Below are 72,089 nucleotides of genomic sequence, written 5' to 3' on the forward strand. Positions count from 1 at the left end.
AATTTATAGGATATAGCTTTAAATTTGAGAAACTCATCACACATTAACGTAATCTTGTATGACTTAAAAGACTGCCACTGTCTGATTTTAATGGTGGAATACCTTTGTATACCCACAGAATAGTGCCGTTTTGAGAGTCCTTAGTTTGAGGAACTCTGATTCCTGAAATCATTTTAGATTAATCACTTCCTCTTTCCAGTGTCATCATCTACATAAGGACTAGGACCCTGGTCCCTCAACACTTGGTGTTTTTGTACAGCACCACCATGCCTGAGCTGAGCCGAGGTCTCAGCTGCTCTCCATCACCCTTCCCCATAAGAAGGTTCTTCCCAGGTCTCAATTAACCAAAGTCTAAGCAAACATTTACTTTCTTGTTTCTTGAGTCTTCCATGATGATACTATCCACCAAATAAAACAGAAAACCAACAAAAACCCTCAAACAGACTTTGTTGTGACCTCTTCTCTTTAAAAATGGAGATTCGTGGCATGTGAATACTTGCACCATTTCCCTGCCCCCGTGCTCCTGTTCTCTGTAACCTTCACTGCCCTCTCTCTTTGGGTGGCATATCTTTTGACAAGAGGTGCTTGTAATTTCTTGGGAAAATCCATCATCCCTTTGTGATTTTCTTCCTCTTCAGGTTTCTTTATGATTTCTGCCTCTGTAGGGTGAAGATTTATTTCAGCACCTGTGCTCCGGCCCGCGGAGCAATCAACTGGGGCTCAACCACCTACCTAGAACAAATGAGTTGGGGGAACAAGAGGCGCGAAGAATGGCAGCAAGACAAAAGATTCTGATCAAGCTGCAAACTTTATTTTTCCGCACTGGGTATATATATGGGGGGGGAGGGAGAGATTAGGTTGCTTGCTATTGGCTAGCTTGAGACAAAGAAGGGCCTGCTTATTGATTACTTGGGTGCAACTGGTACTCGTGGACACCTCATGTGCCTGTAGCTGATTGGCTTGTGGAGCGCATGCACACCTCATGTACCTGTAGCTGATTGGCTTGTGGAGCGCACAGGTTCCTGTAATCAATGCAATGTTTTTAGCTAGAAGCCAGGTGTAAGGTTCCCAACACCCCTGAAATTCCTTGGATTTGGTATCATGTCTCTTCAGATGGATAATGAATTTTCAGCTATCATTAAACTATTAGGGTGGCCACTTCATTCCAGCTTTTTCATCTTTATTTTTAACTCTACATTTGGCAATAAATACTGTTGGAAGTTTTAAACCATGGCCACAGATTCTTTGGCACATCTCTTGTTAAGAGGAAGGGTCTGTGTCCATTCTTCTCCCATCTGGGCACGCTCATGCCTGCTTTGACAATGGAGTACATTGGAAGTACGGCTACATAACTTCTGAGACTATGTCATGAAAGTCTTCAGGCTTCTGGGACACTTACTATTAGAGTCTTGGGCTGCCATGGAAAGACCCCAGCCCTGAGAATGTCATGCTAGAGAGGCTATGGGTAGTTTCTTTTAATAAGCAGTCCACCACCCCAAGTTCTAGTGCCATGGATGAAGAAGCACTCTTGAAACTGAGTCCTCCAAACCCAGGTACACAAACCTTTAGCTGCTGAGCTTCCCGCAGTTCTACAAATCATCTCAAAGAACTCAGACCTAGGGGACCAGAGAAGGCCCAGCCCTGCTGTGCCACTTCCCAATTCCTACCCACAGCATCCCTAAGAATAAAAAATTAGTTCTGTTTTATACCACTAAGTCTGAGCTGGTTCGTTGCATAATGGTAGATAATTAGAACACAAGGTGATAGCTAGAAAATAAAACAAAGCAGGAACCTAAAACATGTAGCATTGGCTTTGGCACTAGATGACAGGTAAACACGGAAATATTCTTGAGAAGGCTGTTTGCAGAAGCTTGACCTTGAGAAGGCTGTTGTGAGGACTAGAAGGGAAGTAAGGACAACGTCACTGGATGCAGAAGCAAAGGGGAGCTTGTTTTGTACCGTTGGAAACTTGGTCAGAACCCTGACCTGTGCTAATGTAGAAATCCAGAATGTACTGAATGGACTCAATAATATGACTAAGGAGAATTCCAGGCATAGGGTTAGAAGGGTCACTTGGAATTTTCTTTATACTTCTGAACAAATGTCAGTGGAGAAAGATAAATTGAAGAATGAACTATTCAGTTTTTGAATGGAATTTGGAGCAAACATAAAGGCCCCGATAGACAATCTTTCCAGCCAGGAAAAAAGTTCTCAAACTAACAAAGAGCCCAAGGGGAAAAATCAAATCCAAGGCATTGTCAGGGAAATGTGGTCTCAGGGTGAAGATGAAGCCAAGAGTGTGACTGTAAAACCCTCCCTCTTTGGGTAATACTTCAGAATGGCCGAGATGATGCCTCATTAACACTTTCCAACAGACAAAATTCTTCTAAGAATATTAAGAATGTGTCCCACAGACTCTAAGAATGTTAAGTTTTTGTCCCACAGTGACTTCATAGGAAGCCCAGGAAAGAAAAAGTTTATCTCGAAGAGATGTGTAGAAGTAGTTTCCATCTAACGGAGAAGATTTTACATTGCTCGTAAGAGACTTACAGCATTTTTAAAGAAATTATAGCAGATTGGACTGAAAGGGGAAGAGAAAGTACAAAATGAAAAGAAGCCGTTGGACTCCCCAGGGTTCAATGGGCAGGAGGCAGGAGGCAGGGGAGAAACTACTCAGCTACAGACAAGGGGGACTTTAATGGACAAGGGTGACGCTGAGGGCAGAGCCAAGAGCTCTGGAAGGTCACTCCCAAAGAGCAGAGATGGGTCCTAGGAAAGGAACTGGGAACGTGTGCCCTGTGGACGGCAGAGTTGCTGTGGAACATTGACTGCTATGTGCTTCCAGCTTTCCTCTTCCTTGAACAGGAGTGTCTGTGTTCATTTTCTCATGCCTGTTTCATGGTCATGTATGTGTCTGCTTGTGTTTCGGGGCAGGGATGCCAAAAACTAGTTTATTTGGTTAATGAATTTTCAGATCAAGAGAAACTATAGCTAAGGCCATAACCTTCAAGAGCTTCATTTGCACGTGTCCCTGATTCAAAAGATGATGTTCAGAACGTTGAGCCTGGGCCTGACGCTATATTGGGATGAAGTTCTTAGTGGCCTTGGGAGGGAGCTGAGTATATTTCGCCTAGAGGAAGGATGTAAATGATTTGTGGCTGCAAATTACATATGTTGTGAATTCTTTGTCTTTCTTTTCATCAAGAGGTGATATCTTTGTCCCTTTCTCTAAATGTGGGTGGGCTTGTGACAACTTTATTAGATAGAGTATAGCAGAAGTAATGGCTTCAGTGGCAAGATTATAAGCATCCAAACAATTTCCTCCTTGTACCACTGAGCACATTTGCTCTTGGAGCCCTTGGCTTCCATGTTAAACTGCCAACTACCCTGAGATGTCTGGCCATGCTGGCAGGGCCACCTGTAGGTGATCTGGTCAACAGTCCCAGCTGATCTGGCCCTTCCACTATTCTAACCCAGGCTCCAGACATATGATTCAAAAAGCCATCAGGGAGGAGGACCCTCCCAGTCCAGCTGCTGGTACCCTCGCTCTTGCAGACTCTTCTGGCCACGAGAGTCACTCAAAGTAAAGACCCATCTGCCATGGAGCTGAGAAGAGCTTTACCCTCTGAGTCTTTTTCAGACTCCTGACTCATAGAATCTGTGTGCATCAGGCGATTATTATTGTATACCACTGGATTTGGATGTGGTTTATTATGTAGCAACAGCTAACTGGAGTCAATGTTGTGTTATTTAGTTTTTCATTCCTCATTCCCAAAACATGTCACATGGCCAAGAGCCCGAATGGTTTTACTTAGGGATAAGAAGTCTGGATCAAAGGGATTCTTGGAGGATGTTAGAATATAGCTCTTTGCTTGGCTCGAGGACAGATAAAGAGACTTGGCCATCCATACGGATCTGCCAATTACCAAGAGTGTAGCGTTGTCCTATGGCAAAGACCAGGGAGGCCCACCGCTGCCATCTACTTCAGGTTTAGTGGGATGCTTGGGAGGAAGAGTATGATCTTTGAGTGAATGGTGGTCTTAACAGAATATCCTTTGTTTGGGTGGGAGGGACAGTTTATGGTAGAAAAGCATGACACTAAGATATTGTTAGGGCAGTAAGTGGTTTGGGCAAAAGCTTTGACCTAGAGCACAAAGAAGTTCATGGGGACAATAAGCCGAGACCCTCCTTACTAGAAATCTGGAATCTGTTTGTTTGTATGACACTTCATATTGATACCGTAACATTTTTTAAAACCGTGGCTTCAGTATTTTTCAAAAGTATAATGACTTTAAGTACCGCCATTGAGAGTCCAAGGTTCCCAGGTGTGAAATCGTCCTCTTTTGAATTCCTCGGTACGTGAAACAAGGCCACGTCAGCATATTAGAGTTGATAATAGGCAACCACCTATGCAGGTGATCTGGGTGTGCTAGACTTTTCCCTGTTGCTGAAAGTTCTATACATTCTTTGGAAAAGATGTATTTGTTTCCCAGCTTTCAGAGCAGGCATTGGTCCTTGAATTATTTGAAGAGATAGTTTGTCTTGGAGCAAATGTTTGGTTTGACAGAGGTGCATGAAGTTGGTTCTGTTCAGTGACTGGGCTGAGACCGAGATGATTTTACTCTGTGACGCACTGTGCCAGGAGGCTCTGCCTTAACTGGGAGGGAAGTGATCTGAACCCTAGTTAAACTATTAGTTGCATGCTGAAAAGAGTTTTTAATCCTCTAAGGCTAGTCTACTGTCTTGTTTGTCATAATCTTCCATTTACAGATGTGTTGCAACAGATGTGTTGCAAAGGCCAATTGAAAGCAAAGGACAGAGAAGGGAATAAGCTTTACGAAAACGGTGTCACATTCCATAACTCATCAGGAGAGGATGGTACCTCACTCAGCCATTTGCTAATTCAACACACTTTGTCGGTTGCTTGCCTAGTACTTAGTATACAGCATCTCAACCAACATTTGCTGAATGAATGAATACATTCAAGAGCATTACCTGTCATTCTTTACCCATGGCCTTCAGTCCTAACAGAGAAAGCCGGCTGAAGCAGGGGCCAGTGTGAGATTCCTTTGCCATCGCTGCAGCTCTGAAGTGAGTGGGATGACTGGGGACCACTGCTCTCTCTGGGACAACATGCTCCCCACAGCAAGGATAGGTGAATACAGGTGTGGGATGGAGGGTATCCGTTTGGAAGCTCTGCTTCCTTAAGCCAGTGAGTGGACACAGGCAAGGGGCCCTGGGGGTGATAGGACAGGCTCAGAGAGTCAACACATTTGACAGAGGAGGCAGACACATGTCTTAATAGTGCACACCCCAGCGGTCTTCTCCCAGACGAGAACAAACAAATCTCCAGATTGGGGCAAGGAGGGCCTCCCCCTCATCAAGGCCCCTGAGTTTAAACTCTGACGTCATTGCCACATGTTTCTGCATGTCATCCTTGAGCTAGTTGGTAAGACTGAAAGAAGACACGCATCATATATTAAAATTGTGTCCCTTTATCTGGCAATAATTTTTAAAATGTAAGCATTTAAAATGTGTTATATTTTTGTAGCAGTGGTACAGCATTCCTCATTTTCAAACTGCAAACACAACAAAAAAATCAAATAGACATGGCTGAGTCCTTGCCAGTCTCTGACAGTCCCTGACGGGGGGCAACTTATTCCATTCAGAAACTTGAGAGGAACCTGAGAGGTCCTTGGGACAAGTATTTGATTTAAGTTCTGCTCAGTGGCTGTGTCTATGTCTGAAGCAGCAGCAAAGGAAAGCCTAGGATCCCTGAAATGAGGTTCAAAAGGATCATAGGGTTGTCACAAAAGCTGAAATGGCAGGCAATGGATGTTCCTGCACTGCTTTTGGCTACCACCATGGCAGTTCCGGTAGAGACAGCTGGGGATGCACACTGAGCAGGGGGGAGTGTGGGGAGCAGGGGTCAGCTTGTGCTGCCCGGATCTGGCTCCAGCACTGAGAGACGATTACCCATTAATGGCCATTCCACCCAGGCTGCCGTGTACTTGCTGTCTTGCCCAATGGTCCCCTTGTTGCCATAATTTCTGCTATAAAGGGCTACTCTGCAACCTTGTTTCTTTGTTCCTGCTCCAAGTTTTGCAACATACTTGCCTTGTGTCCACACATAAAAATGCCTGATGGAAGAAGCAGGATAGTAAGTGCTCTGGGTTTGCTCATGGACAAAGTCCCAGCCATAATGACTACTGTTGAGAATAGCCCTGTGCTACCCCATTATTATTTTGTTTTGTTTTGTTTTATTTTATTTTATTTTAATTTTATTTTACTTTTCAATCCTCCCCCAAGGATATATTTATTGATGTTAGAGAGAGAGGTAGGGGGAGGGAGTGAAATATATTTATTGATGTTAGAGAGAGAGAGAGAGAGAGACAGTGAAACATAGAGGCGAGAGAGAAATATCAATTAGCTGCCTCCCATATGTGCTCCCACCCCAGATGGAATTTGCAACCGAGGTATGTGACCTGACCAGGAATGGACCCTGCAACCTTTCAGTGTATGTATGGGATGACACTCCAACCGGCAGAGCCACCTGGCCACGGCTTGTGCTACCCCGTTATTAATGCACACCCCCCAAGGTTAGAAGGGTTTCCTACCAGCAGTGAGTCAGTCAGTCATCCTGCGAGGTAAAGGCAAACAAGCATTGGTGGTTCCTTGGACGTGTACAATCAATGGCTTCATTAGTCATGGGCATTTGAAACTTACTAATAAAACAGTCTCAGGACTTAATTTGTCTCTGTAGACCATTTGAGAGATTACCACGTGTCCAGCAAGCTCTTCTAAGCGTTTTAGTTGCAATTGCTTACTTAATCCTCCTTCTGTTCTTGAGAAGCAGGACTTCATGTTACTCTCAGCTTTACAGATGAGGCTGAGAAACTTGTCCCCAGTGACGGGTTTTGTAAAAGACTTCGTTGAGACTCAAACCAATACATTTACAGCATCTTGGAAGGAGCTATTAACTTGTGGAGACTATTAGGATGTTCCCATATTCCAAGATGGTGAGTGAACGGAAGAGAGAGGGACTTGTCACCCTGTCTGCGGTCCGGGCCTTCTCAGGTTCTGGGTGGGCTTGGTCGAGTCATTGTACCTGGTAAGGACAGTAAAAAGCATGGTGAACCTTCTGGGATTAATCACTTTGCTTACAAAAGAGAAGCATTTTATTGGAGCAGATGAATGGAAGTGAAAGCTTGAGAAGACTCACCACATAAATGATCTGATGACAGAAAGACCATAACATAAAACCAAGTTTGAAAGAAAAAGATCATCCAGGTCAGTGGCACTCAAACATTTTGAATACATAGTCTAGTTCGAAAAATACTCCGGGCTGGTTGAGTTGACAACTTTTAATTTTGTTAGTAAGATTTTTTTTTTTTTTTAACAAAGCAACCAGAAACTGCCACCAGCATTTTTTCAATGAAAGGGCCCTGGCCAGGTCGCTCAGTCGGTTAGAGCATTGTCTGGATATGCCCAGGTTGCAGGTTTGATCCCAGATTGGGGCACATACAAGAAGCAATCAATGGATGCATCAATGGGTAGAACAGCAAATCAATGTTTCTCTCTCTCTCGAATCAATCAAAAATTTTTTTAAGAAAAAGAGTTGGCAACTTTATATTGGCATTTAAAAAGAAATGATGTTCAGTATTCAGTTCTAAGGAGCTATCAATTACAGAGTATACCACTGATTTAAATGCTGTCAAGGATGCATCTTGCTTTCAGAAGTAAAATAAGTTGAATACTTACAAATTTTTGACAATCAAAAAGCATTGACTATTTTTCTCTTTACTATTTTTCTTGTTTCTCTTTAATGGTTTGGGCCCTTATAAATCATAAAAGGTATTAATGAGAATTCTTCCACTGTCTTCAGTATTTTAAAGAAGTTTGTCAGAAACAGTCTGTAAAATCTAAATGTGGATAAATATGCAGACTCAATTGTTTCTTTGCTTTTGGCTGAAATTATACCCACTCACTGTGGTGATAGTTTATCTCATGCTGATTGGTTTGCCTGATTTGTAGTCAGACATGCCTCTGATGTAGAAGATTCCAGGATGTAAATTGTTAATTAATAATTACAACATATTTGAAAGTACAAACTCTCAAAGCCTGGTGTTTGTGGAGGGAAAAAAGGAAGGGGCTTGATCCAGGGAAGACATTGAGCCTGGGGGGTGTTTGCCCTGCCTCTGGTCATTTGTTGGGGGTGGGGGACACCAGGCAATACCCTAGAATGGCTTTTTCCTTCATGCCTCCTACTGAAAATTATATCAATTTTCAGTCTAAATTGATAGAACTTTTTTCAAATGCAGTGGCACTCTTGTGCCTCAATTGAATGGAGCGCCTCATTCTGTGATTTATTATTGTGCTTTCCTCGCCTTTGCTTCATCCTCAGTTTGACAACAAGTGACGGCTCTACAAATACGTTGGGCTGACAGATCCTGTCCATTAACATGCAGGCCCTGGGCCGGAGGGGAGCGTACCACAGCATGGTAGCAGGCCCTCATTTGTCCTCCCAGGCCTGCTCGGGGAACAGCATCGCCCTTCTGTTCGGGGAATTGCTTTTCCTTGTTCCTCACTCTGACATGTAGTCCAACAGGACCTGATATCTTGAGAGATCAGCCTCCCTCTCTGGGCATAGTGATTGGTCTAAAGATTGGCATTTCTCCTGTACCAGTTACACACTGCTGTGTAACAAATCACTCCTCCACTTAGTGATTTGGTACAGCAATGACATCATTTTCATGATTCTGTGGTTGCCTGCATAGTTCTTGCACCGGTCTCAGATGGATTCCCTGATGTTGCTGAAGTCAGTTGATGGCTTGAGTGGGGCTGGAGGGTCCGTGATGTCCTCATGAAATATTTAAGAGCTGGGTGTTGGACATGGCCCGGCCTCTCTGTCCTTGTAGGTCCAGCCTGGATTTCTTCTCTTTGCAGCAGGGGGGAGCTCTCGGAGGGGAAAGAAAAAAAAGCTCTTGATGCCAAAGGTTTGATGTCAAACAATATTCCTTCTACTATATTTTGGTCAAATTAAATCACAGGGCTTGTCCAGATTTCAGACAGAGGGAAATATACCCTACCTCTTAGAAATAGGAACAACAAAATCATATTGCAAAGGGTCTTGTATAGAGTGATGGAAGGAATCGCTGTAGTAATAGTCACAAATGATCTTCCATACTATGGCAGCTGGAAAAATTGGGGTCTGGGATCCATTTGCAGCCACTGCTTCAGGCTTGTGGAAGGCACGTGCATGCAGGAGATGAGAATGGAACTGACTTCCGGAGAGAAGCAGAAGCAAGAGCTGGGGGGCTTTCAAAGGGCCAGCTGTAAAGGCCGCTCTGTGTCTGCCTTTACAGGTTGGATTACCTGAGCAAGTTAATCCTCTTCCCGGCCCTTCTAATCTAGTTCGGGTCGGGTTCATGTGTTCTCCCACAGGCCAACTGAGCGCACACTTGCTACTTTTTCCTTTGTTTGCCCCCCCCCCCCCCCGCCGTAGAATGGACGATAGGATTGGCAGTAGAGATCCGTGAGTTTAAAATGAATTACGTGCATGGGCACAGCACTTCTCTTTCTGTACTCTCCCTCCCACCAAATCAAAACTAGGCTGGCAACATCCTTGCCACCACTATTCACTCATCCTGAGGATAAAAATGACTGTGAGCTCCCAGCAAGCAGCATCTTGCTGAAAGGTCAGGTTTTGAATGATGCCATCAGAAGAACATGAGAACATACACACGCAGATTCCTATATCTCTTCTCAACAATGAAGTCTGGACCTGGAAAAGCTGGGGTAGCATCTGTGTCAACAGTATAACAGAATCTACAGTCTTGTTACCATTTTGGGTTAACTTATGACAGTGAATAAACCAGACTTGACCTCAAAAAGCACTTAACAAATCAATTCCAGCCCCTCCTTCCTCTGGAGTCTTTTTTGGGTGCATGAGATCAAGAGAGGTTGGTGGCCTTTTGAGATAGTAGACTTTGTAACCTTGAAATCCCGTGATCAGAAACAGAAAGGAAACTGCAGTCTTTAATAACCAATAGAGGAGGTGATTATTTTGTGCAGCTAGTCACTCAATCTATCACATATACCTTTTCATCTTCAGATTTCCTCTGTTTTATGTGAAATGTCATTATCCAATTATCTTAGCAAACCTCTCCCCAAGAATTTGACCTTTTCAGTATTCCGTAATTGAATCCTCTAACCACATTACGTTCCCAAAGCATTTATTTGGTCCAACTCGTAAACCATAAATATTTCTAAGCATCAGGTCTAGATTCAACTTGAAAAGTGCCCTGACCCCAGAGCTCCTGTGTGGTGGAGGTGCTATTGGGGTTTTCTTCAAGGCTGGTCTCTGGGAAGCCCTTTTCTCAGTAAGACAGAGGAAATAGTCAAGTGGGACGTTTCCTTTTACCCTTTATGAGCTTTATTCCTTGAATACTTTCCCTAAGCTCTCTCCAACGGGATCAGAAGGGATGAAAGATGATTGGGGAATTAATGTAATGGTTAAGGGTTTAAACTCTGGAATCAGACAGACTTGAGTTTGAGTCCTAACCTTGCCATTTTGCATCTACACAATAGACAAGCTACCTAGCTTCTCTGATGTCCAGTGTCCTCATTTGTAAAATGGAGATAATAGCCTTGGCTGGTGTAGCTCAGTGGATTGAGCGCAGGCCTGTGAACCAAAGGATTGCGGTTTGATTCCCAATCAGGGCACGTGCCTGGGTTGCAGGCCAGTTCCCAGCAAGGGACACAGGAGAGGCAACCATGCATTAATATTTCTCTCCCTTTCTCCTTCCCTTTCCCTCTAAAGATAAATAAATAAAATCTTTAAAATAAATAAAATGGAGATGATAATACCTCCTAGGATTGTCATGAAATTGAATAAGAATATGTAAGTAAAGTATTTGGCACTGTGGCTGGGACATACTAAGTGTTCAATTAATGTTATCCATTATTATTGAAGTATCTAATTTATATAATTTAGTTAGACGCAATTTAATTTGTCTATGGAAGTTTGCATGTTGTCAAGGGGTAGAAGAATCCGCTTGGATTTTTAACGTTAAGTCTTAAGTAAATCTTAAGGTAGTCTCTACTTTTCCAGAGTGAGCTGTGATGTGACTTTCATTAACATTTTTGGTGGCAGGACATTTATACTGAGAAACTGAAGACAATTGTTCCAATGTCGGACTTTACATGTGGAGAAAAGTTTGTTGACATTTTGTCCCTAGGAAATGGTAGTTGAGAAAGGCCCAGTTATTTCCTATTTTAAGTCAAAATACAGAGGGATATTTATAGATGTTTAGATAAATATCAGCCATCTGAATTGGTAATGATGCTGCATAAACATCCATATTCTTAAGTAGACTATTTAAGAACAAATAAAAACTCCTTACCTTCTGAAGTAAGAGCCTATTAGGAACGGAGCAAGTACCCAGTAAGAATTGAGTACAGCATTTGCTTTGAGGGTTCACATTTCATGTCTGAGAATGCCTCTTGAGATAGCGTATTGTGCTGAATCCAATTGCATTAACTCAAAGCCAACGCACTAACAAATCTCCTTGTCTAAAACCCCATGGGTTTGAAAATATTTTCAGTATTTATTGAAAATATTTTAAATATTCATTTTAATGGATTAAATGATCATGACCACATTCACATTCTTAGCTCTTAGAAGTAGGAAAATATTTGTCATCACGAACTGACATGTTTTTATGTCTATTAGACAATGGGAAACATGTAAGCCATTGGGTTCCCCCCTTTGCCTTGGCTGCCAGGAAGCTGGCAGCCGAGTGGGAGTTCATTTGCAGGACCTCCCATGGCCTAGGGTTTTTGAAACAACTATTTCCTTACTTGCCATTGTTACTTAATTCTTGTTTTGATTCTTATTGCACTTGTGATTTTTCCCCCCAAGGCTTCAAATCATTTTTTAAAAAGAAGTAAGTAGAATGTAAAAATGGAAAAGGTCGTGATTTTTTCCCTAGTATTTAAAGTTTCATGCAAATTCATATTAATATACAGGGCTGGACTGACCAGACCACAGGAATTCCATGTGGATATCTAGAGCTCCCTCTTCTGCAGGGTAACACAGGACAATGAATGATGGTTTCTCCTTACGCCGTGGAAGACTGCATTATTTAGTCCTAATGCTTTACCCCTCCTTCAATCCAGGGCTTCCCCGGGTAACTTTGCAGTGCCTGCCCTGGGTGCAGGGAAATTATCTCGGCCCTCATTTCGTTTCGCACTAGTTGCTTCTCTGTGTGGTTATTGACAGAACTGATGGTAAGAGCTGCAACCTTGAGGACCTTTGGCCAGTTCAACAGAGAGAGAGGGAGTTTTTCCTCCCTCAGAGAACCATGGCAGCCTATGTGGGAGTGTCTACCCCAGAGGAATCCTAGTGGCAGTGGGCAAGCCCGGGGCAGCATGGGTCCGGTTTCCAACAGTGACACCTTGTGTCAATAAGAAGCCCTAACAGTGATGTCTCAAACAGACTTGAGCTGTCTCCATGGAGACAGAACATCTTTGACAGGGTAAACCCCAAGGGGGTACATAGTAAGGGAGGAAGATATACACACCCAATTTCCTGCTAATGATACAGGTGAAGACTCAAACTTAATTGCAAAAATGAGAGATGTGTGACCACACCCTCCTGTTCATGGAACAGTTCACCCCAGCTTTATGGTCCCCCTCACTGAGTATGGGGTGGAGCGGTGAGGAAGAAAGTGTGGGTCACAGTGTATGACACAGACTGGAGGTGAGATGAAGTTCATAAGAAAGCGCTCCTGGGAAGACGTGACCCTGAATTCTGACTTCCGTCCTGCTAAGTCCAGAATGAGTGTAGTCAGACCCGGGTGGCATTAACCGTGGGGCCCAGCCCTGCTGTGCCGATCTGTACTCTGACTACCCCCGGGCCGGAGATGCTAGTGTAGCAAAGGGGGGGACAATGACAAGTCCTGCAGAGGACTTTGAAAGGGAAGCTGAAGCCATACAAACCCACGAACCAAATTTCAGGCTACAAGCCTTCTGTTACAGAACAATTCTAATCAGATCCCTTCTGTAGATTAAAAAAAAATGAAACACAGATATCCCCAGAGGGCATTTCAGATTCTTGTTTCACTTGCCAGGAAATAGAAATACAGAGGAACAATGACCTGGGAGGGAAATATAATTTTGGGGGTGGGTGGGTGGGTGATCGTTGTTTATTTGCTTCATTTAAGATTCTTCAGTACCAGGAGCGACACAGCTCTTCCCCCTCCTCCAGAAAATTTGCTTCCCTCTTTGACTGCATCAATTTCCCCTCATTTTCCTTCAGAGCAGGCGGAAGCAGTAGCGTCACTTTGTTTTGCTGTCTTACACTTCGCACTGACATCAATCACTCGCTTGACAGAATGTTAGTTTTACCTCAGTTTTCCTCTGGGTTAAGCATCATTTTTTTTCTCTTTTCCTTTCAATGGAACCTCAAAGCGCATCTGAACTGATCCACTCAGGCATAAAGTGAATGTTGGAAAAGTTGTTTTTTAGTAATCGGTTAAGAAGAGCAGATAGCTGTGCCCAATATCTAGCTTCTTAAAGAAACAGTTCTCCACAGTTTGAACTCGAACACTAGTTTCAGGCCACTTGGAGAGCATTACTAGTCATAATAATCATTAATGGAGAAGAAATATACAATATTGGAGCACCCACAAAACCAAACTTATTTGTAACTTTGCACTTAGATATCAAAACAAGAGTAACAACGATGTAGATTTTGTGCCTTATTCATTTTTGATAACTTGGCAAGAGACTATGTAGTGTGGGTTAATCTGAATCCCCAGTCTGCTGTTTACTAGCTGAGTGACCTTGAGCAAATTTATTAGCCTCTCTGCAGCCTGAAATATAGCACAAAGCCCCTAACCATGGCTGCTATTTATGGGATACTGTGCCAGGCTGTGCTTCAAGCTCTTTATATTTATTGACTTGATAATTCTCCCAACAACCCTTGACACAGGTATTATTCTACCACCCCCACTTTATCAATGGGAAAACCAAGGCGTGACGAAGCTCACTCACTTGCCTAATGTCATAGAGCTCCAAAGTGGTGGGGCTAGGATTTGAACCCAGGAGGTCTGACTCCAGGGGCATGGTAGTGCTTCGATGATAATTGTAACAATAACACTCCTTGTTTGTGGTTATTGGGTTGTTGAGAGGAGTAAAGAGTTGTGTCTTGTACAAGATATGAGCTCAGTAAACATTCACTGGTGATGCTAAGGCTAGACCATTCAAACCCCTTGAGGATCACCAATTGCCTAATTTTGAACTTGAGGTTCAGTTCTAATGGCTCTGGCTACTTCAGTGATTTCTGTCATTTTGAAAGAGGATTCTGGAACAAAACCAGAGTTACCTTTTGTAATCCTCACATCAAGGTGACTGGTATGAACAAGGATAGGATAATTATCAAGGAATTAGCTGGAGAGTGACAGTCAACTTCTGGTCCACTGGTCCACTTTTTGACTTAGAAAAAGTGGACTTGAATGTCCCATCCCTGACCTTTGAACTTCTGCCCAACCCCCTTTGTCCACTTGGTCTTGGTAGCCCTCCCTCCCCAGTTCTTGCAGTTGACTTTCACATAGATGGAGTGCCAGGAACATTTCTCTTTGCTTTGTCCTCTTCTGCTGCTCGGACTGCAGTGAAGCATTGCAGCTGCAGAAGGAAGAGAACTGAATCCAGTTTTATGAACAATGTCAGATCGTATGTAAATGAATTTGCTAAAGAACCATTTAATTAGAAGAGGTCCCCCTGACCCCTATTAGGTGATTCATGGATGGAGCCAGACCTCAGAAAGGGCCACCTGTCAGGCTTAGGAAGGTGTCCATTTGGGGATGATAGTTGTAACCTGGGTCTGACTATTCCCAAAGGTGAGACTTTCTGAAAGAAATACGGCACTAGAGCTGAAGGAAGCTCCAGGCTCAGCCATTCCAACTTCCTCAAGATTGCGGAAGTGGAAACGGAGGTTCAATTTGTGTGACTGTCTCTGAAAGGCAAAATGATTGCGATAGAAGGCAGATCAGTGGTTACCCAGGGCCTGCGCTGGGCAGCGAGAATCGACTGTGAGTACTTATGAAGGAGCATCTTACGGTGATTGATTTGTTCTACTTCTTGATGGTGGTATCGGTTTCACAAATCTGGACACTTGTCAAAACTCATCAACTATCCATTTAAAACGGTGAATTTTATTGTAAGTAAAGTACTCCAGTAACCCCAGTTAAAGAAATGATTGCTAAAACGGCCTGAGCACTACCTGGCCTGGGGTCTCTCTGGGAAGTGTTGCTTCTTGACCCGTTCTCGTCTCGGTTCCTTGGGAAAATACTGTAGTTTTATTCTAACTCTTAGGTTGGAGTCCATGGGGGCCTCCTTGGCTTGTGGAATAGAGTGTTTGGGAGGATAAGATCCTAGAGATGGAGGAGGGGGAGTTGCAAACTGTAAGAACAAAGCCAGGAGTAAATTCGAGAATATTCTCCGACTTTTTTCTACACATTTATTAAAATCCAATAGTAACAACTGTACACCGAAGGACATGTCAAGGATATTTTACCTATCCTGAATGGATAATTAGTTCCCCTTCATTATTACTTGCTTGTTAAGAATGTCTCAAGATCTCTGATCATTTATAGTGGTATTTGGAATGTTATTTTGCTTTGTTGAAGAAAACAATCAAGTAATGTGATTTTTAAAAGTGTAGTTCTCCAAGTGGATGTTCAATCTTTTGGTTTTTATCATTTGGACTCATTAATTCCTATCTTGTAGAAGCTTCCTTCTAGAGTTCAACAAGCTCTCATGATGTCAGAGTGACATGAATTCTAGCCACAAAATCTTCAGTTATTTGGCTGCTTCTTGAAACTCCATGTTGTTTTGCCTTAATCTCCCCATTCGTTTATTCGTCCACGTAGTCCTTCTTCCCACAAGCAGCAAGTGCCCACCATGTGTCAGGCATTGAGCTAGGACTACAACGGTGAGCAACACAAATGAGGACCTTGCCTTCATGGAAGTCACATCTTCTTACAAAGGAAAATAGACCTTAAATGGCTATTTCATACAGCTAATAAAATGTGGCAAGCATGACAAAAAGAAGCATAAGGGGCTTTAGGAGGACATAATAGGGGGTCTGTGTAGGGATGCTTTCAAAGACAAAAGCGGGATATCTGAGCTGAGTTGTAAAGTGGTTGAAAGAGTATTTGGAAGTGTTCCAGGCAGAAGGAACAGCTCCTTTGAAGGCCTGGGGGCTGGTAGGAACTTGGTAAATTCAAAGACTGAAGAAAGGCTAGTGGGTGGGGTACAGAGAGCTGGGGGGAGGGGTGGCAGGGCTGCACCATGAAGTGCCCTGTAGGCCGCGAGACTGCACTTTGCATTCACACCAAAGCAGCAAGAAGCCCTTAAAGGATTTTAATTAGGGTCCGTTATGGGTTCATTTTTTTCATTGTAATTTTCTTTTTTAGTATTATTTTTAATATTTTGTTTTTTAATTACAGTTTTTCACTCAATGTTATTTTGTATTAGTTTTAGGTGGTTAGATAATCACATACTTTACAAAGTTCCCTGATATTTCAAGGACTTCCCTGGCACCACACATGGTTACTGTGATCTTGTTGACTATTTCTTATGCCGCACTTTACATCCCCATTCTACAGCTACCGACATGTGCTTCTTAGTCCCTTCACCTTTTTACCCAGTCCCCTGCCCCGCCCCACCCCCTGGCAATGGTGATTCTGTTTTTTTTGTGTCTGAGTCTGTTTCAATTTTGTTTATTCTTTTATTTTGTTCTTTAGATTCCACATGGTATTTGTCTTTCTCTGACTGACTTATTTCACTTAGCATAATGTTCTCCAGGTCCATCCATGCCATTGCAAATGATAAGACTTCATTCCTTTTTATGGCTGAGTAATATTCCATTATATATATACACTTCATACACACACATATATACATAAATATATTCCATTAATATATGCCACTATATATATTCCATTATGTACTATTACATACTACATATATTACCACAACTTTTTTATTCACTTGTCTATTGATGAGCATGTGGGTTGCTTTCATATCTTGGCTACTGTAAATAATGAAGCATATGTGTATATATATGAAGCATATGTACATACACACACATATATATATATATATATATATATATATATATATGAATGACTTCCTTTTTGCTTTTCAGAAATATCACTTTGTTTATTATGTGGAAAAAAGAGAAGCAAGAATAAAAAGCAGGGAACCAACCTTTAGGCAGTCAACTTTATCAAGCAAACCTCAGTACTTTTTTTTGTTTCCAGAGTGAAAACGCATCCAATCAGTGTGCATCTGCTCAGACTCCCTTGCGGATAAGGACAGCTATGTGACACAGACCTGACCAATGAGATATGCTGCAACCTGCCAAAATTTCTGGTGAAGTTTTTGCTCTGCCGATGTAGATGTCACCTGTTCCTGCTTTCTGCCCCTCTCCTTTCTGCATGATACATGAGCTCAAGGCTTAGAAGGTACCTGGGACACTGGTAACTTTGTAGATGCTGTACCACCCTGCACAGCCTGCCTCTAGACTCTGTTTATTGGGAAATACAGACTCCATTTGGTCAAGCCACTTAGTTGGGCTCCTGTGGCCAGGAACCCCGTATAGGTTTAAGTGAGTCAAATGTAAGAAAAAGTAGTTTAGATGAGAGAAAATGGTAGCTTAGAGTACAGTGGCAGCAGTGGAGATAGGGAGAAGCTAAGAAACTCAAGAGCTTCCGAGGAGACAAAAATCCACCGCTTCATAGGAAGGCTCGTATTGTTCTCCTTCGTTCCCAGGAGCTGCTGGGAGGCTGGTTCAGGGTCTGGCTTTCCTCTTCCCACCCTAGTTCATCCCACCCTGTAGAAACCTCTACAGGTTTCTATCCAAACCTCTATACCTTCTGTGCTTCATTGGCTGTTCCCAGATTCCAAGTCCCTCTTATCCTATATATCTGCACCATGGATAAACATTTGGGAGGTCAGACAGACACTAGTTCGAGTCATGTTATGTTTCTCACAGAGTTGGTGAGCAACTTTGTACAAATCTCTGAACCACTACGATATTAGTTTCCTCTCCTGTAAGATGGAATTTAGGATACTTAACTCGCAGGGTTGTATGAACTGCATGCGAGAGTGACTTTTTTTGATGCCCAGTTTCACCCCAGGTGGCTAAATCATATTCTCTGGAGCTGAGACCCAGGCATCAGTGTTTTTAAAGCTCTCAGGTAATTCCCATGTGCCGCTAAGATCACTGGTTCCTGGAGAGTTTACTTCATGACAGACACCACATCAAGCACTTCATACATATTATTATTACTTATTTTTGATTGTCGATTCATATAGCCTGAAAGAAATGGCACAAAAATATTCATAAGTGAAACTGCATGTGTTCAGTTTCCTGGCCTGAGCTGAAACCTCCAGGGTACTACTTGTCTTTTGGTTTCAATGATCACAGGAACTTTTTGCCTTGATTTCTCCTTTCTTCTTTCTTTCTTTTGCATGGAGATCTGTTCTATTAGGGCAACTTTCATAGAGAAACCATTTTCCTGCCAATCCTTGTGGGTCAGTTGCCAGGGAAACCTCAAGACAAAAGGAAGAGGGGTAGGGGGAGAGAGAGGCCTTTGAGATGCCCTGAGTTGATCAAGACTTAGAAGATGGCTGCCGATGTCCTTGGAAGACATTGCCACATCCCTCTAACCTTCTTTGCCTCTCCCAGAGCCTATGGAGAACTTCCACAGCCGTTCCCACAATTACATGGGCCTCTTGGGGACTTCCCTCACTCAAAGCCAAAACCCAAAGGGTGCTCCACCCAGCAGCAAACCAACAGTGGTATCTGCTAACCATGGCCCTGCCCTTTGGGGCTCCTACTCGGCCTCTGTCTTGGCCATCATGTTCCTAGTGCAAATATTTTCTTAGCTGTAAACTCAGAGACTGACCTTTCCCATATCACAGGACATCTTCATCAAAGAGAGGAGATCAGATGTTTAAAATGTTTGAAACTGGTGGAAATGAGGAAGGAGGGGGTGTTTGTGTGTTTCTTTCTTGCTAGGTCCTCTGTTTTGTTTTACTTGGTTTTAGAAGGGAAACACTTGTAACTTACCCGAATGAAGCCTGGCCTCTTTGCATGAACTTTCCCGACCATTCTTGGCAGTGGTCCTCTTGTTAGCAGAAACCCTGGTTAGTGGAGGGCCACACACTGTGTGGTCTGGGACCGCTAGCATCAGAGTTACTGGCACCGTGGGAGGCTTGTTAAAAATGGAGATTTTTTAGGTCTATTTCAGATTTATAGATACAGAGCTTCAGTGAGTCAGGCTCGAGAGTCCGAAGTTTCCACCAGCACCCTGAGTGATACTGAAGTACAATAAAGCTTGAGAATCGCTGGTCTTAAACTCTATATTCTTACCTTGGTGTGAAATTTTAGCACTTAGGGTTATATTGGCTTTCGTCATTTTCTCTTAGGAGAAAGTGATTCCGTGGACCAGGCAATAAGTCTGTCGCGTTCTCGAGGGCTTGCGTCCCCCACTGCACCAAGCCGTGAAAGACGCGAGGTGCTCACTGTCCTGGGTTGACTACAGCGGCCACTCAGGGAAAGAACACTGTTAGTGCCAGTTTGCATTTCACGGCCTAGTGCTTGGAAAGTGCTGGGTGGGGGCCAGGTGGCGGACTGGCACACTCCAGCGATGCCAAAAACAGAGGTTCTTTTTAAAGGAGATTTTAAAAAACAGATTAAGGACAGCAGGTATTTGGACTTGGGGCTGCAGCCAAGGTCTAGCTAAAATGGTTAAATTGCTTCTTACACCTTCTGATACATTTTGAAAAATGAATTGTAATAAAAGTTTCTTTTTCTTTCTCTGTTTTCTATGGCTGCCTTTGAATTCAAATGACCACAAGTGAAAATTGTTTCAGTCACCCCGAGATGGAAAATGAAATTCATTCGCTCAGCAGACTTTCTTGGTAGTGGTTACTGACTGTGGCATGTTACAGTGTAGAGTCAAGGCAGACTTCTAGCTCTCTGCTTGTCAGCTGGACCAGTGTGGGCTGGGTTGATAGTAGCAGAGAACTTGTGCAGCTGTCGTGAGCTGCTGCCTGAGCTTGTCACCTGATTCAGCTGTGGGATTGCTGGGGCTGGACAGGGCGAATGGCCTTGTTTGACCTGAGTCTTCTGATTTTGCACATTGACTTTTTTTAACAGCTCTAAGTCCTGCAGCTGGTCCTCTTGAAGGTTGAGCCCTGACATCTCCAAAGAGTGTTTAACCTCTCTGAGCCCCTGTTTTTCCAGATGGAGCCCATCTCAGAAGATTTCCATAGAGGTGGGTTGTTTGTTGTTTTTTAATATGGCCTCTTTCACTTGGCATAATGCAACTACAATTCACCTGTGTTGTTTGTATCAGGAGTTCACTCTCTTTCTCTGCTGAGTAGTATTCTACGTGAGAATACAGCATAGTTTGTTGTCAAAGGTATTTGGATTGTCTCCCATTTTTCTTGGTAAGTATCTGTGTATTGACTCTTGCGTGAACTTCATTTTCATTTGAGAGCAGGATTCTTGAGGAGCACCTGTGAAGCTGATTTCTTCAGAGAGTTGTAGGTTGAGCTCTTCTTCCATTACCCAAAGTCAAAAAAGTGGGGCTTCAGCCTGGCCACTCAGAAAGCTTGATGTGCGTCTCTGCAGTTAAAGGAACATAATGGGCTGGGATTTGGCAGGAGTGGGTGGCAAATACACAAGTGAGAAAGGCTATGATAGGGTTCTTTGGTGCTCAGTGTGTTAGAGCAGCACTACCTTCTCTCCATGTTCAAAGTCAGTCCTGGTTCAAATGGGAAGTGTGACCCCTCATGGCTGTCAGTGTCCCCTGCTGACTCTATCTCAGGTGCAATGTGCTTGGCTTATATTCGCTTCGAGTTCTGCTAAACTCTCGAGCATCTTGAGTTCACCGGAATTCTGTGATCATGGGGCATTGAGATGCTATACGCAAGTGGCAAGGAAGGGTAGACTTGCACAGTATGCATATCTTCTCTGCTCATTCACATGCTCCCTGGACCCAATGGATGGAAGAAACTGAGTATTTCCAAGAGACTGTGATGCTGGGATATGACCAAGTGCCGTCTGTGGCCATGGCATCTTTAAAGAAATGAATCAGGCATGGGTCTATGCTCAACCTTTGCTTATAGTCTTTTTTTCTTCCATATTTCTTTCACAATTTTTATAATGGACTTGACTTTTGCCTTGAAGGTATGGAATACAGTGTCCTCTTGATTTCTTGGGACAAAAATGAGGTTTCTAGCTAAGACCTGGTTTGGAAAGCCCAAGGCCTGAGTTCGAATACTGTCACACATTATGCAGTCTTAGGGGAGTCACTTTTCTCCGAATCTTAGTTCCTCCCTTTTGATATGGGAATTAAATTATATTTACCCACTGGATAATTGTATCGCCATATAAGGAAAATGAACCTGGCACAGAGCAAACGTGATGACTGTTCAAACCCCAGGGGAGTCTGCATGGTGCACACCTTCATCTGGGCCTTCTCCTCCCCTGGCTAGGCTTGCTGACCCTCCCCCGCCTGTCTCCCCAGTGGGCTCTGCAGACGTGGTACTCAGTGGTCCCTCGGTGCCCCAGCTTCTGCAGAGAAGAAACTTTGCTGATAGAATCTGTTTGGAAGGGCTGGAGGTGAGTGTGTGGGGGTCTTCATGTAGCAGTGTGCAATGCACTTCCTTCATCTACAGCCAAGAAAAACTTCATGTTGATCAAAGAAATGTTGACGGACATTATTTGGTGAACTGAAGACCTACTCCCCAGACTGCCATCGATGCCACTTCTGCAAAACACTGTGCTTGGGAGTCAGGAGACCTGCTTCTGCTCTATTTCTGCTCATTTCATGTCTTTGAGCAAGTCATATTGCCTCTTTGAACTGCAGTTTTGGTATCTGTAAAATGTGGATAAAGAATGCTTATTCTGCCTACTTCCCAGGGAATTTGGAAGCTATGATATGCTGTGTTGACACAAAACATTGTAACTATTACCTAATAGTTTGCATGCTTTTAGCTCAGGTTTTATATTGATCAGAAATGACAACTCCCTCACCCCATCTTTTGAAATTGGGAGGAAAAAAGAAGTGCAAAGGAATGAATTTCTAATTGTGAAATTTCTAGTGCTTTGGCCCAAGGATGGTCTAGCTATTGGAAAGTAGGGAGAACTTCTTGGAATCCCTAACAGAATTTCATTTGGGCAGTTGAGTATTTTGCTTGCATCTCAGGCTGCCTCTGTTCTGAATCACATTCCTGGAGGCTTACTTCAGACGTGTAGGTGGCTTAGAAATTTGTTTTGGAATCAAGGTTAATGTGTCAATTGCACTTCCCCTGTGGTTCTCTCATTGTCTATTTTTGACAATATTTGCATGAAAGCAGATATTTCATTTCATGAACATCTGTTCTCATGATTCATTTCCCACCTGAATCAATGCTCTTCTGCCTGGCCTGAAAATAGTACTCTGCTCAGCAATATTCAGGGTGTGGGCAGCAGGGAATGGGATAGAGGCACAGAGGGGACTCCTCTGAATACAGACAAGTTTGCTGGGACATCAGGCCTCAGAGGAAGATGGGAGGAGAGTAGAGGCCCTGGGAAATTAGTGTTGTTTGGCTCAGTGTTTCAAATGCGCACCTATTCTTTTAGATATCAGGACTTAAAATATTTTATAGCCTTTTCGGTGAAATTTTTGGCAAGTATTGAACTCCTCTTTACCTCCCAATTAGAGCATGTGAAATTTATTGAGTGCCTGTCGTGTACCAGACTTTATTTTCTGATCCTTTACATGAAAAGCACAGAGGTGGATACCTAAAGGTAAATAACACTGGTACTGGATCATACTGTTTGTGATGCTTTCTGGGCTTATCAAGGACCAGGAGCTTTATTCTTATGCTAAGTAGCCCCAATGCCCAGGGGGAAGAGGTTGTGGACGAGTGCCTGAAAAGAAGTTACTGAGGCTGGGCTGATGAGCCAAAGGATAATTGACGGGCTGGGTCACAGACTGGCAGAAGCCCCTCCTTCCTGGGTCCATGGCCTGGTCTGAATTTCTCACCATGATAGGAAATTACTGGAGGATTTTAAGCGAGGGCATAAGGATGATAAGATTTCTATTTTGAAAGGTCACTCAGACTGCTGGTGAAGAACAGAGCAGAAGGGTGCTTGGTTGTCATCCTGCTCTCTATCTATAAGTCTGTCTCTATTTTGCTTGTTAGTTAAGTTTGTTCATTAGATTCCACATATGAGTGAGATCATATGGTATTTGTCTTTCTCTGACTGGCTTATTTCACTTAGCATAATGTTCTCCAAGCCCATCCATGCTGTTGCAGAGGGCAATATTTTTTTCTTTTATTTTATGGCTGAGTAAAATTCTATTGTGTGAATGTCCCATAGTTGTTTTACCCACTCATCTACTGATGGACACTTACGCTGCTTCCATATCTTGGTGATTGTAAATAATGCTGCAAGGAACATAGGGTGCTTATGTTCTTTCAAATTAGTGTTTTGGGTTCCTTTATTAGAAGTGGCATTGCTGGGTCAAAAGGCAGATTCATTTTTAGTTTTTAAAGGTATCTCCATACTGCTGTCCACAGTGGCTGCACCAATCTACAGTCCCACCACCAGTGCAAAAGGGTTCTCTCTCTCCACATCCTCTCCAGCACTTGTTTGTTGATCTATTGATAATAGCCATTCTGACAGGTGTGAGATAGTATCTCATTGTGCTTTTAATTTGCATTTCTCTGATGATTAGTGAGTGACATTGAGCATCCTATCATATAGCCAGCCATGTGTATGTCCTCTTTGGAGAAATGTCTATTCAGGTCCTTTGCCCATTTTTAAGTGGGTTGTTTGCTTTTCTGGTGTAGAGTTTTGTAAGCACTTTATAAATTTTGAATATTAACCCTTTATCAGATGAATTGGCAAATATGTTCTCCCATTCTTTGGGCTGTCTTTTTATTTTGTTGATGATTTCTTTTTCTATGCAAAAACTTTTTAGTTTGATGTAGTCCCATTTGTTCATTTTTTCTTTTGTTTCCTTTGCCTGGAAAGATACATTTGATAAAAAAAACTTCTATGAGCAGTGTTCGAGATTTTGCTGCCTATATTTGCTTCTAGGATTTTTATGGTTTTAGGCCTAACATTTAAGTCTTTAACCCACTTTGAATTTATTATTGTGTGTGGTTTATGAAGGTGATCTAGTTTCATTTTAGTGCGCAAATCTGTCCAATTTTCCCAACACCATTTATTGAATAAACTGTCTTTAGCCCATTGTATGTGCTTGCTTTCTCTGTTGCATATTAATTGACTCTAAAGGTGTGGGTTTATTTCTGGGTCCCTTATTCTTTTCTGTTGATCTATGTGTCTGTTTTTATGCCAGAGCCATGCTGTTTTGATTACAATGGCCTTATAGTATAGTTTCATACTAGGTAATGTGATTCCTCCAACTTTGTTCTTCTTTCTCAAGATCACTGTTGCTATGTGGACCCTTTTATGAATCTATATAAATTTTTGAAATTTTTGCTCTAGTCCTGTGAAATATATCTTTGGAATCTTGATATGAATTGCATTGAATCTACAAACTGCTTTGCATAGTATTGACATTTTAATAATGTTCATTTTTCTTCTCCATGAACATGCTATGCTCTTCCACTTACTTCTGTCTTCTTCAGTTTTTTTTCTTCAGTGTCTTACAATTTTCTGACTACAGGTCTTTTACATCCTTGGTTAGGTGTATTCTTTGCTTAGGTATTTTATTCTTTTTGAAACAATTGTGAATGGGATTGTTTTCTTAATTTCCTTTTCTGTTAGTTTGTTATTGGCATACAAAAATGCAACTGATTTCTGTATATTAATTTTGTATCCAGCTACTTTTCTGATTTCATTTATCAGTTCTAATAGTTTCTTGGTGGAATCTTTGGGGTTATTTATGGATAGTATCATGTCATCTGCAAATAAAGACAGTTTTACTTCTTCCTTTCCAATTTGGATGCATTTTATTTCTTTTTCTTGTCTGATTGCTGTGGCTAGGACTTCTAGTACTATGTTGAACAAAAGAAGTAAAAGCAGACATCCCTGTTTCTTCCCCAATCTTAAGGGGAAATCTTGTAGTATAGGTCTCTTTGGGTCCAACTAGTTTGAGACTCTCTGAGCTTCCTGGATTTGTGTGTCTTTCTTTCACCATATCTTGGAACTTTTTGGTCATTATTTCTTTAAATAGGTTCTTGATCCCTTGCTCCCTATCTTCTTGTATTCTCTTGATGCAGATGTTTTTACACTTCATGTTGTCCATAATGTTTCTTAAGCTTTCCTGCATTTTAAAAATTCTTTTTGCTTATTGCTGCTCAGCTTGGATGCTCTTTTCCACCTTGTCTTCCAAATCACTGATTTAAGCCTTTTTGTCATCAAACTTACTGTTTATTCCTTCCAGTCTGTTATTTATTTCAGATATTGCATTCTTCATTTCTGACTGGTCCCTTTTATGTTTTTTTTTGTGTCTTTTTATATGCTGTTGAGTAACTTTATGGTTTTACTCTAAACTATCTAATAAATTGCTTGCCTCCATTTCTTCTAGGTCTTCTGAAGAATTCTCTTGTGTTTGCATTTGGGGTCTGTTTCGTTGTCTTCCAATTTTGGCTGCTTCTTTGTATTTGTTTCTATGTATTAGGTAGATCTGAAAAGACTTTGGTGCAAACCTTTGTTGGATGATGCTTGTGACTGGCCCTGAGCAACCTGTTTGGAGCAATCAGTGACCCACAGCATGTGGATCCCTCTGCTGGCCCTGCTGGTGTGAAGAAAGAACCAGGCTGCACACTAAGGCTGGCTTTTACGATACCAGGTGCAAGGGAGGGTCACCTAAAGTCTCAGAGCTTCCAGAGATCCACCTGAGTTGTTAAACTTAATAATATAGCCTCAAGGTGTAAACAGCAGCCCCGTTTATACACCACAGGGTGAGGCAGCATAATTACTGTGGGCAGGGCTATTGCTTCTCTTCAAGCTTTTGCCACTTGGAGGGGAGTGCTCTGCCTGAGAGAGATGGCTCCAGTAGTATGGGGAATGACTCAGCACAGGAATCCTGGTGGTTGTTTCTTTATTTCTCTCCCCAGAACCACCAGCCCCAGACTATCCTCATGTGTCTCTAGTCCACTCTGTCTTCCCTCTGCTGGAGCCCAGGGTAAGTGGCTGCAAACAAAATTTTGTGTGTTGGCCCTTTAAGAGGCTCTCTGAGTGTCTGGCCATCTCTCCCTGGCAGACAGAAACACCTCTGCTTTTCACAGATGGATGTTATCTGGTTCCTTTCCTAGCTCTGTTAATGTAGGCTGGAAAGCTCAGCTTGGGGTTTAGAGCCCACAATTCTCAGGGGGAATCCCCTGGCTACTGACATATCCCTTCAGAACTTCAGTCGTCACCCATGGGAGCCCAGCCAGCCCTCTTGTACCTTTGTACTTCCTATCAGTCATGTTGTGGTGAAGTGGTTTCTTCCATTTGTCCTTGGTTATAAGGCTTCTCTCCAGCTAGTGTTCAGTTGGTTATTCAGGATGATCTCTCTGCAATTTAGTTGTAATTGCAGATTGGTCCTGGGAGGAGCTTAGTGTAGCTTCCACTTATTCCTCTTCCATTGTGGGTCTCTATAGCTAAAAATTCTTGTACTCTAGTGTATTGGATTAATAATTTCCATTTTTGGCTTCCCTAAAGGCTTTTTGGTTTACTTTCTGCTTCTTAGCTATGAATGAAACTGTTATAGAAATGAATGCATCTATTTTGGAGGGAAACAGGTAAGATTTTGAAAGACTATTGTTATTAGGTTATTTCCAGGATTACTCTTTCCTGTAGCATTAAAGGAAGCAGTCATCAACACAATGTAACTTCAGGGAACTCTTGAGGGACCCCACCTTTTCCCTAAAACAATTCTTCCACTTGTTCACTGATGCCTTTAGTGGCACCTACATTTTAAAGGCATGGCCTAATGTTGTTCCTGAAAGAGGTCACCCTGAGCCTCAAATATATTTCCCACCAAGGTACAAATGACTGATGGCAAATCCTTTCCTGAGAGAATTGAGGGTATACCCAAGGGTAGGAGATCATGAAAGGAAGGAAGAGGAAGTTATAGAATATGGACCACAAAATACTCAGACTGATCATCTTGTCAGCTTTCCAGTTTGATGGTCTACATAAGGGCCCAGTGAATGTGTTCTGTAAAGGGCTTTGTGGACCATATTGTATTATTTGTAATTTCAGGGTCTAGCTGGAGGTCTTTTAACATATCCTCTATGAATAAGGGGAGTTAATATACTATATTTGATTTATTCCTTCATCAAATAAATGACATTTGAGTTGTTTCTAGTTTGGGGCTATTCTGAATAATATGGTTATAAACATTTGTCTGCAAGTTTTTGTATGAAAAGATGCTTTTATTTCTTTTGGGTAGATACCTTTGAGACTTCTTACATTTCCTTTCAGTAGTTTTTTTTTTCTATTTAGGAAATATATAGATAGGTTCAGTTCCAATTTGAGCTGGTTCACTGGCTTAAAAAAACTTTAAATTCAATTAGAAAGTTAATATTTGGATTCTCTGTGGGATTTAGCAAATGAGTACATTCATTCTAGTTTCTGCTTCATGTTCCACTTTAGTTGCTGTCCCTGATGGCAACTTAAAAGTTTATAGCAAATTTTCTGCTAGAAATGAAGACAGATAAGTGTACATGAATTGATAGGCTTATGGAGGGAGAAAACTTGTCTCTATATTAAACTCAAGTATTGCAGTTCATTTACTATCTCCTTTTCATCCTCTGACCCATATCCTCACACAAGTCCTTGAGTATAAGATTTTATTCATTTCATAAAACCTCCCACAGTCATATCTGTTAGAAGGTCATGAAGCCACCATGGTCAGCCTCTTGCACCTGTGAGACAGTAAACCAAGCTTCCAGAGCATAATTCTGTCTGGCTGTTAGGGCCAGGGTATCTCCTGTAGGACTGTTGTTGGACCACGGGGGGCCAGTGGCTGACAAGATCAGGACTGCTCCTTCCTTCTCTTTGACCTGCTGCTTTCAGTCATTGATCTTATTTTAATGCATGCCCCAGTGTTTAAGGGCAAGTTCTATTACTAGTACACATGTATTTATAAGTCAAGGTAATGTGGTTGTAAAGATCTCACCTACATCTGGTACATATGGGCTTTTAACTTCAGAGGTAACTGCTATGTATGACCTATCTTCCAAATAATTGCAACACTTTTTTGTGTTCTGGAATAACTTAAGATAGAATTGGGAAATGATCTAAGAAGTGACATTTGTATTAACTATGAGACCCTCAGAGGTATACTGGATTCAAGCCTGACATACAAAGCACTGGAAGTCACTCTATCAGCTGAACTTGTCCATTGTCCTAAATTTCTACCTCCTGGCTGAATATCACCATAAGGCAGGATGAGAGGGAAAGGTCGGAGAGAGCATTATGGGGCAAGATGGACCCTGGTGTGTGCTTCAATGACCTTTGTCTTTTGACCTGGGCATTCTGTACCTGCCTTCTCCTGTGAACTCCTAATATCTTCAGTATCTGAACTTAAGCATCAAAGAATTTTGGTTTACCAGACATGTTTGCCTATGGGCTTCTTCTTCTTTTCCAGAATTAATATTTCAGCAGGCAAATATCCAAGGTCAGCCAACACCTGCCTATCAACTAGGGAAGAGGAAGAGAATGAAGTGGTGGTAGACTAGTGGTTCCATTCATAAAGCAGGGAAATGCAAACTACAGTGTTAGGATTGCTTAATCTAGCATGGCAGGAGTAGGGATAATTTCTGGTCTTGAAACCACTGTGATCTTGGAGCCCTGAATCTTCTTTTAATTCTAACTATATCACCTTCCCCCTCACCATCCTCCTGTGAGTGAGACAGGACACAACGCTTTCCAGATTTTACAAAAGACAAAACTGTGATTCATTCATGTGAAAGTGACTAAAACCTATGCTACCTACTCCTTGGTTCAACATTCTTCTTTTCTGCAGATTGCTTATACATTGTTTTAAACTATGTTTTCTTTTTTGTCTCTAAGCATTGAGGGGAGCGGGGAGATAGACATAGAGCATCTGAATTCTAATCTGCTACTGTTGATTTATTGTGCCTGTACTTGAACTTCCTAAATGCAATCACATCTGGCTGGAGTGTGGATCCATTTATGGCTGGCTTCTTCTGTTCAACGTATTATTGTGAGCTTCATCCATGTTGCTGCGTGTGTCAATTGTTTGCTCCCTTTTCACCACTGACTTATTCTATTGCACATACATACTGCAAGTTGTTTATCTCTTGATATATATTTGTTTTTTTTCCAGTTTGGGGCCATTGTGGATGTAGCTACTATAAAAATGCTTGTGCATGTATTTTGGTAAACATATGTTTTCATTTCTCTTGGGCACATGCATAGAAGTGATGGTGTTGGATCACAGAGGAAACATATGTCAATCATTATTAGATTTTGACAGTTTCCCAACATGATAGTACCAATTTACATTTCAAGCAGCAGCATTCGAGAGAGTTCTAATTGTCCTACATAATCCCAAAACTTAGTGTTTAATTTCAATCATTCAGGAGGTTGTGCACTCACAAGTTTGTGGTTTATTTATTTATTTATTTCTATCTTCACCCAAGGACACATTTTTCATTGCTTTTAGAGAGAGCTGAAGGGAGAGAGAAAGTGAGAAACACTGATTGTCATGGTTTAAATTAGCCTTTTTAAAATATATTTTATTAATTATGCCATTACAGTTCTATTTCCCCCCTTCATTCCCCTCCATTCTGCGCACCCCTCCCCCACCAACCCCCCTTTAGTTTATGACCACGTGTCTCAAGTTCTTTAGATTCTATATTTCCCCTACTATTCTTGCCCCCCTATCTATTTTCTACCTACCGTCTATGCTACTTATTCTCTGTACCTTCTCCCCCCTTCTCCTCCCACTCCCCTGTTACTAACCCTCCATGATTAGCCTTTTTATTTAAAGATATTGAGCACCATTTCACAGATGTATCATCAACCACTTGAATACCGTGTTCTGTAAAATGGTTTTTTAAAAAATACCTATTATATATGGATTGGTTGTCTCTTATTGGATTTTCAAACACATATGTCAAGAATATTTTCTTCAGTCTATGTATTGCTTTTTATTCTCTTGAGGGTTATTTTTTGATGAATGAAAGTTCTTAATTTGTTGAAGTCCAATTTTGTTACCTTGTTTAAGAAATCTTTGTCTACTCCAAGGTAATAAGAATTTTCTCCTGTTTTTTTCCCCTAGAAGTTCCATCTAAGCCTATTCTTAAATTAATATTTATGTGTGGTGTGAACAGGATTAAGGCTAAGGTTTTTCCCCAAGCATTAAGTGCTATACGTATAAAAGACCAACTACTCACCCATTAAATGTGGTTATGCCTTTACTGTAAATCTAGTGACTATATACGTGTGGTCTATTTATGAACTCTTTTATTTCATTGGTTCATTTGTCTATTTTTAAAATAATAGCACATTAACATGATAGCATTTTAAGGAGTCTTACAATTAGGTGACATAAATCTTCCACATTTATTCTTCAAAATTATTTAGATTATTTTAGATTTGATGTATTTTTTCACATAAGTTTTATAATAAGCTTGTCAATTTCCACAACAAACTTGAGATTTTGATTGGAATTAAATCCATATAAATATTTGGGAATAACTGACTTCTCAACAATATTGACTCTCACAGTTAATGAGAAAAGTATATTTTAAGGAGCATAATAGAAAGGGCTTAGATTACCTTGAAAAGCCTTTTAACAGAATTAGTACACAGTAATAGACATTGAGAACACTGAAGACTCAAGGCAAGGAGAGAAACATGTTACTAAAAAACTAGAGGAAGTGGCTGAAAGCTTCACAGAATTGTCTCCCACAGTTAGGTGGAAAGCAAAACTTACAAACCATAAACGTGGACAGTTAGCCGAGGAGATTTTTCAGCCAAGTGTTGAAGGTGTGGCATAGTTTTTCTTTGCTGCTTCTAGTAAAATGTGAGAGCGGCAATATCAACTGAGTGAGGAACCGTTCCATAAAAAGAAACAAGGACTTGGTAATTGGGAAATTGTCAGTATTTCCCGGTGGCAAAACATGGCGTGACTTAACAATGGCTGCTGAAACAGCATAGAGAAAAGGCTGAGGGGTTAGTTACACAAACTTGTGCTGAAACCTGGGAAAGATAGAAAGATTAGAGTACTCAGCTAAACAAAAGACCCTTTCGAGAGATGTATACATCTTCTAAAGCAAGCCTGATGATATCTAGGACATAAGAGTATAGTTTCTCAGGGATGTCAGGAGAGCCAAAAATAGAAAGAAATTCTATCTGTGGATGATCGCTTTAGTTGTACTTCTGTGACTTCATCCTGCTTGTGAACCTGTGAATGATGAGAGAGCACCCCTGGGATGGGGGCACAGCTTGCCTTAAGACAGGGAGATGATCCAGGTGAGTCTCACTTAATCATGCGATCCCTTAAAAGCAGAGGAGTATCTGGCTCATGGTAGAGGCACAAGATGTCAGAAAGATTAGAATCATGAGAAGGACTTAATGGTCTTTCTGACTTTGAAAATGGAGGGGAGCACATGAGAAAAAGGAAGGCATCCTTCAAGATATGAGTGATTCCTACCTCACAGCCAGCAATTAAATGGGGATTTCATTCTTACAACCACAAAGAAATGGATTTTTCCAACACCCTGAATGCACTTGGAGGCAGATGCTTCCCCTCTACCCGGAATCCACCAGGCTTGACCTGTAGATAAGAGCCTAGCTTCACTGATTCCTTCATTTTGGCCTTGTGACTCCTGGAGACCTAATCAAATCCACTTAGAATGCTGACCTACAGAATCATGAGACAAAAATTTTGCAGCTAGTTTTGTGATATTCACTACATAGCAACAGAAAATATATATAGTCAATCTTCTAAATTTTAGCCATTCTATTGGGTATGTAGTGGTATTGCTTTGTGGTTTTATTTTGAATTTCTTTGATGACTAGTGAGGTCATGCCTTTCTTCACGTTGTCTACCTGAATATCCTCTTCGGTGAAATGTCTGTTCAAATACTCTGCTCATTTTTTTTTTAACTGGATAGTTCATTTTCTAATTATCCAGTTGTGAGAGTTCTTTCTATATTCTGGGTATAAGTCTTCTGTCATACATGTGTATTGTTAATATTCTTTATGGCTTGACATTCTGCCTTCTTAACATGTTTTTCCAAAGATAAAACTTTTTAAAATTCTGATAAAGTTCAATTTATCAATTTTGTCTTTTATGGTTTATGGTTTTTATATCTTACTAAGATATATTTTTCTGACCTCTAAGATTATAAATATTTTCTTTTTTGTTTTCTTCTAGAAGTTTTATAATTTATTTTTCTTATGTATAATGTCATATAAAGGACAATATTCTTTTTTTCCCATTTGGATATCTTGTTTCAGCACTATTTGTTATTTGTTTAAAGTTTTTCTTTTTTTTCATTGAATTTCTTGGTATCTTTGATGAAAATAAATTGATCATATATATATTTGGGTCTATTTTTGTACTCTGTGCTTATGTACACATACACACATTTATATTTTATTTTGCAAATGCCATACTGTATCCATTACTGTAATGTAATAAGACTTAAGAAATTCTTTTATTAAATTCATTGGGGTGACATTCATTAATAAAATTACATAGGTTTCAAGCATAAAATTCTATAGTACATCATCTGAGTATTATACTGTGTGTTCACCCCCCAAAGTCAAGTGTCCTTCCCTCACCATTTGTTCCTTCTTTACCCTCTTCTTGCTCACCCCACCCACCCTTCCCTCTAGTAATTACCATACTGTTGTCGAGTCTATAGGTGTTTTATTCTTTGCTCAATCCCTTTATCTCTTTACCCAACCTCCCAGACTCCCTCCCCTCTGAGAGCTGTCAGTCTGGTCTCTGTATCTGTAAGTCTGTTTCTATGTTGTTTGTTAGTTTATTTTGTTCATTAGGTTACACATATGAGTGAAATCCTATAGTATTTATCTTTCCCTGACTGGCTTCTTTCATTTAGCATAATACTCTCCAGGCCCACCAATGCTGTCAGAAAAGGTAAGATTTTCTCCTTTTTTAGCTAAAACGATAAGCAGAGTTTGCAAGTAGATAGCCCGCACATTCAGGTGATTGTCCCCAAACTACGTTGCGTATAAAATTCTAATCCTAGAATGTAGCACAATAGTTGGTGAGAGAAGCAACTCAATGCACTAGAACAGTGATTGTCAACTAGGGAGGATCTTGCTTCCTAGGGGACATTTGGCAATGTCAGGAGACATTTCTTCCGGTCACCACTGGAGAGTGAGGGAGGGGGAGTGTGCTACTGGCATCTAGTGGGGAGAGGCAGGGATGCTGCTGAACGTTTTGACAATGTCCTTTGCAATGTCCAAGCTGTGCTTCCCATACCTGTCCGAGTGGTGTATTTCCCTCAACACCTTTGGTGGATGCTGGTTTCCATGGTGCAGTCAGGAATGTATCAGGGAGTTAGACATGCCCCAACAAGCTGCTGGCCACCTGGAAAAGGCCTCAGGGGAGCTATAGAGCAGCAGGGACCCCGGGGCAGGCTCTGGGCGTTAGGAGTGTCTCAGGGCTGGGGCTCCCCATAAAAGGCCACAGTAAGACTGAGCCATTCGTGCAAGTGGGGCAGCCTTTCAGAAACTTTGTTCCTTGAACTCTGCTCACCTTTTAATTTCTTCCTTGGCCTCTACTAATATCTCAGATTTCTCTCTGCTCCGGTACATTGAAGATCAAAGATATAAAAAAAATAGGAGCGGAAAAGGTACTTGACAGATATGGACAAGTTTCAGATCTTACTTGCATACACTTGGCTGATTTATGAAAATGGCAGATGTCCATTATAAAAAATTCAGGCAGTGCAGACAAGTGAAAAAAGACTACAAATGTCCTCAAACCTGCCACCCAGAAGTAACCAGTGAGCATCATTACAGATGATGATGTAGTCTCCTGTTCCCATGTGATCAGAGGGATGTAGGCAAGAGACAGAATACAAAAGAGAGAAGGGTAAGGAGATGATGGATGGGGACAGGGAAGTGAAGGAACTTGCCTTAGTAGACACAGCTGGCTCCGGCCCTCATCATCATGGGGTACAATTCCATGTTAAAGGCTAACTAAAATAAAATGTAAAATTGGGATGACTCAGTCAGATTTAAAATAATATTTCTTTATCTCATCACTAATCATGGAACTGGTAAAATAGTAAAACTAGTTTAAAGAAAGATCCAAAGAGCAGACAGATTGAATAGTCAGGAAATTTAAGGGGGAGATGGAGGGAAGTGGGACTTGTCCCTTTACTGAAAAAAAAATCTAATTGCATGTCTATAGAAAAAATTCCTTTGCATTGCAATTAGTTATCTACAGCGTACAAAGCTGTAAAATTGCTCAAAGGCAGTGAGAGACTAGAATCAGATCATCCTGAGGAATATGAGCAAAACACTGTAGAATTTTCCTCTGGAGACGTGTAGTGATCTATGTTGCTTCCTCCAGGTTTCCCTTCCTCAAGCCCAGGTCCCCTTTCTCCACGTCACGCTGTGTAGTCTTCTGAGGCTCCCACCTCTCGTCCTTGTCAGAAGGAGGTTTTGAGCGCTGCGGGCAGAACTTCAAGAGTGAGCAAGCACTGAAAGGTGTCTTTGTACTCATATTTTCCCATTCTTTATTTTTACAAGATCAGGTACTTTATTCTAAGAAGTGAAAATACATCCACAAATACATTAAAATATAATAATTTCTGCACTACGCCCCCAGCTCCTCCCATGTCCCCTGCCCCTGGGAATAACATAGAGTTGATTACCCAGCTATACTTTTCTCATGTTTCAACAATCGTACATAAACATTTAGAAACATACATGGGAATCTTCACTGTGAGAGTTTACATAAGTGGGAAACTATTATACACCTAGCTGCATCTTGCTTTCCTCGTTGGAACAGGTACACTGTGGCTATCTCCAGGTGTACAGATGTTGACTGGATGCGTTCATGTAAACAGCTGCAGGACATGCCAGGACATGGTTGCCACCTTCCCGGCCTCTGATTCCTGGCACTGACTGAGGAGGAAATATAAACAGTGGTGGAATAGGAGAGGAATTGTCCTTCTTGCTGTCCTTAGGCACAGCTGGGAGTGGGGAAGGAGGACAGTCTTCGTCATTTAAATTGAGCCGTGGTAGTGGGACAGTGTTTACAGCTTTGTCCAGCGAGACTATGTACCTTCCAATCATGATGGTGTTCTGCCATCAGTGACGGTATGATCAGGGAGCATTGCTTGTTAGTTTTAAGGAAAATAATTATTTCCTTAGTAATAAAAGCCAAGTAATGTTCAAAGAAAATGATAGATGTACTATTGGGAAAAGGAGTTTTTGTACCCCATTTTCTAAGAAATACTACAAATCTAACACAGTCTTAGGGTATCAAAGGAGTGCTCACTACGTAGAGCCATGTATAGGCACAAAGCTGAAAGTTGTTTGTGTGTTAAAATTTGGTGATTAGAAAGAAACGTCCTCATTATTCATAGGAATTTATGTTATCTGGAGCTGAGAAAAAAATGCCTGTGAATGGAGTAGGAAAGAAAAGGAGTATAAAAATCATTTCTGAAAAAGATGTGACAAAATTTTACTGTCTTTATAAGAAAGGAGGCAGACCCTCAGAGCACCATGGTCTTGTTAATCTGGAGGATGCGGGAACCAGGACCCTGAGCACAGGGAAATGTCAGCAAGGAAGGGCTGGAGCCTGCAGTGCGTATACCTCCCTGTCCCTGGGCCTGGAGCCCGCTCCTTTCACAAAAACAAAAGAGAAACAAACAACCAGAACGGGAATGGAACCAGAGAAATGGACATCACATGGAGGGATTTCAGTGGGGCGGGGGAAGAGAGGAATACAGGAGAAAAGGTACAGGGAAGAAGAAGAAGCATAATTAGTAGGCATAAAATAGATGGGGAGAGATGAAAATGGTATAGGAAACAGAGGACTCAAGGTCCTCTCGTGTCCATGTGTATAACCCATGGACATGAACTAAGGTGGGGAAATGCTAGAGGGTTGTGAGGGCATGGCAGAGGGGGGATAAAGGGGAAAAATTGGGTAATGTAATAGCACAATCAATAAAAATACTTTTAAAAAGCCTGCTCCTTTACACTTCCCAGTGTTGCATTTCTGTCCAAGCTGGCCTCTTGCTTTAATCAATTTACACGTTTTGTTGACCATTTACTCTGTGCCAGGGGTTCTGGTGGTGACGACTTGCAGATATGGTAACCTTCTTAAAGGCAGAAACCATCTGGTTTACAACAAAGGGCATAAATATAGAAATAATATGCAAGGCAGCATGCAAGTGATTTTTAATAATGAGCAACAGCTTTGTACTTCTTGAAAACTTTGGAAGCTTTCAGCTGAAAGAACTTCTGGGAGGCAGAAGGTGTTCTGTGTGCAGCGGGGGCTTGTACACCCGTGAGGTTTAGAAAGAGAGGCTCCTTTGAAACTGGAGTCTCAGAAAAGGTCTCAGTGAGGCAGTCAGGTGTCACGGTAATGAAAATGATGGTAATTAGGATCGTGACGGGAATGGTAAGAAAAGCTTGAATTTATGAAACATATCCTTTTGTTTAATCCTCTCAGCCACCGTGGGAGTTAGGTATTTTGATGATTCCTACTTTAGAGATGAGAAGAACCGATGCTAGGCCGGTTCACGATCCAAGTGGGAATGTGGTAGAGTGACTGAAGTCTGCCAACTCTAGAAGACAGGAACACACCTGCAGGTGAGAAAGTGGAGTCTCTGATTTGTTGAAACTGTGGGAGAACATACACGGTGGGTAACCGTGGGCTGTCTCAGCAAGAGGGTGTTAGAACTGTTGTAGGATTTGCAATTTGTATGGGTAACTTGGGGGAGCGCCCAAGAAAGAGGAAGTTCTCCCTTGATTGAGCAATTCTTTGGTCGATGAATAAATCTTATCTAGGAGCAGGCAGACTAGAAAGGATAACATGATCAATGGAAAAGCAGTACCGGTCAGTTGTTTAGCCCAGTGTTTGCTGTTTTGTGTGTCTGTGAGATTGTTTGTGACCAAGAGGAGAACACCTGATTTTTCTGTAAGCATCAGATTACCGATTCTAGATTCAATGATTCTAGATTCAGTGATTCCAGATTACTAATTCATAGATTATAGATTACTGTAAACTATGAGTTACTAGATGTTGGAGCTGCCATTTTTCTTGCTAATCTTTTTAGCGGTTTGGACCAGGAGCTGAGCCAGTTGACTTACCTTTCATCGTCTGTACAGTAGACCTGTCATGAGGATTCACTGTCACACTGACAAAGGACCTGGTACTCAGCCCATGAAAGGGTCTCTAGCACTGAGTTATTCCTGGACGAGGGTGACCAGAGATGGCTAGAGGATGGATGATGCGATTTCTCACCCCTTGGAAGATGGGGAAGGGCTTCTGGTTGCAGAATGGCAGGCGGGAGAAGAAGCAGGAATACAAAGGAAATATTATTTCCCCTAAAATCCCCACTAATTGGCATGGTTCACATTTTAACGTCTTTTGCAGGTTAGGAGCTATGTTCAATCAGTCTTTTTTTCTTTCTTTCTTTCTTTCAGAGAAAAAGCAAAGGTGTTCTCATGATTTCCCAAGAAATACCCTCTTTGTTATTTGCTTATAGGGAGGAGAATTTTAGTCTGTTAGCCCTTGGAGACAAACTATTTTTTAGGAAAAGGTGTACTCTTTTTCTTTCCATGGAAGATATTGGTGAAATAAAGCTGAGCTCATCACCCAATCTTTTCCTTTTCGATAGTTACAGACAACATCTATTCCCAAGGATCATGGAAAGGCCTGATGCAGCAAAACTCTTGGCTATATAATTAATTTCCAGTGTATCTGCTGATAAGTGAAGCACAGCTACGGTTGCAAGGAAATAATTTCTTTCCAACCTGAGGATAGGAAGAAGGAAGAATAGCTGTTCAGTTTTAAAGTGGGTCTTATTTGTTTTTAATGAGCGAATCCGATCAACAGCAGTGCTGGAGGATTCCTTTGGACATTTCTCGTTAAGGGTGAGTCCATGGTATCAAACACCCCCAGTGAGACTCAGGTAGGCGGGGAAGGGTGTACTTCTGCTGCCCGAAGGCGGACACATTTCATCAGAGCTCCTATTACTGCATCAGGGAAAATAGGGCCTTTTGCCATTTTAGAGGCAATTGCTGTTCTTACAAATAATATTAAAGGAAATGACAGTGTTTAGCAACATCAGCAAAATGAGAACTGTAAAAAAAAATTGCAGTATGCTTTCCGATGACAAATTTTTCCTTTCTAAAGAGAGAAGATGAACTCTACACATAAAAATACCTTCACAGCAGAAAAGAAAACCCTTTATGGACAAATTCCAGTGTTCCCTGAGTGCTGACTTTCCACTCAGAAGATGGTATCCAGACCAGTTCAGATAAGAAAAAGAAGGAGAAAAGGGGGCTTTTCTGGAGCTTTTAGGTTTCCTCAGACCATGGTACTCAGGAGCCCTTTAACAATGATTTGTGTCTTTCAGATAGACCAACCTGGCAAAAAAACTTGCCCAAGGTTAGAGTTGTCTTCCAAGAAATGGTGATAATAGGTTTCTTATTATGTTCTTGCTCTCACGAAGGGAATTTGAGACTTGGGGTCTGTTCGTCTCCAGAAAAGTTTTCTTTTGTTCATTTATAGTTGCATCCAGCACTTTCAAAATCTTCAAAAATTCACATACCTTTTATACCATATAAGCTCAATGATTTATATGACAGCTGTGGAAATGAAAATGTAAAGAGATAACCAAATTAGCCAGGGTTGACCACAAAGTATCTGTGTAGGATGTTAAGATTCAATGCCTCTGGCTTGCCATTTTTCACTCTATTTAAATGTCATATTTATTAATGTTTAATTCTGTTGTACATTTTAAATTAGTTTAACTATGATTTATAGTTAGAACCCGAAATCAATCTAATGACTACAGATTTACTTGAAACTTGATTTTCTTGGTTACATTTTTTTAAAAAATAGGAGTCTCTGTGCTAGACAGGCTCTAAGCAGGGAGCACAATGTACCATTCAGTGGATTTGCAGTCAGGTAGGGTGGAAGAAATACACTTTAGCAGCTTTGTTAGTTGGTCCCTTTTCGGTTGCAAGTGACAGTAATTTAGCTCTGCCACAACTGCCCTGTGTCTTTGTGGGAGCTGCAGAACGCCGTAAGGAAGGCTTCAAGGATCCCTGGAGCTTCTGTCCCGAATATGCTGGTGAGGGCAATGGAGGGCCATGGGCCGTGGAGTCAGACGGCAGCCTCGGGTTTGAATCCTGGATCTGCCCTGCTAACTCTATGTGTGCACTCAGCTTGGCTTAGAAATGCCCCACGCTCATGTCCTTCTGCAAAATGAAGGTCACAGTTATGTCCTCATTATGGTGGGCATTTGATGAGATAAAATAGCACTTTGGAGTTAAAGAACATGCAGGTCTGGAGGCCTGGGAAGGTCAAGGGAGACATGCATGTTCAGTCTTCTTTCTGCACTGTGAAAGCAGCAGTATTGGGAGTGGAGGACACGCCTCAAGGTCACACCTCCCGTGTACTCTTTTTGTTTTGGTCTTTGTTACAGCATCTCAGCAGCCACGTGGTTTTACTCTATGTTGTAGGGGGAAATGACTCCTTAACCTGGAGAATGTTTGCTTCCAGCAAACAGTAGGAGAGGTGGAAAATTTCATTTCAGTGGGAGAGGTGGAATGCACTATACAAGGGCAAACACACACATGCACACACACTGTTTTTATTCGGGCATTTGTAATCATCATAGCACATAGAATCCAGCAGTATTTTAAGAGCAGAATCATGATGACAAGGTAAGGTTCATTGTAGGACTTTATTAATTATTTAATACTAGAAAATCAATATATTTAATTTATTAACAGCAAAGGAAGAAAAACAGTGTAACTGGCAGGTGCTGAAAATGCATTTGATAAAAATTAACTTCCATTCCTGATACAAAAACTCTCCTTAAAGTATCGGTAAATAGATAAGCTTACAGCTTTAAACAGGTATTCATAACCCATGGCTAGCCTCAAGCTTGGCGGTAAAACTCCCATTGAAGACAGAACCGTAAAATAAATGTTCAGAGTTGTAACTATGATCTGTTCGTGTTTTCTTCCTGGCGCTGCCAATTCTACTAGAAAAAGAAACAAAGTAAGCAGAGGAGACGATGTAATTTGCAGACTGTGAAACACTATGAAGCAATATAAAGACAGTAGGGTTCTCCATACACTGACTCATAAAGGCGTCTATTCCATACTGGGGGAATAAGTAGAGTATGAGGGGAGACCACCTAAAACCCTGGAATTTCTCTAGAAAAATTGAGTATTTATTTTTACATGTTAAGCTTCAGTCACCTTCAAAGTGCTCTCCATTCGATGCAGTGCACCTATTGAGATGTTTTTTCCACTATTCAAAACAGTTTTTGAGCTTGTCGATTTTGATGTGTTTTAGTGCTTGTGCTGTTTTTTTGTTTCATCTCTTCCGCATTGGTAAAACATTTCCCTTTGGGGACTTTTTTCATTGAGGAGACAACAAAAGTTGTTCGGGGTGAGATCAGGTGAATAGAGAGGGTGTAGCATGGGGGTCATGCCATTTTTGATTAAAAACTGCTGAATGCTCAGCACGGTGCGGGCGGGTGCGCTGGTAAGTGGCCCATCATGAAATGGACAAACACGGTGAAAGAGTCTTAAAAAAAATTCTCTGAAGCTGAACAGCAGCTTCTCACAACAATGCCAGCTGGTCCACTGATACAGGTGGGCTCCTAGAATACTCACCTGTTGGGGAAGCCCGTACTGCCAGGGGCCTGTCCTCCGGAAGACAATTCCAGTTTATTTTGGGTCCCCCCTCGTACGTGAGTATGTGTAGGGAGGTGAAATACATAGAAAAAACTCGTGAATTTTAGTTATCAAAGTAACAGTAACTCTTTTGCTTTTGGCTTATAGGACAAATTCATTTCTTCTTTGTGCCTTTTAGAAATTGCTCAACTTTTTAAAAAAAGTAAATGTCAAAGGTTAAAGGCAGTTTGATTTTAAATCCTGTTCTCTTAATCACTCCCTTATTACTTTTATTACTAGAAAGAAAATGCTGCTGCTGTTTTCAAAACACAAACATTTAAAAAAAATATATATATATATACACACACACACATCTGTTATATATAAGATATATGGGTATAATATGTATTTATATATAAAAATGGTATGTACATTTATGTAGGTAAAAAGGAGATTATATAAGTATATACACAAGTATATACATGTGTATAAATATACAAATATGAAATATTTCAAATTATAACATAATGGCTTGCCTAGCACATGGTGAACAAATACACTTATTGACCCTTGTGAACCCTCCCTACCTGAAATGTAAATAGGGATTATGCTCATTTAGTGTCATTTGCCCTTGCAGCAAGCAGGTGTCCTTCACAGAGCATTAATATTAAACAGAAATATTTTATGCATGCTAATACAGTAAACAGTAGAAAATGGAATGGCCCTGCACGAGCAGCAGGGCACTCTCCCGCGGTGCCACTGTGGCCCTCCTCCGTGAGGAGCAGCACATTGCCTGCAGCCTCTATGTAGATGAAGATACCGGTGCCGGTGGGGTGGGAAGGGCCGTGGACTCAGGGCCTGGAATTGGGTGGGAGAAGCCCTGAGAGCAGCTGAGTTTCAGGTGTGGAAGGATTTGAATTTCCTCTTCACAGAAATCTGGCCTCTGTGCTTAGGGCTGTAAGGAGGAGGGGAGGCTGTGAGGTGGGCGACTGCCACTTAGGTGATCCAGATGGTACCCACAGCCAGAAGGCCTTGGCTGTCACCTGGAAGATGCCACCGTTCACTTTTGTCCAGCTAGAACACAGCCTCTGCCTCTCTCCACAGGCTGGTGGTGTCTGAGCTCGAGGACAGGAATAGGCCTGTGCTGAGGTGAGCACTGGCCACAGAAGAAACCAGATGCCCCTGTGAATGGCACCTCCCATGTGGTGCCAGGAAAGAGGTGGCCAAGCCTTTGCATCGAGTGGGAGGTGGCGCTGTGGGCATGCCCCATGCAGCCACGAAGGTGTCCATGTGGTGCTGCTGCTACTCAGGAGCCTGTGCAGAGCTGGTGCCGTGTGAGTGGCTGTCACCAGAATGGGCAGTTGGAAAGGTGTCATTGCAGTGTGGTAGGGTTCGTACAGCTTCTCCCTCCCCTTCCCACCACACCCACCATTCACTTATTACCCCCATCTCTTCTTAGGACTCAGTGTGTTGTCCTGAGCTGGTTACTGGGACCAGATAAATCTCTCTTGTTAACTTTTAGGTGCCCAATTCTTCCTTTATAGCTTAACCTTGCCTTCTATTGAATCTAGGCTTTGGTTTCTTCCCCTCCTTAAATCTATTCACCTCATCTCGTACTTCTACCTCCTTGACGTTTTCCTGATTCAGGTCTCTAGCCTTGAGTGGAAGAATTCAGTGAGTGAGGATAACGGCTTCTTTTTTGGCATGGGCAATTGTGGATGTGGGAAGGGAGGGAGAGAAACCTGGATATGAGAGAAAAACGGCAATTGGTTGCCTCTTGCACATGCCTGACTGGGGACCAGACCCACAACCCACGTATGTGCCCTGACCAGGAATCAAACCCATGGCCTTTTGGTTCATGGGATGGTGCTCAACCAACTGAGCCACACTGGCCAGGGCAGGACAAAGGCTTCTTCATTAGTCAGAGCACACTGAGAAGAAGTCAGAGTGGTCCCTCCCCTCCCCACTCTTGGGTGTTTTCATATACTGCCCTGAGCTCTGGATTAACTTGAGGTACTAATTGGTAATGCAGGAATTTCAGGCAGGCTGCAGAGGCAGATGGATGGATAGGCAGTTTTTATTAGCATTTTTCTAATCAATGAGATAAGTGACCTGAATGTGCATTTTACCATATGGAGGACACATACAAATCATATTAGTGCCTTCAAGGAGGTAACAACTCATTTAGGGACATAGATCACAAACATGGATTAAAAACATAGTAACACAGGACTTGAAAAATGCTGTAAGCATCAGGGATGGCACACGGCATGCTCAGCCAGTCAGGGCAAAAGATGGACCAGAAATGGTGCTCTATGAGCATCCGTTGTGTGCCTGATGCTGTAACAGCACTTTTCTATATTCTGTTTCCTCTAACCCTTTCCAAACTCTTTAAGTTCGGTTTTATTATTTTTATTATGAAAATGAGAAAAGTGAGGTTCAGACATGTGAAGTAAATTGTGCTGAAGGTCGCCCAGACTGGAAACTCCTCAGTTTCTCGTAAGGGCGAGGGGATAAGCTTGACTTGTCCATTTTTTGGTGAGAAAACCAGGGAAAGAAGGTGTGTTCTGAGCCCATATATGTTGGAACTACCTGAAGATTTTGCTAAATACACAGATTTCTCGGCCTCATCAGAATTTCTGAGAGTTGGGGTGGCAAGTTTGAATTTTTGAAAAACTTAAAAAATAAAATAGAGGATAAAGAATAATATGACAGTATCTTTCCTACAGCTTATTTGGGATTTTCTTATATATATTTTATTGGTTATGCCATTACAGTTGTCCCATTTTCACCCCTTCATTCCCCTCCACCCTGCACACTCCCTGCCCTCACATTCCCCTGCTTTAGTTTATGTCCATGTGTCATAAGTTCTTTAGCTTCTACATTTCCCACACTACTCTTGCCCTATTTTCTCTCCACCGTCTATGCTATTTATTTTCTGTGCCTTCTCCCCCCCTTCTCCTCCTCCCACTCCCCTGTTGCTAACCCTCCATGTGATCTTCATTTCTATGGTTCTGTTCCTGATCTAGCTGTCCTCTTAATTTGCTTTTGTTTTAGGTGTGGTTCTTAATAACTGTGAGTTTGCTGTCCTTTCACTGTTCATATTCTTTATCTTTTTTTTTCTTAGAAAAGTCCCTTTAGCATTTCATATAACAAGGGCTTGGCAATGATGAACTCCTTGAATTTGACCTTATCTGAGAAGCACTTTATCTGCCCTTCCATTCTAAATGAAAGCTTTGCCAGATAGAGCAATCTTGGATGTAGGTCTTTGGATTTCATGACTTGGAATACTTCTTTCCAGCCCCTTCTTGCCCGTAAGGTCTCTCTGAGAAATCAGCTGACAGTCTGATGGGAACTCCTTTGTAGGTGACTGTCCCCTTATCTCTTGCTGCTTCTAGAATTCTCTCCTTCATTTTATTCTTGGCTAATATAATAATGACATGCCTTGGTGTGTTTCTCCTTGAGTCCAACTTCTTTGGGACTCTCTGAGCTTCCTGGATTTCCTGGTAGTCTATTTCCTTTGCCAGATTGGGGAAGTTCTTCTTTATTATTTGTTCAAATAAGTATTCCACTTGTTGCTATTCCTCTTCCCCTTCTGGTACCCCTATATTTCGGATGTTGGAATGTTTAAAGATGTCCTGGAGGTTCCTAAGCCTCTCCTCATTTTTTTTTGAATTCTTGTTTCTTTCTTCTTTTCTGTTTGGTTGTTTCTTCCTTCTGGTTCACTCCCTTGATTTGAGTCCGTTTCCTTTCCATCACTATTGGTTCCCTGTGCATTTTGCTTCATTTCACTTAGTGTAGCCTGCATTTTTTTAAATCTAATTTGTGACTAAAATCAACCAGTTCTGTGAGCATCCTGATCACCAGTGTTTTGAACTGTGCATCCAATAGGTTGGTTATCTCTTAGTCACTTAGAAGTAAGTATTGGCCCTGGGGCTTTGAGCTGTTTTTCTGCTTGAGCCGTTTTTCTGCTTGAGCCATAATGTTTTGGTCTGTTCATGCCTGGTACGTATGAGGGGGCAGAGCCTTAGGTGTTTACTAGGGAGGGGCGACCCAGTCACTGGGTTGTGACTGGGGGCAGGGTAAGAGAAGGAGCAATGGTGCTTGTTCTGCTCTCTCTGGGATTTTGGTCCCCTCTGCCATTTTCCACAAGCAAACTGGGCCCTTCTGGTGCTGGTTCCCGGGTGGGTGGGCTTGTGTACATTCTATGACCCTGTGTGTCTCTCCAGCAAACTCTCCTGTGAGGCTGGGAGCCTCTCCCCACACCTCAACTCCCACAAGTGTTTTCTTTTTCTTTTTTAAATTTTTTAAATTGATTATGCCATTACATTTGTTCTATTCCCCCCTTCCTTCCCCTCCACCCTGCACACCCCTCCCCCATCATTCCCCCCCTTTAGTTCATGAACACGTGTCTCAAGTTCTTTAGATTCTATATTTCTCCTTCTATTCTTACCCACTCCCCTATCTATTTTCTATCTACTGTCTATGCTACTTTTTTCTGTTCCTTCTCCCCCCTTCTCCTTCTCCCACTCCCCTGTTGCTAATCCTCCAGGTGATCTTCATTTCTATGGTTCACTCCTGATCTAGCTGTCCTCTTAATTTGGTTTTGTTTCAGGTGTGGTTATTGATAACTGTGAGCTTGCTACAACATCCGAATTATAGGGCTACCAAAAGGGGAAGAGGAACAGCCACGAGTGGAAGCCTTATTTGAACAAATAATAAAAGAGAACTTCCCCATTCTGGCAAAGGAAATAGACTTCTAGGAAATCCAGAAAGCTCAGAGAGTCCCAAAGAAGTTGGACCCAAGAAGGAACATACCAAGGCACATCATCATTACATTACCCACAAGTGTTTTCAATAAGTGTTTTGAGGCTTTACTTCCTGGTGCTAGGACCCTGGGTTGTGTGGTCTGTCTCACTGCCCGTTTTCTTGCCTGGTTTATCTGTGCACAAATGTGCGACCACGGTCAGCCAGCCACCTTGCTCGACTCTCTGGGTTTGCTTGTTTTCTCCCCGTGCCCGCTCGGTCTGCCAACCACCGCTGTTTCCTGCTCGGACCCCTCTCCTGGCTGCCAACTCCACCCCTCTCGCCAGTCTGGATGAACGGTTCGTTGTCGTCGGACTATGGTACAGTTCAATTTTCTTTCTGTTCTGGTTGTGCTTTTGTTTCTAAATCTTTGTTGTCCTTAAATTTGGTTGTGCAAAAAGGTACAGTGTTTCCGCTTACGCCTCCATCTTAGCTGGAAGTCTGGGATTTTCAATTTCTAATTTTTTATTACTACGGAATAAGAAACATGACTAATTTTTGTATATTGCTCTTGTGTCTTGCAACCTTACTAAACTCATGTATCATATTTAGTAGCCTTCTTATAGCTCCTTTGGAATTTTCTTGTTATTTGTGAGTTAAGGAAGTTTTCCTCCCTTCCTTTCTTTTGTCCTCTCTCCCTCCCTCTTTTCCATCTTTCCTTCCTTTGTTTCTATCTTTTTAGCCTATATTCCTTTATGCCTTTAATTTCCTTTTCTTGCCTTAATGCACTGGCTAAGATATTCAGCATGATGTTGATTAGGTGTTCTGAGAGTAGATATCCTTGACTTTTTCTGATCTTAGGAGGAAATAATAATAATAATAATAAAATTTTTACTATTAAGTAAAATAAAAGTAAAAATGCTATTAGTAAAATAGTAATTTTACTAAAATTACTATTTTTTACTATTTATAAAACTATAGTTTTTTGGTAAATATTCTTTATTGAATTAAAGAAGTTTCCTATTACTACTAGTTTGCCAAAGGTTAGTATCATGAGTACATTTAAAATATTTTCAGATGTCTTTCTTCGTATCTTTTGAGATGGTCAAATTTATTTTTTCTTTTTTACACAGTTAGCATGTTGAAATACATTGATTGATTTATGAAAGTTGAACCAAGTTTACATTCTCAGGATAAAGCTTACTTGGCCTTGATGTTTTATTATTTTTTTTGTAAAGAAGTAGATTTGATTGACTAATAGATAAACAATTTTTCATCTATGTCCACAGGAATGTTGTTTTGTAGTTTTATTTTCTTATAATGTCTGTACCTAAGAGTTATGATAAATTCTGATGGTAAAATGATAAAAGTTTGTGATAAGTGCTTTATGTTTTTTTTCCCATAAAACTAAACTTGTTAAATATTTATCAGTAACCTTCCTTGTACTCTGAGTTGTAGTTGGTTTTGGCCAATAGGGTATCTTGACAGAGATGGGAGGACAAGGGGAACATGAGGTCAGGCATTTATTCACCTGCTTCCTTCCCTGACAAGTCTCTGCATTTCTCTACCTAAGGCCACAACCCCTGTAAGGCAGGCCTTTCCTTATAGCTCTGTCTCTGGGTTCTAGGAACTGTTCCTCACCTTCTCCTTTCATGCCTGGGGTGAAAAACAGTTCCCTGCTCTTGTGAGCCCTGCTATTGCATCTTGTGCTTTTCCCTTAGCCAGGTGGACACCCTTGTAAATCACTCCTTAAAAAAACTCAGGCCCTCTTTGTGTGATCCGACTCCCACTACAACCGTAGCTGGTGTATCTTTCACCAGCTTTCAGTCTTCATATACTGTTGTTTGGACTTGCAGATATCTTTGGTTTTCATTAAAAATTGTTTCTGTTTCTTGTTTCCTTTGGTTTTGGTGATTTTCTTAAGAAGGGGCAGAAAGTACTTTAGTTGGAGAGAAGCTTTTCAGATCATATATTAACTGTTATTCTTCAACACCAGAGTGTACAAAAATATTGTCAATATTCAGTTTAAAGATGGCAGAGTCACATAATTCCTGACCCATCTCTTTCCCATATTCAAGGCAGAACAAATGCCTCTTCAGTGTTCCCAGGTAACCTTGGACAGGGCTAGTGCAAGTGCTCCAATGTGTCTTGAAGGCATCAGTCATGCCTCCTTTGCCTTTGCGTCCCAGAGCATAGCACAGAAATGAGAAATAGAGCCATTTCCCTAGTCAGAAAGGCCCTCTCCCAAAGGGTGGCTACCAGTGTAAGGAGATTAAGGTGGGAAATGCTGTATACTCGGGTGTGGGACTCTGTGTGTGTGCGTATCTCATCTCTGAGCCTTTTGCACAGGGCTTTCAGACTTTACACCCAAGTCTCAGAGAACTGAGGCCTTGAAACTTCCAAGGACCTGTGGGCTCTCACCATGACTGAAGTCTGTGGAGTGTATAAGGCCTCCTAATCCTCCAATTAAGAAGCCATAGAGTGTTATATCCACCGGACGCAAGAATAATTTTCGAAGACCTTTCAGGGTTTTCATCTTATTTTATTGGCCAAGCTTAACCTGAGCAGGGGCGAACTCTCAGGGTGTCCAGAGACACAGTGCCCAAAAAGGCTGCAGATGAGAGCCACGCTGAGCGCTTATAGCTAAGTCCTTATATAGGGACGAGCAAGCAAGGGTTGCACAGAAGCAGACGTGGCAGTTAGCTATTTGCTGACAAAGACCGCGCGCAAGAACAGTGTGTGGTTTCAAAATTCAAAACTAAACAGATTACAATCTGTCTATCTTGCTCTAAGTAGGGCACTCACATGCTGCAGGCTGTCTGCTCAGCCTTTGTTTGCATGCTGTTCCTTGTTCTTGTTTTGCTGTGGTCAGGCTATGTTCTCAATTTCCCAGATCTCAACAAGAGCACAGAGGAGTAACCCACAAGGGTTGGTAGTGCGCAGCTATTTAAGAAATACTATTATCATATTCTTTCACGAACTTGGATTGGCATGTAATAACAAAAACTGGTTGCAGCCTTGTTTTATTAAAAATCTTCTATGTCGCTTTTCTTACTTTTATTTTATCTTATTTCTACTTAAATCATTCAAAACTTTTCAGGTGACTAAAATAAATATTTTAATTATTCATTCGTGTGTGTGTGTGTGTGTGTGTGTATAGTAAGGTCCTAGTTATCCCAGAAAAAAGTGCTTATCTATAGATACTTAAAAAACACATTTTGCATACATTTAACTTGTTTTGAATAATTTGATTTCTAAGTAATGACATTCCTTTTGATTTTGAGTATAACTTCTTAGCTTTTAAAAATAAGGCTGCCCAGAGGCACACTTTTGATTTAATTAAGAAAAGCTCATGAATATGGTTTGGATGATCATGTGTGGGGTACTTCGCTCAAATCAGACTGCTCATTACAGTCTGACCTCTGTTACAGGACTGTCTGATAGTGAAGTTGTATGTGTGTGGTCCTTGTTGTGTGTTCATAGCTTTCTCTTCTCTTCCTCTTAGTTTTTTTTCTCTTGTTCTGTATCCTAATTTTTTGCTGCACCTTTCTTTCAAATTTGCACCTTTTAGTCTTCTGTGGCTGGGTGGCTTGTTAACAAACCAGTCAGTCCATTGTTCTATATGAGTCCATAAGCCTTGGAGGCAGAAGATATTTGAGACCAAATGGTCTCTCTTCTAGTTATGTGCTTCTCAAATTTTAATGTGCGTGAGAAGCCCTGAGGATCTTGTGAAATGCAGATTCTGATTCAGTTGGCTTTTGGTGGATCTGAGATTCCACATTTCTAACAAGCACTCAGTGATGCTAATGCTGCTAATTTAAGGATCACATATCACATACAAAGTTCAGCTGTTGGCCATTAGCACACATTTGGTCAATAGTTATAGGGGACATTATTGTTAACATTTGCTGTTTTTTTTCAAATGCTATTGGTGTATGGTCCCCTCTGAAGAGTGTTGTGTTCCTGACAGGTGAATCGATTAGAAGCATGTAAGCAAAATGAGGCTCAGCTGCCATTTAAAAATCAGAACTCTGTGAATGAGATAAATGTATAAGAGAAGTGTTGGGGCCAGACAGAGTCCTTTGAACCAAAAAAAAAAGCAGACTAAGTTTACCATTATTTTACCTCAGGTAGGTTAGCAACAACTTTAGGAACTGGAAAACTGTGATAATTCCCTCTGGTTATTCTTCAGGGCTGCAAGTTCTGTAGTGCATGCTCTGTGTGTCATTTATCTTTTAGTCTGGGGAGAAAGCCTTGTAACCATATTTTAGTATTTTGCTTAGAGGCTTGGAATTATGGGAATTTCCCAGCATGCTTTGCAACCATTGACTGATCTGCAGGAGGGTAGCCTTTCTGTTCACTTACACCTCCTCAGGCTCCTCTGTACCTTATGGTTATCCTGGCTCCCCTTCATCAGAGATACTTAATGGGAAGTTGATTTAGGCAAGAGGTGACAATCAGGTAATACTTTTTGCTAGTTCAGATGGATTGTTCGTGGCAGAGGGATTACTTTATTGAGAAGGATTCTAAAGTTATTTTAAGATTCATAAATTATGTCTTCTCAGAGATTAGGAGTGAAGCATGTGTGCCAGATATTTTTCACTTACAATCCAGCCTTAGAAGACAGAAGGCTCCTTGATAGACAAGTGGGATGTTGATTCATCAGCCCTAAGCCCTACAACCACTCAAAGCAGCCTACATGCTGTTTTCCTCTTTTCCCTTGTTTTCAGCACCATTGGCCTGGCATTTATTGATAATATGCAAATGTTGGCACCAGGAGTTATTTCTAATTACCCAGTCAGATATGATTTTGTTTGATGTCTTCTCATTCTTATCATCTATCCTTCACCATAGGCATTTCTAAAAAGGCAATGGTTTCTGGGTAAAGCGAGAGAGAAACAAGATTTGCCAGTTGGTCTTGGCTGGCTTTCTTTTTAAATAGTCTGCCTATTCACTGAAGGTTGTCTCCCAGCAGGGAAGCTGTCACCTGTCACTCTTGAGTCAATCACTAAAAAATGCTTTGTCTTGCTCATGCTGTGGGTGGTGATGTGATCCAAAGTTTCCTGGTCTGGAGGCTCTGCTGGCTGAAAGGCAAGTTTATGTAGTATTTCCATCCTTTCAATAAAGTGCCCAATATAAGGCTAAGCTAAGGTCTCTACTACTCTTAGCTCAGGCCATTTTTGCAGGGGCATTTTTTTCTTTAACCTTAAGAAAAAGTGACAAGCTACTGTTATGCAGGTCAACTCAGAAATGCTCTTTGCATTTGCTAGTCTTCAGTGAGTGGTTTTTTTCAGTGGGACTTGACTGGTTCATTTGGATACTCTGAGTCTGAATTCTACCATGGCTCTTACTAATTGGTGACCCTGAGAAAGTTAGTCACCTTTCTGAGCCTTTATTTTCTCATCTGCAAACTGGAGACAATAATAACTATCTCCTTGTTGGTGATGTAAATATTCTGAGTACTCAGGATTTATCTTGATTTTTTTTTTTTTTTACATTTTTAATGCAATAGGTACTCAGTAAATGACCTTTCCTCTTTTCCTTCTTTTCTGTTTGGTACAAGATCTTACTGTGTTTTGATTTGATTTTCTTTTGAATTTTTTACAATTTTTATTTGTTTGTTTATGTGAGAGGGGGGAAGGGAGGGAGAAAGAGAAGGAGAGAAACATCGGTGTGAGAGAGAAATGTTGATTGGTTGCCTCTCATACGTGCCTCTGTGAGGGTCTGAACCTGCAACCCAGGAAAGTGTCTTGATCAGGAACTGAACCAGCAACCCTTCCCTTTGTGGGATGACTTACCCAACCAACTGAGCTGCTCTGGTCAGGGCCTGATTTTCTTTTGGCTGTGATAACTGAAGTGTTCTTGGAATTTCTGTTACTGTGAGGTCATCAAGTGCCAACAGAGCTGAGAATAGAGCAGGGTCTTGGTGGCACTAAGACCCAGGGCCAAATAGACTAGAGAGGAGAACAAAGTCTGGAAACTTCCAGGCTGGTGAATCTTTAAGAGGTTGCCAGAGTCTTGGATACAGAACCTCATTTATCCAGAGGCAGCTGAAGCATGGCAGGGGAAAAAGTTCCATGGGAATGTTTATAAATATGTCCTCCAAACAATTGGGACCCAGCCAAATTGGGACCCAGGTGATATTACATTCATTCATTCATCCATTGAGTCATTCAAGTCCCAAACATTTACTTATCACTTTGTATGTGCTAAGCTCTCTATCGATCTTCCCCTAAAATAACTCATGATAGAGAGGTGAAATGGTAACTGTGTACCATGTGACATGTGCTTTAACTGAAATGATGGAGATAAAGCTACTTTTATGAAATATCTAAAGACTAGATCTCTCTTTTCAGTATTTGTGCCCCCTTCCCAATCCATGTTTCCTTCTTCCTGGACTTAAGAATTGTACCTGGAGAGAGATGGCATGTTCCAGTTTTGTCTATAGCTTGATGTCACTGATTTTTCCCCCATCGGAACTTGAACAAAAGGATGGGTACAACTTCTGTGTCCTTGCTTAAAAGGAAATCCTTTGCTTTGAAGATCCACTCTTTCTTTCCCTCTGTCTGGCAAGGCAGTGCCTCATAACCTCAGAGGGCATTATTGTGCAGAACAGGGCATCTCTGCTTGCCTGCTTCCCCAGACAACTTCATGAGGCAGAGCTGGCCACCTGCCCTGCATTGGCACATGAGAGCGCAATTAACTTCCAAGTATTTTATTCACTGAATTTCAGGATCTCTTTATTATAGCTTCTATCGTAACAAATTAAGTAGTCATGACTTTTCAGAGGTGGTTTTTGAGGTTTTCATTGGCTGCATGAGATTCCTGAAGACATAGGATTCAGACAAACTCTGGGTTGAAGCTTAACTGTGGAATGCTTCCACATCTAAGACATATACACTCCCAAACTTACATAACCTTTCAAGCCTTCAGGTACTAGAGTCAAGATCCAATTTTTTTCTGGGGCCTTACCTCCTTTGCTACTCATTGCAAAATCAATGAAGAAGCAAGTGAGCAAGAATCTATATTCTGCATGTGAGTGGATCACATTTCTCTTGGTGATGGTGGGGAGTGTTGGAGATATAATTTGGGAGCAGCAATGGTAGACAGAGGAAAGCCAGCCAATGCCCGACCATTCAAAGTCATGCTTGAGAAGACAGTGCTGGAAAAAGAAGGAGGGGAGTCTCTTCAAGGTCATCTTGTATCCTACACCCAGGCACCCCAGGAGCTATTATCTTCAGAAAAGCAGCCTCATCCTAGTCCCATTCAACTAAAATCTCCTCATCTGCCCCTTGTATCAGCCTTTCTGTGGCTCTAAAAGGGTCAATGGCCATTGCAATCTGTACACATGAAAGAAGACCCTTCGTACTGACTCATCATTCACGTATTCACTCATTAATCACATAGTTACTGAGCCTCTCCTTTATGCCAGGAAGATGGTGAATATGTATTTTAGTGGCGGCATAGCTGAGAAACCCTACCTCAGAAAGATAGGACTAGAATGTGCAAGAGGCACAAAACAGGTGCCAGGAAGGTAAGAAATAATGTAGGAATCGACACAGAAGTACAGACTTGTTGCACAAGGCAGATGTCTCCTGTCACTCAGCAGTGTGTGTCTACTGTGATAAAGGTGTGTGATTAATTACACACAGAGACCATATGTATATTTCCGCACTTGCTAATTGCAATTAGTTGCAGGAACACTGAACATACTGCTTTTCATGAATGTCAAGACATTTCACTGGATTCCCCTTGGTTCTCTGAAAAACCACAATTAACTTTACTAATTATTCCCTTCACCACATGTGCTTCACTTAATGTAGAACCAAACTAATGACTATTGATCTTTTAAAACCTTTTATTTCTTTTTTCTAAAAGCTATCTTGGCTGCCATCCAATTAATACCAACAATGGCTCCTTAGACAAAATCAGTAATATAACCAAGTCCATTTATGGTTGGTGGGAGAGAGAAAGCAAACTTCAGTGTCAAGAATTCTCTCATTTCTTCTCTAAGGAGGGGGGAGGCTCTTTGTACTGGCAAAATGCCACATGGCACTTTGGGCTGGATATGCTTTGAAAGATTTTGTAACTGGCCAAGTGAGCATCTCTACAGCAACTGATCCATAGCACCTGTTAGTGGTGGGGAGTTGGCAGACCAGAGATGTATGCCAAGGACCAGGCTGGGAATGCAGGACAACTTAAAAATGCACAAAATCCCACTTTAATGCCGGCAATACTCCTGGAGTTGAGCAGAGTGCCTTCCTGTCCCACCATCTGGGTAGCATTAATCCAAACTTCTGTGCCCTTAAACTTAAACTTCCATGACTTTTCTCAAGATTCCTGTGAATGGGTGTATGTCCGTGTGTGTGTTAGGAATGGTTTATATGCTCATGGGTTTTCCTGTGTCCATGTATTTTGCCTCTGTCCCATATTGTGTTGATTCAGATGTGAAACTTACTGCCTTCTTTGATTTTTACACACACACACACACACACACACACACACACACACTTTCCCAAAGCATTCATGAGAATTTGAGGACAAGATAGTAGGTGGATTCACAATGCACATATGTTACCCCAAACAAGCTTAAATGGAAAAGCTGGCATCATTGCTGTAAGATATCCTTTAGGCAATGACTTGATGGTGTTCTTCATCCCATGTAGATCTAGCTGAGTCTACCTGATGAGAAACAATACAATTTGCTCTTTTTCTTCTGCAGAGAAATTTCATAGTTCTTCTCTGCAACCTTGGTTGATTCTTCTGTCTCAAGTGTATTCATCAATTTTTTTCACCAAAAGACCAAGAGGAAAGGAAATTCTCTCTTCAACAGCAATTCTTTCTTTAACAGGAAGGCTTGTGCCAGCTGCTAGGACAACATGTGTTTTCACCTCATTGTTACCGCAATGCATTCGCCTAACTACCACTTAAAACACTTGGTGCCCCAGTGAGCTTTTTAATGCAGCACCTCTGTTGAGAGTTGCCATAATCTTGTGAGCCAGACAGGAAAGCCATGTCTCATGGCTCCACTGTGCAGGTAAGGAAACTGAACCTCCAGGCGATGAATATCCAAATATGCATTGTTTTTGGTAAAACATTCTTTGTGCCTTATCTTGCTCAAGATGGCCTTTTGTTGGAGGTATAGGACAGAATGGGACATGGCGAATCATTCAACTTGGGATTTACTTTCTCATTTTGCTTCAAATTCCCTCATGCTTTAAGGCAAAGCTCTGCACTACCTGGAGCAGAATGTGAGAGAAGCCAGCCTATACTGTGTTATTTGCAATATTTCTCAACCTCGACACTATGGAGATTTTATGCAAGCTACTTCTTTGTTGTAGGTGGATGCAGATGTCCTAAGTGTTATAGGATATTTAGCAGCATCTCTGACCCCCACCCACTAGTTGCCAATAGAACACTCACTCTAAACCTTATAGTTGTGATAATCAAAGATTTCTCCAGGCATTGCCAAATGTCCTCCTAGGAGATGACATCAGCCCCGGTTGGGAAGCATGGAGTTATTGTTACATACCATTGTCAGGATGGCTTCTTATCTTTATGAGCTGGACCGTAGATGATTGGTTATTATGAGCAACTCAGGAGGGAGATACAAAACCTGCAAAGCATGCAGTAAAAAGAAAGTTTTCAAAACTTGTGTTTTCTTTTCACTAGAAAAAGGACACATGCTTTCACTTGGGTGGGATGGAGGAAGAAAATACACCACCTGTGTCCACAGCATGAGCTCTTCTGGTGGGGCATCGCTGCTGATAGCTCAGCTCTGACAACAAATGGTCCAAGCAGTGCCAGTAACCACAAATCAGGCCATTTAGGGAAAAGACGAGATATTTGAACAGCTTGACACTGCAAAAGCATAAATTGTCGGGAGAGATACACGTGAGCTGGAAAGATTTGTAAATGTGGCAGACAGTAATCCTGGTATTTCATGTTAATTGTTTTTCTCAGGCAGGAGACCTCCTGTGATTTACATTCTGGAGCTGGTGGGATGCTGGTGGGATGACAGGCTTAGCCAGACAGCTCGTCCCCTACAGTGAAAACAAGGGGGCTCTGTGACAGCTGCCTTGGGGGTTCTCATTTGGTCCAGAGCATCAGGGGTGCTGTCATGTGCCCTCAGGGAGGCCTTACATGATGAAAGAAGCCTGTGCCCAAGAGCTGAAGGGGGCGACTGAAAAATAGGTGGCAAAGTCCAAGGGCTCAGGAGTGATGTGCTAATAAGCAGGGAGTCTCACCAGACAGGTGCTGAGGTTGGCTTATCTGGCCCCTCCTGCAAGTGGGAACCTGCCAGACCTCATGTGGGTGGCCTTGGGAGGGGCACTTAGAGACTTCAGAAGGAATTGGGTTTTTATACAGACCAGGAAAGCCTTTAAATGGCCCAGACGTGTGGATTTAATTGTTGTTCACCTGGGATATTCAAGGGGCCAGTCTGATGAAGAGACAGGAAAAGATCATGTTGTCTCCCCTGAGTCAGTATGTTCCTTTACTTCAGTCTTTCCAAAGGCACTTTGCCCAGAAGCAATCCCTCCTTTTTCCAAACCACAAAGATGAGCTAAATCCCTCTAGCACTTAGTGGGGTCCAGTCAGATTGGATTACCTGCAGACTCAAGGCAGAATCATGGTGTGTCTGGGTCACAGAGACTCTGGAAGGCAGTCGTAAGAGGTAGGAAAAGACGTTTGTTGGTCAGTGTATGGTCAGCACTGGGCCAACAAGCTATCAGGTCTCGCAGCCCCTTATAGAGAGATGTGTTTGGAGAAGCAGTGGCAATGACGGGGCAAGGTGGGCCTGTTAAGCAGGACCGTGTCAGCATGGCCAAGCCTGGAGCCATGTTTCCAGAATCCCCCCATTCCTGTGAGGCTCTGGGTCAGTGTGGGCCCAAGGAGGACTTTGTGTGAATTTGGAATGTAGGAGTGAAGGAGCAGCATCTCTTGGAAGGTGGTTACACCCAAGTGCCCATGAGTCCAAGCCGGGCCATGTTCTCCATGCTGTGTCTGGCTAGCCCTGATGGCTGTGCTCTCTGAGCAGTGGTGACCCCAGGACTTGGTGATGACCCACAAAGCATCAGTGCTATAGATTCTCCACAGATCCCCCTTCCAGGCCCACTTCAGTGGTTGGGTGAGCTTGGCCTCTAGAACTTCCCTGGTAGCTCCAGCTTGCCCACCTGCACCAGGTGGGCTGGTTAGAACCCATTTCTTTGATTTTCTGACTCCTCCTTCCAGACCTTCACTTTCCCAGCTCCTCCCACATTTTTAAATGGTCTAATTCCTTTAAGAAAACTGTTATCTCCGAACCACTGGGAGCGCTTTGTTTCCCCCACCAGGTGGGCTTGACTGACACCTAGGGAGGGCCCCTCTGCAGTCTGGTTTCCCATTTGCACAAGGCAAGTCTCATATAATCCAAGGAGGATAAACTGCCTTAAAAATGGGGACAGTCCTGGCCCAAAAAGATTTCTTGATGAAGAGTGATCCTAGCATGCATTCATTCATTCATTCATTCATTCATTCATTCTCCAATAAATAGAAAGGGGGGGGCTGTTCCAGGGAATGTGCTAGAAGTACAATGGTAATTAGTGAATTAAATACAACTGCTTTTCTCAGAGAGTTTAGAGTTTAAAGTAGTTGGTAGAAAATGAACAAATAGTCAGTATGTGATGATAAATTATTATGTTTGTTTATTACATGGCAATTACTGAAAACAGCATAAGGTGACAGGCAATAGTATGGGTGAGGTGAGACCCGCGTGGATAGGTGTGTGTGTGGGAAGGCCATCTGAAGAGCTGACATTTAAGCCAATGCTTGAGACACAAGATGAATTCAACCACAGAAGACTTCTTGCTTTAGGCTGAGAACAGTATGTTCAAAGGCCCTGAGGTAGGACAAATAGACCACCTCAGAGAGACTTTTTTGTGTGAAATAGTGACAGGCTCTTTTACAGAAAAATGTCAGCTGTGGGACAAAACTGACTGAGACCCAAGAAGCACAAAACTCCTGAGCACAACTGGCATAGGCCCACAGGAAGCTAGAAAGCAGACCTGAGTGGCAAGGAGAGAACCCTGATGACAACAAGCCGGGCAGCGGTCTGCACCAGGGCTGCCGCTGGTCCACACAGTGCCTTCGCGTGAAGTGGAAACAGATGCCCCTTCCTTGGAGAGACAGAACCTGAGGCCAGGGTTTGGGCTTGGCACGTGGAGCGGGGGCTGGGTTTCAGTTCCTCCCACTGCAGGGCCTAACCTGCAAAACCACGTGCAGTGCCTGATCCTCACTAGGAGTTCATGGTGAGCTGCCTGAAGCCAGAAGAATTTCTGAATCTCCTGCTAAAGAGGGAATCAGTGAATAAGTTCATCCCATCTGGCGTCACGAAGACAACCAGCTCTCTGTGTAGCTAAGCGCATCATCAGGTGGCATTTCTGACATTATTGTTGCTCATCACAATTACTTTGTTTTGTTTTGTTTTTTGCTGTTGTAAAGTCACTATTAACCCAATGTGCAGAAACAAGATAACCGCCCCCTGCCAGGCCCTCAAGATCCCAGAGGGGCACATGGAAGAGTTCCACAGCTGGAGCTCTCTCAGGTTGGGGCAAACCTGTGAGTTTCTAAGAGGAGGAAGGAGATCCAGGAACCAATCATGGGAGACTAACATTGATTGAACCCTGACTACATACCAGATGCTGTTGGACACTTCAGCTGCATCTGTCACTTCATCCACTTTGACCATCCGTGAAGCAGGCACTTCCAACCCCATGCCACATGGTATGAGTCTGAAGTTCAGAAATGTTAGGTCTCAGTAAGAACGTGCTAGATGGGATTTGGTGGCAGGTCTGTCTTATCAGGAGCCTGTGTGAAAAAGTAAAAGCAGGTGCTTTGGGAGTCACTGTAAGCAAAGCAGTTTGGAAATAGACCCATATGGTTGTAGGCCTCCAACGGTGGCTAGATTCCCTTAGACGCCTGTGCTCACCAGGTGTCTGTATTTCCCTGGGTGAGTAATCCTGCCCCGGAAATGTGCAGATTGGTATATTACAACTGACACTTGATTGGCCAGGAAGCATATACCCATAAGAGGAATTTTCTGCTGAGAGCAACCTTTGCTCTCCCCAAACAATCAATCTCACTCTTCACTGTCAGGTGTCCCAGGTGTTTCAGTGACATTGGTGTCTGTTAGGGAAAAGAGCCATGTAGGAATCCTGCTGTCGCCCTGGGAACAATCCCTGGGGCTACACAATATAATCATTCCCAATTGATGTTGAACTTGGGCATTAAGCACCTGGCCTGTGACCAAATTCAGCTTCTCAGCCTTCTTTATGAGAAGAAAAAGGAGGCTATGTCTCTGAGCAGAATATGTGTCCCTGCGTGGAAAGACACCGTCACTGCCCAGACGGCTGTCCTCTATATTACCGTGAAGACAAAAGATACCAGTTTTCAGTGTGCAGGTGTAAACCACTCAAAGGGATGTCCCCGTCTCTGAACTGGCCCAGAGCTGGCTTTTGGACTTGACGTTGGTTTTGGTTGCTTTCTCTGTGTGACACAAAGAGTCTCTAGAGAAGGATTCTGAGACTGGGGTTTTCTTGCTTCCAAGCACACCACCTAAAGTTTGAGAAGTAAAACGTCATTTGGAGTGTGTGAGTGTGTGTGCATGCGTGTGTGTGGAGGAGCTATGCACATGCCAGAGAGAGCTGTCTGTTTATCTTTGATCCAAAAGAAATCTGGAGTAGTTACCTATGCTTCTCGTCCTATCCAGATGTCAGCAGCTTTCATGGGCTGCCCAAGGGGTGAAGAGCTGTGCTCTATTTGCCAGTGGTCACTCAGATAAACTTTGTGACCCAGGGAGAGTGTTGAGTAATATTATTCTCTCAATGAATTGACAAAATGTGATGTCAGAGAAGGAATAACGACCCAAAGTTATAGCAGTTGGCAGGTACAGGAGAAGGGGGCCTAACTTAGAAGACAAAACAGAAAAGTAGATTTTTTTTCCTTAACTGTAATTGCTTATAGACATAACAGAACTTTTCCCTGACACCTAATCCATCATGGGGGTCTTCTTCCTTCTTCCAAATTCTTAGAGTCAACTTGAATCTACTCATGGAGACAATCCTTTGCTCTCAAAATAATGCAGTCACTTACCTGTTGTCCTTTGCTAGATCCCTGTACCCTGCCCTTTGGACAATGTTGGTTACTGTGATAGACCCCAAGTCAGCCTAAACTACTCAATGAAGGGGACTGGGGTGTGTGTGTGTGTGTGTGTGTGTGTGTGTGTGTGACACAAAGGCAGTTCAGGGATGATACTAAATCCAACTATTAAAATATATCCTTTTTCTGACTCTCACTCCACTTCTTTCATGTTGAATCATTCTCTGCAGGCTTGCCGCAGTAAATGGTGTCACAGTAGCTTCATATTTACAACCCACTGGCTTGGCCATCCTGGATGCCCTTGACTCGGAATCCTAGATGGTCTTGGGTGATACACACACCTGGAACAAAACCAATCATTGTGGCTTGGTGAGCTATGCTCTCACTAAGCCTGTGTTCCTTGCCTACTCCTAGAATATGAGAGTGGGAGCTCCCCAAATGACAGGGCCTGTGATGGGGAAGAGGGTGCAGTTATCAGAGGGGAAAGTGGAGGCCAGGCAGACAAAACCAGATACTATAATATCGTTACAATTTGTCACTTTATATATTAAAAAGACAGACGTAAGTGTTTGAGACCCCCAACAAGTCCGTAAGCTCCATGAAAGCAGGGCGTGAGTCTGCTTTGTTCACCTACATAGCACCAGTGTCTATCATAGTGTGTGGCATTTGAAGAACATTCAGCAAACATTAGCTGGATGAGTGGGAGAGTGAATGAATGATCGATACTTGGACATTTGGTATCCTTCCTCTGGTCTTGGATGAGCACAGCAATGAACTCAGGACAAATAGGAAGAAGGTAAGGGTCACTTCTTTCAAAATTTCTTTGTAGTTTTCTTTATCCAAATTGATTTTTTGGTTTGTAACCTTATACATTTAGAGGAATGGAGAGTTCTTAGAGTCTCTTCAATACAAGATCCTGACTGAAAACTATAAGCAAACGACCTACCTTTAGGATACTCAGATCCTCTCTGAGTATCTCCAGGTGAGATTACCGAGGCTTCTTACACATAGTGCTTACTCTGCCCTCCCTTCTTTGTAAGCGCCTACTATATAGAGGGGTGAGATTATGTATGGCTTGGATATATGCAGTTTTGATATAAGAGGTTTCTTCCTGTTCTTTTCCTACACTTGTGTGGGAATCCACCTTCTAGAGGCTGAAAAAAGAGGAGGGTAGATATGAATCCTGGCTCTGTCTTTACTATTTCACAGTCTTTGGCAAGTTACTTTATCCTTCCTGCAACCTTGAAAACTAGACAATACGATTGCATTGAACACATTCGGAAAAGAAGAGGTTGAGAGTTAGCATATGTAAGTAAGTGCCTGACATGGGGCCCCAAACACTGGTGCTCAATCTGTGATAGGAGAAAGGCAGGTAGGTGGGGAACTAATCGAAGTAGATGCTATATATTTAGATATAAACAAAAATAAAACAAACAAAAAGTCAAAAGCTCTTTCAACCCAAACAAAATTAAACCAAACCTGAACAACAACATCCCTTGCAGCTGAGTAGCTTTGCAGCCGTCTATTATCCACTGAGACTGAGGGGGACCTTTCTTGCTATTATCCTTCTCTGCACCCAGCCACCCTTTAGAAGACCTATTCTCTGTAGCTAATCATTAATCAGCACACACCCTCAAGTTTCTTCTCTCTAGTTCTCTGTTTGCCAATTATCCAAGGAAATAATTTGACCAGGCATGAAGGCAGGCATGTTTGTTAACAAAAGAATACTTCTACCCCTGTGGAACAGAAATGAATATGCTGTGAACTATTATGTAAACAATTGCTGTGGCAGTTTGTGACCTGGTGCCCCTCTGATTTGCAGTGAATCCTTGGCGTTAATTATGCCAAGGGTCTCTGGAATCAGCCTCTAGCAGTTTCCTCTGAAAAGGTCTTTAACCACTTTATGGCATCTAAGTAGAGGAATCAGGGTGGTAAGAGCTGACTGGAGCCCCAGATAATGAGCCAGCACTGGGCCCTGGACTCAGGATTTAGTTGAAGTACCAAGGGCTGTGCAGATTAAATTTCCATTAGCACCATGGAGCATTTGTATGTGAGAGAGAACAGCCACCTGGGCCCCAGAGAATGGGCCCCGGACCATGTTTCAGCATCTCTCAGGCCTGGACTCCTCAAAGACAGTTCCCTGGAAAAAGAAAGGAGGCCATTCGTTCCCAACTGGCCTAGAGAATTTGCTGGGTGAGTGTGTACCCAGTCACCTCTGAATAGTCCATTTGTTGCTCTCCTTCTGTGATTCTGAGAAATAGCTTCTGGCTTATTAATAAAATTAATGATAAAGTTGACAATTATTGCTAACCTTTATTAAACTAGTTTGAGTACATGGCATATGGCAAGAACTTTATAAGCATGAAATTCCTTAAAAACACTCATAAGGAGATATAATTTTTATCCATAAATTACAGATATTTGAGACTTGGACCTTCCTGAGCCTGGATGGGAGGATGGTAACTTACCCAGTGCCTTGCTCCTAGGAAGTGGGAGGTAGGGGTCTCCCTGACCCAAGTTCATGTTTCTAACTGCTCAGTCACTTTCTTTCCTTTTAGAGAAAAGGGGATTAATCACCCACTGACTATGCAAAGCCACAGGGAACAGCCCAACTGGGCTCTGACTTGGCTAAGAGCCTCTCCTTTTGAATTAGTGATTGATGGAAAACATTCTAATTTGGTATGTTGACCTGATGGGAAAGGTTCTGAGGCTTTAAAACATGTCTTGTGTCTTACTATTTTTGGCATGCTTTTGTGTCAAGGAAATGATGACCTGTTTTGATGCTTGATGTGGCTCTGTGTTTTATAACCACAGTAGTCAGAAGTGGCAAAGATCTGAGAAATCCCTTGCTCAAGTACTCATTTTCCATAGTTGAGGAAAAGGTGGCTTATGACATGTCTACAGTCATGCAGGTCAATGTGGGTGGAATTAGAATCAGACTCAGCCTCATCTGTTTACGTCATCCCAACACTCTGTTTATGACGTCAGATACACTGCTTATCTGATATGGGAAGAAAGCTCACGATGTTAGTACTTTACTGTGGCAGCCTTGGAAAAATAATTTAGAATTTAGGAGAGCCAGAGAAATATAGGGAAGGCAATGTTTTCAGTGGAAGGAAACTTGGAATGAGATGCTTACTTATTTTTTCATTCATCTGACAAAAACCGAGTGGAAATCCTGATTCTAGAACCAATTCTACTACTACTCTTGTCATTTATGTTTGAGCCGCTGTTTACTCACCTGATAAATGAGAGTATTGAAATACATAACTTAAATATGGAAAAATGTACGATCTCATTAGCAACCATAGAAATGTAATTTTACACACTGCTGTGTCACTAATTTTTTTACCCGTTAAAACAACAAAAATACATTAAAACAAAATGCCTAATGCTAATAAGGGTGTGGTAAAGAAATCGGTCTCAAATAGATATTGGTACACATTTTTGGAAAGGAATCTAAAGGGTTGGTGAAGAGCTATTAAAAGACCCAATCTCCTTGACCCAGTAATTCCACTTCTGGGAATCAATTCTAAGCATATTCCAAGAGATAATCTATGTACACAAAGATGTTCAATGATATTTTTAATATTAGATGAAACATGGAAACAACCTAACTGCTAGATCAAATTAATAATAGTTAAATATATTATGGTCTACCCACAGAGTGAAATGTTTATGCAATGAAGAAAATGATTATCATGAGGTTTCTTTTGTAACATGGAAAATATTTGGTGTAATGCTACTTATAAAAGAAAATATTTGTTATTGTCATATAGATGAGGAGAAAATTTCATAGAAGGAAATAATTTTAAAAAGTTTTGGTAGGTGGATTAATGGGTTGTTTTTATTTCTTCTTTCTTCTTCTATTTTTTTAAGTTTTGAAAGCATGTTTATGTTACTGTTTTCCTTGGAGGCAGAATAGTGTGAAGAGGCAGGCCATGGTGTGAGACAGACTAGATTTGAATTCCCTCATTGTCACTTACAAGCAGTGTGTTTCCCTGAGCTTCCCTCTAGGTGGAATGGGAGCAATAACTGAACATATTTCATAAGGTAGAAGTGAAGATTAGATAAGAGCATTTGGTAGTGATGCTCAAACAGGGCTTGACTGGTTGAAATCTGTTAATGAACAAATATTAGTTATTATTTATATGAAAGATTTTAATGTATTGCTAGATACCAATGACAAAAAAAAGAAACAAATGCACATTGAATGATCTCTCAATGCCCATTTGAAACATGTTGCTTAAATAATTGTTTCATGACAGAGATATATTTGTAGATTAATATGGGGCCCAAATGTCGTGCCAAAATTGTAGAGTTTTGAAAATATAGCTTCCTTGGGGAATGGAATGAGATTATTTTCGTCTATTTATAATCGCAACTGGCCCTTTCTTTCGAACATGAAAAAACATGTAGAGTTTTATATTAAAAGATTTGGGAAGCTGGTTGGTTAAGAAATGATCAGTTCCTTTACTTTCTCCTTCTAAAAGCTGCCTTTGGCTCTATATACAAATGAAATGATGGAGTCATTATTTACGCACTTAGGCACAATGGGAGAATCTTTACAATGTTACATGTTCAGAGCAGCTCTATCTCTTGCATTTTCTGAAGGTTTTGATGAATGAGACTTTCGAATGGTCATTCTCTTGGTACAAGAAGATTTACAATATCTCTTAAATATTTCTAGAAACAGATATGTAAACCTTTCCTGTGAGTGAAGTGGTTCTTTCAAAATGACTTTTGGATGATACATGTGTAAGTGAATCAGACAGATATCGACAAAATGTCCTTCCAAGACAAAACAAATTGACCAGACATGCGAAGGGTTTTACCAAACCCCAGCATTTGATATCACCTGATGACATTAGGTTGCTGATTTCCAGCTAAAGCTTGAAAGGTGGAAATTTTGCTTGGAAATGTTTTTGGTGGAGCAAGGAGAAGGTAGAAAGGCAAAGAGTCTGCTCTAAGGCAAGGAGAAGCTTCCAGTTCTTTTCTTCATAGCCATGTAAATATTAAGCAAAAAATAACAAATTCTGAGTCATATGTGTTGATTTCCTTCCATTCTGGTCAGATAGCATGAAGGAGCATGAACTGCTTTAAGACCAAAGAGATCAAGCCAGATTCTGTTTAAAGGAACTTGAGAGGGAACATTGACCCTCTGAAAATGGGGTAAATGCAGCAATGAGTTTTGTAGTTTTTTACAGAATGGGAATCCCCTCTGTCTGAACTGTCACATTATTCTTGTGTGGTTGCACTGACTGAGGACTTGCCCTTGAACAGATGCTTTGATTCATTTGACAGTAATACCTTTTCAAACTCTCTTGCTTACTTGTAGCAACTTGGGGAATTACCCAACAGTGGTGGTAACTTTCTTATATTAAATCTCTGGGGTTCTTGTCAGTTGTGTGATGTATTTGAGCCTCCTACCCAGGCGCTCCTGGGTCTTGGTGACCAATTCTTAGGCTCCATCAGGGAAAAGTTGGAAAGGGGTTAAGAGAATTGGGTCCTGAGGTGCTGGTGGAGTTGATTGAACATGCCACCTTAAGACTGGCCTTAAATGGAGCTGGAAGAGCACTTGATTATGAAATTAGTGTTAATGAGTGTCCTTGAAACTTGGGAATTTGGGGGGAACATGTTACAAGTTCAAAGCTAAACATCACCTGCTTGGGTACATATTCATAATCACATTTAAGATGTATCCATTTCCAGCCACGTGGTTAAAGTGTGCCTTGGCCTGTAGCACCCAGGTTGGTAATAGAGGTTTAAGGGCTTAGGGTGACTCCTGACATTTCTGCTTTAGTTTGCTTCAGCTTGACCAACGAATGATATTTATGTCACTGGTGGGACTTAGAGGGTTTGGGACCCAAATATACAAAGTCAATATTCATTTGTTCTTCTACTGCTTGGATATAGCCATGTCAAAGTCTTCTGGAGACACAACCAGCTCTTCTGCCCCTGACAAGTTGTCAACCTGCTCTTCAGAATTTATACCACTCAACAGCATTTGGAGAACAGGACATTGTTAATTCTGATGGACTCTTCTTAAAACCTGATAAGTCTGGTGGTGGTGTCTGTGGTATTGAGTTGAAGGGGTCTTTGGCTTCTGGCTCCCACACTGGACCAAAATGCTTAACACCAATTAATTTGGAGAATATAAATATCTTGTTATTATGAATTGGCTGCTGAATAATTGAGAGCTTCTATTCCCCTCTTTCTTGTCCCTGGTAAACATATTCACTGGTTGACCTCATCTGAGCATGATTGAGAAATAAGTTGCTTTTCCTTCAAGGTCTCCAACCAGGAAAATTATTTTCCTATTAAATTAGTCTATTGATCTCTGATGAAATAGAGAGAAACTCATTGTCTTGGTAGGGATTAGCAGATCTGAGCAGTGGCTGGTCACTCAAACCACCATGCTGTGCTGAATTCTCCCCACCCTGATCTCACCAGATCGCATGGTCACAACAGAAGGTGAGCAAACCCTGGAACAGATACAAGCACCATGCATATAGGAAACCCTTCTCCATTCCAAAGACACAACTTTTTTGGACAAAGCTAATGCCTTATCTTATTGTCTATTTTAGCATAGCCTATTGAGGGACCCAAAAGCTAGAACAAGAACCAATAAAACCTCCTCTCATCCCCACTGTTATTTTTGAGGGAGGCTTTAATCTGTGCATGATAAGATGATAGAATGAAGCAGACTGCACTAAGGATTTACAGATAGATCAAAGGGTGGGATACGAGCTTCTGTTGCCCAGGGAACACATTATCAGAAAGAAAACTCCTTCAGTATTTCTCCTTGTTGTCTTCATTTTAATGATGAGGAAGCTGACCATGGAAAGATGATTTAGAGCTTTTTGCCCTCCAAAAAATATAGCAGGGCATGATTTGGTGGCTGTGGGGTTGGGCTCTTGTAGCAATTTTATTTACCAAAACTCTATAATCAATCTTATCTCCTATTTCATCTTCTCCTCTCCCTGAACTATTTTCCAGTTTATAAACTGAATAGCAGACAATCCAAAAGAGCAGAGTGATGTGAGACACACAAGCCCTCATGTGGCACATAAATAACTGATCAGAAATGACATTTCAAAAATCGTGTAATTCTCCATAAAGTTGGTTTCAAAGGTCAAAGCTCAAACACATTGTACACTGGCCATGTTCCATTGGGCCACTATCTCACAATTGAATGCTATTCACAAGAAATTTTTCCCTAGATATTCAATGGAATGTTTGATTTTATCAAACTCATGATATACAATATGGTGTGTAGAATGTCTTGGAAGCAGAGAGGCTGGCTTGGAGTCCTGACTTCACTCTTTACCAGCCATATGATCTGGGCTGAGTTATCTCACTTTGCTGTCTGTAAAATGAAGACCATCTTCACAGTCATGCATGGTGTGGACTCTGTTGATGAGTAAGGTCGTGTGGGCAAGCACTGGGTGCTAAGTATTTAGACAGTGTGCTAGCCACACAGTCAGTGTCAATGATCACAAATAATTAGTGAATGCCTACTGTTCACAAGAGCTTGTGTCAGGCATAGAACTAACCCCCCTGAGGTACCAAAGACTGTCTTGAAAAAATAAGGTTTTCCTTGCTACTGTTGACTTGCTCAGCTAGTGAAGCAGAAAACTGGATAAAAGCCCTTTAATATTTATAACAAAGTCAACCTAAATTCATGAACGAAGAGAGTTCTATGTATACAATCTCCGCAATATCTGCAAAAGTTTTGAGTTCATTAAATATTCCTTGGGTGCCCTTTTAAATGACTAATTTTGGTGTCAAAATTACTGTTTATTTCTGGTGGCATGAAGTTCCACACCTAACTCCCATCCAAAGGTACATCTGTCTCTCTTCTCTTTGTGTCCATCTGTTCTCAAAGTGATGCTTGCATTAAGATGATGCTTTTTGCAAAATTGGACTTGTAATAGATGATGGAATGAGAGATTGGGCCTAAAACAAAATTAGGCTCATTTCTGGTGCATTCAAGTGCTAGCTACTTCCCCAAATGGTAAATTACAAAAATGATTGTGATGCCCTGAAGAGTTGATGGATTTCCTTCCTCAAATTGCTAGACAGTTACATGACTGAGGGTGATTTTCCTAGTGTTAAAACTATTCCCTGGGGGTAATTTTAGGCATCTTGGGAAGCTACATTAACTACTTTTGGCCACCAGACATCCATTACTAAATGGGCACTTAAGTGTTCATATGACTGTAAAACACTACCACAGTAGGAATAATTAGCAAAAATCCTTGAGGTGATAAAGGCTTGGGAAGTTTTAGTGGAAGATATGTTCTGACTATATCATTTCCTTGAAAATGAACCTTTCCAAAGATAAAACCTGTAGGTCAAGACTGGCTGGATGCTGCTTATCTGTATAACTCCTGCCAGAAAACCAGGCTTTATGGATTTCAAAGGCGTTCTGTGAGCATTAGCACATTGGTTATTCACAGCAAAGCTGTCAATTGGTGAGGGGGTTTAGACTATTGCTTTATAAGCAGAAGGCTGCAGGAGTCTATAGGAAGACTGATGAATTTAGAATTAAGAAAAGCTGAGCTTTGATTAGACTTGACTTCTTCCTACTCATGTGGCCTTAAGCAGTTCATTTTCTCTGTCTTGGACTCAGTTTTATTGTTTGTAGAACAATGGGATCAGATTAGATTAAAGATGGCACACCCTCAGCAAGTATGCCATGTTCATCTCAACCTGACTGTAACAGACATTGCTAATTGGTCACCCTGTTGTCAGGCTGAGCATCAGAGCTCAAATCAACTTCATCTCTCTCCAAAGGTCAAGGACAATATTGACCTACCAAGTAGATTACATGAGATGCTAAACTGAGACACAGAATGTAGTTGGTCATGCTCAGGTAATTATGGGTTGAAGTTTCCACTTTTACAACCGAATTCAAATACTATACATTATTGCACCAGAGGCAAAATAGGTAGTGGTCAAGAAGGTGGATCCTCTGTTCGTATTGTAGCTTTACACCTTATTACCTGGTCACTTAGCCTTTTTGTGCCTCTCTTTCTACCTCATAGGATGATTCTGGGGTTAGGCTGTGTAAAATATTTACAAAAATGACCGAAATATCTGTGTTTAGTAAAGGCTAGCAATTAATATCTTAACACCTATTTTTTCTGGTGAGTAGTTAATGAAGAAAACATTAACTCAGATAATTACAATCCCTTTCAAAGGGTTCGGGTGCGGCTGATAACCTTGCATCCAAGAAACCCCATTCTAATAGTAGTTCTCATAACATTCTGAGATTTCATTAGTGGCTATGAACTGACAGGATTCTTGGAAATGCTTTTGTTTTATTTTTGGAAAGCAAATTTTTGGTGTAGCCTTATTTGTATGATCTCTTCCCCCAAATGCTGCACCTTAGTCACATTCAAGGCTAGCATTCATAGACTTTCATCCACTCTGAAACATAACATTGTGAACATTTAAAACTGTGAGGAGTGACTTGCATTTTGGGAGTCCGGGTGTCCTTCTGCCTGGGTGATCCTCCATTAGTCCGAAATAGGTCTTTCTACTTTTTATCTCAGCTTGAGGTGAAGACTGGAGTGAAATCCCTTCCTTCTTATGGTTCTAAAAATTCTTATCCTAATTTCCTTCCTGTGAAAAAGGAGTCCATACTTATGTACCCACTCAAATTACTTCTCAAATAGGATGCTTGTGAGTTTATCAACATGGAGTTTATTTAGTGGCTATCCTAAGAATGCCTCTCAGTGAGTTTGCACCTTTTTATCTCGTAGGAAGGACCTTCACTCCTTATGTAGAAAGTCAAAGATGCAGACATGAAGCCAGTTGATAGGACCTGGACCTCCCTGTGTGCTGACAGCCAGCCAGCCCCTCAGAGCTTTGGAGGTTCCATAAAGTCCACGATAAGCAGATAAGACATAACATTTGAAATTATAGAGATGCCACCTGACCCCTAGGAGAAGGCTAAACTTCCTAGACAAAGAGTTTACACTGAGGCTCTATTCACAGGTGAGGCAATGCAGGACAACACAGGGAAGGCTGTGTTGCTAAATTATGGAGCCCATCAAAGAAGAATCTGCCCCCCAGAGAAGCTTGACTCTAGACTGCTGGTCCTTCAGCGGGGAGCCGAGTGCAGCCCCTCAATTCTGACAGGAGTTATTTTCAGTCAGAGATGTTCTTGCCCACTGAGTCAGCCTTGGTTATTCTACCCTGCCTATGCCTCCTGGGTTCCAGTCCTGTTTTTTGAAACATCACTAAGCTGACCCTGAATAAAGCATCCTGTGGATACAGCAGTGAGAATGCCTATGAGCAGCAGGAGTTTTTTTGGTTTGTTTTCATTTATTTACTTAATTTTTAATTTTTTCAAGCAAGAGCCACACTGTGCTCACCAGAATGTGGAGTATTTCCATAGAGACCTGTTTGCCTGCTGTTTCACGTAATGAGAAGTGAAATTTCTGACATCTTTACCCCAGAACTTGTGCAATTTTTGTTTTTTCACCAGATGACTCCTTTTTTTATGACTCTAAGTGTATTTATGTTACCATGAATGTAGTTTCGCCATAGTCAATACCACCCGAAGCACATACTTGATTTGGGTCTTTATTTTTTTGGTAGAGAGACATATATTGAGATTTTCACCAACATCCTCCCATATCTTCTTCAACCAATTCAGTTTGCTTATTTTCTAAGCTTGTACTTACCAAATAGCTCTCCATTTATTCAGCACATATTTATTGAGTAACTATTATGTGCAAGGCATTGCTGTAGGTGCTGAGGATGCAACAGAGAACAAGACAGAAAAAACAAGGGCTTTTGGTCAAGGTGGCAGATTAGGGAAATGCTGTGCTTGCATCCTCCCATGACCACTTCAAAATTACAACTAAACTATAGAACAACCATCATTGATAACCACCTAAAGTCTAGTTGAACAGAAATCCTATAACTAAGGATATACAGAAGAAGCCACATCAAAGGGGTAGGCAGGGCTGAGATGCAGAATGGGTAAGTCCCACACCTATGTGTGGAGGTTAAAATTGGGAGGGATATCTCAGCAACAGAAGTCCCTTCCTGAGGATCAAGGGGTCCCAGCACCACACCATGCTCGCAGCCCAAGTTTCCAGTGCTAGCAAGAGAAATGCCTATAACTTTTGACTGTGAGAGCCAGCAGGGATTGTGGCTGAGTGAGGCAAAAAGCTTCTGGGGCCCTAGGTGTTCCTCTTAAAGGGCCTACACACAAACTTACTAGGACTCACTTGCTCTGAGCTCCAGTGCTGCAGCAGAAGCTGGAAAGGTACCAGGGAATACAGAGGGAACTGAATTGTCTGGCTTCAGGGCAAGGGCTAGAGGGGCAGCTTTCTCACAGACAGAAGTGCTGGTAGAGGCCATTGTTCCTTTGCTGAGCCCTACCCCTATAGGTGCAGGAGGGCATAGCTGAGACTCCATTAATCTATCATGATTCTTCTCATCCTCCTCCTATTGATATACCAAGAGCAATCAGGGCTCAATAAGAACAGGAGCACACATCCTACACAAGGGGGGCACCTGAAGTGCCCCCCTTGGGTGAGCAGGGAGGTTGCACCACTTGGGCCCCATAGGACACTTACTACACAAGACCACTCTACCAAGACCAGGAGATATAGCAGCTCTAACCAATACATAAAAAAAAAAATACAGGGAAGTAGCCAAAATGAGGAGACAAAGAACCTGTCCCAAATGAAATAATAGGACAAAATTACAGAAAAAGAACTAAATAAAATGGAGACAAGCAATTTACTGGATAGAGTTCATAACACTGGTATAAAAATGCTCAACAAACTTAGGAAAAGGCTAGATCAAGTTTATGAGAACTTAAATAAATAGATATGAAATGTAAAAATGGAGATAGAAAACATAAAAAAAGGAACAATGAGAAATGAAAAATACAATAACAAATGAAGAATGCACTAGAAGGAATCAACAGGAGATTAGATGAAGCAGAGGATCAAATTAGTGATTTGGAATATAAAGTAGCAGAAAATACCCAATCAGAACAGCTAGAAGAAAAAAAAATCCCCCCCCAAAATTAAAATAGTTTAAAGGGGCTTTGGGACAATATCAAGTATACCAGTATCCAAAGCTGGGGGTGCTGGAAGAAAGAAAGAAAACAAGGAGTTTAAAATGCATTTAAAAATATGAAAGAAAACTCCCCCAACTTGGCAAAGGAAATAGACACACAAGTCCAAGAAGTCCAGAGAGTCCCAAACAAGATCAACCTAAATAGGCCCACACCAAGATATATCACAATTAA

Source organism: Artibeus jamaicensis, unplaced genomic scaffold (assembly GCF_021234435.1).
Source record: "Artibeus jamaicensis isolate MK-2021 breed Jamaican fruit bat unplaced genomic scaffold, CSHL_Jam_final contig_490, whole genome shotgun sequence".
Classification (NCBI taxonomy): Eukaryota; Metazoa; Chordata; class Mammalia; order Chiroptera; family Phyllostomidae; genus Artibeus; species Artibeus jamaicensis.